General features: G+C 45.5%; 2 protein-coding genes across 6 annotated transcripts; both read left to right on the forward strand.

Annotated features, from left to right (window-relative positions):
* The first annotated feature begins 1979 nt into the window (after positions 1 to 1979).
* On the forward strand, positions 1980 to 33911 carry LOC148111607 (maestro heat-like repeat family member 5). Of its 3 annotated transcripts, none has more exons than XM_087880811.1 (27): positions 1980 to 2060; positions 7660 to 8080; positions 8799 to 8935; positions 10399 to 10494; positions 11538 to 11654; positions 12488 to 12610; positions 13143 to 13292; positions 13919 to 14038; positions 14599 to 14678; positions 15197 to 15332; positions 15691 to 15786; positions 17265 to 17369; positions 17916 to 18051; positions 23707 to 23825; positions 24161 to 24310; positions 24497 to 24651; positions 26257 to 26404; positions 27797 to 27948; positions 28309 to 28446; positions 28892 to 29006; positions 29935 to 30078; positions 30821 to 30997; positions 31542 to 31691; positions 31929 to 32054; positions 32386 to 32488; positions 33443 to 33508; positions 33628 to 33911. In XM_087880811.1, the coding sequence occupies exons 2-27, from the start codon at positions 7699 to 7701 to the stop codon at positions 33789 to 33791; spliced, it is 3585 nt and encodes a 1194-aa protein (XP_087736937.1). In that variant the 5' UTR covers positions 1980 to 2060; positions 7660 to 7698; the 3' UTR covers positions 33792 to 33911. The 3 variants fall into 3 exon arrangements, with proteins under 3 accessions (XP_087736937.1, XP_087736935.1, XP_087736936.1); XM_087880809.1 differs by lacking the exon at positions 1980 to 2060 and adding an exon at positions 6972 to 7163; XM_087880810.1 differs by lacking the exon at positions 1980 to 2060 and adding an exon at positions 6977 to 7163 and having other exon boundaries at positions 7660 to 7938.
* A 4076-nt stretch (positions 33912 to 37987) lies between these two features.
* LOC148111608 (uncharacterized) lies at positions 37988 to 58312 on the forward strand. 3 transcript variants are annotated; one of them, XM_087880815.1, is made up of 10 exons: positions 37988 to 38632; positions 39031 to 39178; positions 39748 to 41305; positions 47419 to 47504; positions 48842 to 48945; positions 51699 to 51772; positions 51921 to 52016; positions 53053 to 53138; positions 55125 to 55424; positions 57951 to 58312. In XM_087880815.1, exons 5-9 carry the CDS (start codon positions 48906 to 48908, stop codon positions 55174 to 55176), a joined length of 348 nt encoding a protein of 115 aa, XP_087736941.1. In that variant the 5' UTR covers positions 37988 to 38632; positions 39031 to 39178; positions 39748 to 41305; positions 47419 to 47504; positions 48842 to 48905; the 3' UTR covers positions 55177 to 55424; positions 57951 to 58312. The 3 variants fall into 3 exon arrangements, 2 of the variants coding, with proteins under 2 accessions (XP_087736941.1, XP_087736942.1); XR_015730382.1 differs by lacking the exon at positions 48842 to 48945 and having other exon boundaries at positions 57951 to 58310; XM_087880816.1 differs by lacking the exon at positions 37988 to 38632 and having other exon boundaries at positions 38662 to 39178.
* Positions 58313 to 62181: the final 3869 nt, after the last annotated feature.

The following is a 62181-nucleotide window of genomic DNA, read 5'->3' on the forward strand; positions in this document are numbered from 1 at the left end:
GCTAAGCTAACTAACTACAGATTCCTATCCCCCCCTCGACACTTTAACTCACCTTTTACTTAACTAAATATACATACTCTTAACTTTTCCATTCATTCATAAGCTATTTGATACTTTTTAGTCCGATATTTGTTTTGAATATAATCAGTCCATCTTCTCCATTCCAATATATATTTTTCTTGTGAGTGATCTTTCAAATATGCTGAAATTTTCGCCATTTCTGCCAAATTTGCCACTTTTAATGTCCACTCTTCAATAGTAGGCAATTCTTCCTTCTTCCAGTATTGCGCCACCAAAAGTCTAGCTGCAGTTATTAAATTTAAAATCCATTTAGTCTCTATAACCGTACAATTATACCCAAGAAAAACAATTGTGGGGTAAACTTTATCTTCTTTTAAAGAATATTTTGGATAATCCACCATATTTTAATCCAAAATGCTTTAACTTTTTTACAAGTCCACCATATATGATAATCACAATCACATCTCCAACACTTAGATTGCAAATTCGGATACATACAAGCCAACTTTTTAGGATCCAAATGCCATCTGTAAAACATTATATAAAAATTTTCTCTTAAATTTTGTGCTTGCATAAATTTTACATTTGTTTCTATTTCTTGCATAAGTATCTTGGTTACCCAAACCATGTCTATTCTGGACCAGGACTTATGGGGGTTAGAATAATATGTGAATTTCTTTACCTCGGAATTATAAAATCTGCAACCATCTATTAAATTCACTTCTTGTACTAAATCCATAAAAGTTCTAGGCAGTACATTTTTCTTTTTTTTATTACTCTGATCACTGCTATAATCCTTTTTACATCTACAATTGCGTTGAAATCGCCGATCAAACATATATTCCCTATTTTTTCTTCTATTATCTTTTGATGTACTTTTTTTTGTAAAATTCTAATTGTCCACTGTTCGGCGCATAGATAACCACCAATAACATACTTTTATATTTAAATTTTACTTCTATCATCAATATTCTTCCTACTGAATCTGCATATCTCAATTTACACTCTATTCCTTCTTTAATGTACACCACTATTCCTCTTTTCTTTTCTTCCGCTAGTGTTACAAATGATTCCCCTAATTTTTTACGTAATAAGTATTTTTCATCTTGTTTTCTTATGTGTACCTCTTGAAGGCACACAATATCCATTTTTTGTTTTATCACTTTTCTAAAAATTTGATGTCGTTTAGCCAGAGAATTGAGAGCATTTACGTTTAATGATAAGATTTTAAAATTTTGTTCCATTCCTTTGTGGTTCTACTATGCGATATTTCCTATTACTTCCTGTCCTTTCTCTTAGCTCTTCTTTTCACTCCTTCTTCCTCTTGAGGTTCCCCTTCTTCCTCTTTATCTCCTTCCTCTAGTAGTTTTTCTCGCTCTTCCTGTTTTTGTGTCCTTTTAGTCCTCCGTTCCGGTTCCTCCCTGTTACTATTTGCTCCTTCTATGCCCATCATTTGGTCATGCAGGTTCTGTGCTCTGTGCTGTGAATCCACTTTTATTTTTTTTCCCTTGCCACGACACCACCATTCCTTCCGGTATTATCCATCTAAATGGTATATGCCGTTTATTTAATAATGTGGCTAGGAACCAATATTCTTTTCTTAGTTCTCTTATTCTCTTAGGTACTTGCTTTAGCGTAATTATTTCTTTGCCTTTATAAAACATGGGTTCATTTTTTGTCATTTTATAAACAATGTCTCTTATTTGGAGGTGGGGGTGGGGGTGGGGATACAGTACAGCCTCAATTAATAGGACTAAAAACCCAATGTCAGACCAAGCTATAATAATAATGCAAATCCAGAGCATGTAAATAAAAATATCAATCTCTGCTATAATTTTCTGTTGATGTAATTTTTTGTTGCAGTGAATGAAACAATACTGATTTGGTGCGCAGGACATCTGCCAGGACCCCTCTGAAGGCTTCTCAGGGGGAGATGGAGCCTGGCCTGAAAGAGCCCCCTCCCTTGCCAAGGAGGCCCGAGAGGGAAAGGGCTCCGGGGAGAAAACGCTCTCAAGACACCATCCTTCCCTCATATCCAGGTATAGATGCTACAGGGCTGGGCTACCTATGGAACCAGCCTTGTCCTATCACATCAGCCCACCCCACACAATCAATCCATCCATCCCTCCATCAATCAATCCATCAGGACAGAGCCAGAAGGGAAAGGTGTGACGAATTTGCCAAGGCTCTGGGGGAAAAGTTTACCCTGAAGTCCTTGGGGCGGGTTGACAGGTACCTGGGTGTACATATCTTGGCCACTAAAAAGGGATTTGCATTATCCCCCCCCCCAAAAAAAAGATTGAGGAGTTGTTGGCCAAATGCAAAATGGCGGAGTCTAACTCAACGCATAGCCCCATGCAAAGTGACTACTATGGCCATAATGACAAGGACAGCCCTGAGTTCACAGATAATAAATTTTATAGATCTGTGATTGGCTCCTTGCTATACATTAGCAATTGGAGCAGGCCTGACATAGCTTTAGCTGTAAATCTATTGTCCAGGCATGTGGAAAACCCAAAGGAATTCCACTGGAATGCTGTCAAGAGGGTACTTAGGTACCTCAGGGGCACGGCCGATGCCCTCTTTATGCTGGAACCAGAGAAGGGGAAGCCGGCCCAGCTCTCCGCTTACTCGGACGCAGACTGGGCTGGTGACACCAAGAGTAGACGGAGCACCTCTGGTTTCCTCATACTGCTAAATGGCTGTCCTATCCATTGGCATGTTAGGCAGCAAAAATTTGATTCTTGCTCCACGGCCGAGGCAGAATATGCCAGCCTATCGGGCACAACAAACGACTTGATTTGGTTCAATGCTCTGGTAACGAGCATCTGGGCACCTCCTACTCTGCCCATCCAAATTCAAGAAGATAACACGGCCGCAATTGGAATCTCGGGGGCGTACACGGTGGGCTCTAGGTCACGCCACATAGACATCCGCTACAAGAATGTCAGGTAGCTTGCCAGAATGGGGTTTGTACACATCAAACATTGTAATACAACCGACCAGTTAGCTGATCTGTTCACAAAACCTGTGCCCATTGACCGACACAACCTTCTGTGTAAGCGTTTGTGTTTGCTCCTGTAAACGATGCATCTGCATGTCTATGACGCCTGCTCACCCCCTCACTCATACTCACTGGCACCTGTCATTGGCTGGCAAGAAGGGGAATTGTTAGGTGTTTTGTGCCAGCCATGGCAGTTTCTTAAAAGGCCACCAGATGGGAGCAAAGAGGCACCTTTGATCCCACTGGTGGGCCAAAGGGCTCCGGCCCCTGCAGCCCCATTGGGGAGAGTTAATGGCCCTCCGGCCCCCTCACACTTTGGTAAGGGAGAGGCCAGGGGCCCCTCTAAGAATCCCTGCACAGGGGCTGCTCTTTGGCTCTTGTTCTAACTTCCTACAGGACTGAACCAGGGGCTCAATCCAGGCATGGATGCCTCCTTTTACTCTACTTTACTTCTAAATAAAGATTCAACGTGATTGCATCCTTGCGTGCTGCCTTTTCTTGGAAGTGGCCTCAACGAACCATCGATCTTTGTGAGATCCCTCACATCCCCATCATCTTTGCTGGTCAGAAAGTCAGAAAAGGGGTCATGTGACCCCAGGACATTGCAACCGTCATAAGTACATGCCAGTTGCCAAGCCTCTTGAGCTGAATTGTGGCTGTACGTCTAGGTAGCCCAGCCCCAGAGACGAGGCAGGCCCCCAACCTCCTGACCTTCCCCAAGAGCATGAAGACTCAACTCTGCCAGCTGTCTGGGGGCCCAAGGGGGCCCTGCAAGCCATGGGGGGGGAGGGGTTGGGGAAGAAGGAGCTTCCTCTCCTTTCAACTCTGCAATTGTCCCTTTTGCCTTTTTTAAAAAAACAAACCTGTTTGGCTTTTTTAAAAAAAAACTTTGCTTTCAACTGCAGCTTTTGTATCGTTGGAGAGTTTTACCAAAACTATTACAACACTTCAGCGATGATGGGCAGTGCAGAAACTGGACCCCCCCCAAAAAATCATATATACAAGTAGTCCTCGATTTACGACCACAACTGAGCCCAACATTTTTGTTGCCAGTTGTTAAGTGAATCACTGCAATTCCTAAATTAGTAACATGGTTGTTAAGTGAATCCGGTTTCCCCCTTGGCTTTGCTTGTCAGAAGGCTGCAAAAGGGGATCACGTGACTCCTGGGACACGGCGACTGTCATAAATGTGAGTCACTTGCCAAAGGTCCAAATTCTGATCATATGACCGTGGAGATGCCAGAATGGTCATAAGTGTGAAAAATACTTTGTTCAGTGCTGTTGTAATTTGAACCAGCACTAAAAAAACGGTTGTAAGCCAAGGACTCCATAAGAATAGAATAGAATAGAATAGAATAGAATAGAATAGAATAGAATAGAATAGAATAGAATAGAATAGAATAGAATAGAATTAGAGAGTTGGAAGGAACCTCGGAGGTCTCCTAATCCAACCCCCTGCCCATGCAGGAAACCCTACACCAGTATATCATATCTCCTATATCTCATATCTCATAATAAGAAAAATTAAAAAACCAAGCTCGGTAGCAGACTTAGCCAATCAAAGAACAAAGCTGATCAGCCTTAATCTTGGTTAGGTTCTTTTGAGATCTAGCACGTTGAGGGACACCATCACACTGGGTCATTCCATAGTGACCCCTAGCTTTGCTCCCCATAATGTCGCTAATGTTTTTTGTGGTTTTTTTGAGAAACTTTATTGAGATTTTTTACAAAAAAGAAAAAAAAACATAAGTGTACTGACATTTACAGTTAGTATCAGATGTGCAGTGTTTTAACTATATACATAAATAATACTTGGTGATATTTCAAATCACTTTTTACCGTTATTTAACACACCTTTAGGTCTTTCTTTCATTTTATCATGCATCCACTTGTACCACCTTTCCCACACAATATAATAAACTGACTTCTCGTCATCGTTTAATTCATGAGTTAATTTAGTCATCTCTGCGCACTCCAATATTTTCCTAATTGTGAACTCTTCTGGTGGTTGGGTTTTCTCTTTCCAGTACTGTGCGTATGCCAATCTGGCGGCTGTAATTATGTGGATCATTAAATGTATCTTTTCCTTTCCATATGGCTTCTTTACTATTCCCAGGAGAAATATCTCTGGTGTTAATTCAATATCTTCGCCAATTATTTCATATAACCATCTCCTGATCTTGTTCCAATATCCTTTCGCTTCCGGGCATGTCCACCACATGTGAAAGAAGGTGCCTTGACCGTGGCCACATTTCCAACAATTAGGATGTATATTAGGGTATATCTTTGCTAGTCTGGCCGGGGCTAAATACCATCTATGTAGCATTTTATAATGGTTTTCCTTGTATGTCGCCACTGTAGTCAATTTAAGATTCCTATTCCATGCCTCCTCCCATTCCCCAAAATTTATATCACGCCCTATATTTTTCTCCCATGCATTTATTTGATTCTTTGTGATATCTTCGGACTTGTCATCACCTAATAAATAGTTGTATAGTTTGGCCAGAATCTTTTTATTTGTTCCCATCAGGACTTTATCCAATCCATTTGATCCAAGTTCTAAACCGTATTGTTCTTTGTCTTTGTGATATCTAGATTTTATTTGTGAATAGGTCCACCAATCTAAAGTTATTCCTTGCTCTCGTAAAGTATCATTTGATTTAAGATTCCCTCCTTCGTCTAAGATATCTTTGTACCAGCCCATTTTCTCCATCCCCCATCTATTGGGGTGGATCAGGGCCTCCATCGTTGAGAGCCAACTTGGAATTTTTTTGTAATATCTTTGCCTAATCGGGGTCCATGTTTGTATCAATGAGTCTCTAATTTTATGTCTATGGAAATATGTCTTCCTTTTCTTCTCTACATCCCAAATGTGGGCATGCCACCCTTTTTGCAAATCGTGGCCTTCTAGGGTAAGAATCCTCTCATTTTCCAGGGTGATCCAATCTCTTATCCAGACTAGCTTAGCTGCCCTGTAATATATTTCCCAATCGGGGAGTCCAAATCCACCTATATCTCTTTTGCCCCTTAACATTTTAATAGAAAACCTCGGTTTTTTCCCCTCCCATATAAATTCTCTGATGATTTTGTCTAATTCTAAAAAAAACTTTTTCTCTAAATTTACCGGTATGTTTTGGAATAAAAATAGTATTCTGGGGAGAATATTCATCTTAATTGTGGCTATCTTGCCCAAAAGTGATCATCTTATTTTCTTCCATCTGTCAAGGTCTTGTTTCATCTTCCTAATTAGGGGAGTATAATTGTCGTCTTTTAAGGTCGAACATCTTGATGTAATCCAAATTCCTAGGTATTTAATTTTTTTGGCAACCTGTAGTCCTAATACTTGTTTTTCTGGCTCTCAGTTGTATTCTTAATCAATACTTTGGTTTTGGTTTTGTTCAATGTGAAGCCTGCCACCTCTCCATATTTACTTAATTCCTCTAGCACTTTTGGTCCTGATTCTATGGGGTCTTCAAGGATTAAGGCTACATCGTCTGCAAATGCTTGCGTCTTGTAAATTTCCTTCCTGATCTTCAGTCCTTTTATCTCCTCATTAATTCTAATTTTCCGTAAAAGAACTTCTAAGGCCAAAATAAACAATAATGGGGATAGGGGGCAACCTTGCCTTACTCCCTTACTAATTTGGAATGTTTTAGTCCTATGCTCAGTGGCAGACTTAGCCAATCAAAGAACAAAGTTGATCAGCCTTAATCTTGGTTAGGTTCTTTTGAGATCTAGCATGTTGAGGGACACCATCACAGTGGGTCATTCCATAGTGACCCCTAGCTTTGCTCCCCATAATGTCGCTAATGTTATCAAGGGGGTTATCCAGGGGACCCTCCATATCCCATCCCTATTATCTTGGGGAGTAAGAGGCCCCTTGGGTCATGACACCAGCTGTCCCCCATGAGAACATAATGCGGTGATGTCACAGCCCCTGGGGCAGAGATATAAAGGCAGAAGGGATGAGAGGGGAGCTGTGGAGAGTTGAGGAGAGTAGAGGATAGTTGAGTTCAGTTGAGTTGTGTTGAGCAGAGTAGAGCAGAGCAGAGCGGAGGGGAGTGTTCTACTTTGTCAAATACCTCGCTGAAGCCTTTCAACTTTTATTTCTAGTCTGTCTTTCACAGTTACGTTGTTGGTAGGTTGGGCTATAGTTTCTTTTTGCATGCAAAGAACGAGTTAAGCAACTCTGCTTTCTCTCTGCTGCCTGTAATTTCCTTGCCGTCTTCTCTCTTTAGGGGACTTTTAGTTTGGTTGCTGTGCCAAACCAGACAGTTGTAGAGGTACAAAGGAGAGACTCCCAAATTCCTCTGTAGATCAGCAGCTCCTTGGGCAGTCTGAGCTTCTTGACCCAGGAAGAACATGTGATAAATAGAGATAGATAGATAGATAGATAGATAGATAGATAGATAGATAGTTAGATAGATAGATAGATAGATAGATAGATAGATAGATAGATAGATAGATAGATAGATGATAGATGATAGATGATAGATGATAGATAGATAGATAGATAGATAGATAGATAGATAGATGATAGATAGATAGATAGATAGATAGATAGATAGATAGATAGGAGCACCAAGGACCCCTCCTTTCAACCTGGAGTTACAAAACTTCTCCTTTATTGACAGGATCTCCATCCAGTTCAAGAACTCCCTCTTCACGAGAGGATGGACCACATGCTAAAAAAGTTGCCCTTCTTGAAGAAGGAGGACAGCAAGGAGTCCCATCCACAAATTACGAATAATGACCCATGGCAGTGGAACAGTCACTTCTCTGGCTCCCACCCGTCCACTTCTTCGGCCACTCAAAGAACCACGCAGGTCTTGCCCCTTCTTGTAAAGGGTTCCCCAGCTCCAGTGGACATGAGCAAGAAGGTGCAGCCTCCAGCACTGGTGCTGCCAGAATTGGTGCGCAGGACCCCTCTGAGGGCTTCTCAGGGGGAAATGAAGCCTGGCCTCAAAGAGCCCCCTTCCTTGCCAAGGAGGCCCGAGAGGGAAAGGGCTCCGGGGAGAAAAAGCTCTCAAGACACCATCCTTCCCTCATATCCAGGTATAGATGCTACAGGGCTGGGCTACCTATGGAACCAGCCTTGTCCTATCACATCAGCCCACCCCACACAATCAATCCATCCATCCCTCCATCAATCAATCCATCAGGACAGAGCCAGAAGGGACCTTAGAGGTCTTCCTTCTCCAGAGACCAATTGCATTAAGCAATAAGTTTCTCTTCCTACCTTCTAGTGCTTTGGAAAATAAGTTGACCCCCTCCTCTGTGTGCCAGCCCCTCAAATACTGGAAGACTGCTCTCATGTCACTAGTACACCCTTCCTTCCTTTTCCTAACTACCCAAATCCAAATCCTGCAATCGTCCTTCATCAGGTAGGGACGTTATGGTGCAGACTCCATCAGTCAAAGAGTTTCGACTGTGGGGCCTAGGAAGAGGGTCTTCTCTACTGCTGCCACTGTATTAGGGAACATCTTACCCTCAGAGGTGAGGAAAGACCCCTCCCTCTTAGCCTTTTTCAAAGGCTAGATCTAAATTATAAGATTACAACATCATGAAATTTCAAAGCAATAAAAAATTCCAATTCCATATATAAGATGGTTGTCTAAGGACAGGAAGATCAGGGCCTCGAGACTTATGACACGTTTGACCCCTCCCTCAGGCTCAGCCTGGTGATCCACTACGCACTCCTTGTCTCTCTCTGCTTTGAGAAGGCTTGTCCTGTCGAATTGCCCATCAATCTCTGTCTGTCTCTTCTTCTCAGAACTCTCTGACGAGTCTTTCAAAAATTTATGGGAGAGCAGGAAGCCATTAAAAGGCAGACCCGTCAAAGAAATCTTGGATCTCATGGACGAGAGAGAAATATTAGAGACCATCTTGGACCATCTTCGTCCTTTCCAGGTAAGCAGCTGGGTTTGTGTCGCGGTGGGCCCTGAGGTCCATCGTGGAGAGGGTCCAGAAGCCAGGGCTGCCTCGGTGGAGATCATTTATCCCAAAAGTAGACAAATGTAGTTATGGAGAATTTGCTGAACTAGGGGGTCCTTGCTGGAAGGATCATGGAACGACCATGGAATGATTGCCTCAACCATTTTGGACTCCACCTCAACATCAAGACAGGATACTTAGGGACTGTCACCACCCCTGGAATGCTTCAAATCAATGGAGAAAACCTAAAGAAGGTGGACATTTTTTGGTATCTGGGATCCCACCTCCAATGTCAATGGTGACATCAATGGCGAGGGGAGAGCAAAGGAGAATGCAGCCTGGATACGTTGGCGAGAACTCACCAGTGTGTTACTGGACAGACGAATGGCCACCCATCTTAAATCTAAGACCTACAAGACAACCATCCGCCCTGTTGCACTGTCTGGCACTGAATGCTGGGCAGCAACAACAGGGACCGGAAGCTCTCTGCATGCCACGGAAATGCGAAATGGTCCTGAGTGTGAGAAACAGTCCATTTTTTTCAGTTGTAAACTATCCTTTATAACTTCGAACAGTCAGTAAATAAATGTTCTGACCCAAACACGACAAACCCTCTGAAGTGAACTCAAAGATTCCTTTATGAGGAGAGCCAGCAGCCCCGACAAAAAGTTTCTCTCTCACCACAGGCTAACAAGTCCATCCGGCAGGGAGAAGAATCGTTGTCTGCCCCATCTATTCATCTCCGCCCCCTGCCTTTTATCCCCAGAGCTAGGGAGGGGCTTCGCTAGCAGTGGTGGCTCGTCTGTCCCAAGGACCGGCCCATAGATTTCCACTGCTCTCCTCTCCTCTGCCTTCTGTGTATCCGCGCGTCAGGCACTGGACCCAGATGTTCCTCCTCTTCCTCATCCACCTCCAGACCTGCGGTCTGTTGACTCACCATCTGAGGGCTGACGGATGGCCCAGGCTCCTCCTCTGTCTCTCTCTCTGCCAGCCCCATTCCCTCTTCCCCCTCGGAGCTCTCAGGTTGCCTTGATGCTGGCCCTGACTCCCACGCCTCCTCCTCCTCCTCCTCCTCCTCCTCCTCCTCCTCCTCCTCCTCCTCCTCCTCCTCCTCCTCCTCCTCCTCCTCCTCTGATTCGGCTGCTGGAGGGCCACAACAATAAATGGTGATAAATCAAGTTCTCACAATTTGTGGCAGAGATTTTCCAACCGTTCATCTCAAAAGCTGCCTCTGCTCCAGCTGATACAATCCGGATGGTCCTTGTTACGTGCTTCGTGTCTGTCCCAGCTAGAAAAGTCAAATTACTTATAATATGCATCCGGACGCAGAAGGGAAACCAATCCTCCCCTTGGAAACACACAGAAAGCTGTTCCTTCCTCTGCTCCTTCACTTTCTCACAACTTCTTTTTTGTTGTTCTTGTTGTTGTTGGCAAAGCAGATTCCTTCAGACCACAAACTGCCCAGGAGGAAAACAAGCGCATTGCCGCCCATCGACCAGAAGCAAAGCACGTCCCAGGTCTTGTCTAAAGACAAGGTAAATATGCGGAGGTTTTACACTTTTAGGGCCGCAGTTATCTTAGATGCAACATCAGAAGAGGACAGCTTGCCATGGCCAACTCACCGTGGCTGCCCACGAGCCACAGCAGACTCACCGCGGGTTAATTCAACCATTCCGTTCTCTCCAATAATGTTAAAAATCATTTTAACATTTGTCGTTTATGTTTCATTTGTCCCTCCTTTGAGGCCTCCTTTCTTTGACGCTTCTGTTCCACCATTTCCTCGATATTAGACAGACAATGAATAATAGAACTACAGACTTGGAAGGGGGCCTTGGAGGTCTTCTAGTCCAACCCCCTACTGAAGGAGGAAACCCTTTCCCATTTCAGGCAAACGGTTGTCCAATCTCTTCTTAAAAGCTTCCAGTGATGCAACACCCACAACTTCTGGAGGCAAACTGTTCCACTGGTTAATTGTTCTGACTGTTTGGAAGTTTCTCCTTGGTTCTAGATTGGTTCTCTCCTTGATAAGTTTCCATCCATTGTTTCTTGTCTTGCCTTCGGGTGCTTTGGAGAATAGGCTGACCCCCTCCTCTTTTTGGCAACCCTTGAGGTATTGGAACCCTGCTATTAGTGTAACTCTTGTTCCCTGGTGAGTTGGCCACGGCAAGTAGGCCATGGCTAGTTGGCCATGGTTAGTTGGCCAAGCCAAGAGGGCCATGGCAAGTTGTCCCAATCCACCACGGAGAGCTAATGCATGTAAAAAGATGAAGCTGCCAGATCTCCACAGAAACCATAAAGGATCTCAGGACGGCCAAACAGAGAATCAGCAAAGGGCACCTATGGGGATGGGGGAGGGGGGTTAAAGTAGCTTTTCAAGAAGAAGAAGAAAGTCAAAATGGCAATTATTGACTTATTAGATTCGTATGCTGCCCATCTCCCCGATCAGGTCACCCAGGACCAGTTTCCGTGTGCTTGACCACACGGAGTCCTTTTCTGATCCTAATTTCTCCTATATTTCCTTTTCCTGGCCGTTTGGTGGAGCTCCCTAGGACTCACGGACTCTTTTTCCCACCTTCAGATTAGCCTCTACAAATATTATGGCGTTAAACTGCGAAACTCAACACAGAAGGACCTGGTGACGGAACAGCTCCAAAGCCTTCTAAGTTTTTCACTCCAGGAAGAAACAGACCGAGAGGTGAGTGGCAGTGGGATGCCTGCGGGGGCTGAGACCTCCATCTTTGTGGGGTCCTTGGGGCTCTCTGAGCTTGGATGTTTTCTTGCAGACGTTTAGTGACCCAACTAGGTCACCTCATCAGTGCCAGAAGAGAACAGGTTTTGCAGAATAGAGGCGAAGGGAGGAGGAGGAGGAGGAGGAGAATTGTGGGGTCCTTGGTGCTCTCTTAACTTGGTTGTTTTCCTGTAGATGTTTCATGACCCAGCTAGGTAACATCATCAGTGCTAGAAGAGAATGGGGGTTACAGAGAGGAGGAGGAGGAGGAGGACTGTGGGGTCCTTGGTGCTCTCTGTGCTTGGTTGTTTTGTTGCAGACATTTCATTACCCAGCTAGGTAATTTCATCAGTGCTAGAAGGGCCTGGGGTTTGCAGAGAGGAGGAGGAGCAGGAGGTGGAGAAGGGGAGGAGAAAGCGGAAGGTAAAGACAAAGGGTTAGGTGCAAATAAGAGCCTTGGTGGTGCAGCGGACTAAAATGCTGTTAAGTAGCACTTAGCTGCCAGCTGCCGGCAATTACTGTGAGTTCAAATCTCACCAGGCTCAAGGTTGACTCAACCTTCCATCCTTCCGAGGTAGGTAAAATGAGGACCCTGATTGTGGGGGCAATAAGATGACTTTGTATAAAAAAGAACACCGCTTTGGGGGGGGGGGAAAGACCTACTAAGCAGGTCTATACAAAAGTATGAAGGCTATTGCTTAACGCATTGTAAGCCGCCCTGAGTCTCCGGAGAAGGGCGGCATATAAATCGAACCTATAAATCAATAAATGTCCTAATTCACAAACATCGCTTTGCCTAGGGAATCTCGGAATCCATTCGAATGGCATCCTTTTGCCACCTGCCTGAGATTCTGGTGGCCCTGGAGGAGGCTGGCCAGTTCAGGCAGACAAAAGGACCGTTTGCAGTAGAAGCCCCCATTGAGGTAAGACCAGGGATGGGGTTGCAAGGTCTGAAACTCAGTGCAGAAGGAGGCTGGGGGATTCTGGGAAGGAGAGTCCAATGTGCTTAGAAGGACTTAGGCTCCAGGCTGTCAGGTCTCCTCAGATTGGTCATAGATCTCGTAGATGTAGGTGGTGCTGAAATTCTCCATCTCCATCTCCCGGAGAACTATTTTATAAGGCTAGAGAAGATTAGGAGCTGCCCCAACAAACACCTCGAGTAGACCCAAAGGTGCTTTTTCCAAAGGCTTGGGCTTGGTTTTTTCCTGAAGACATTTCGCTTCTCATCCAAAAAGCTTCTTCTCTTTTGACCCAAGTCAGACCTGAAGAAGCTTCTGGGATGCGAAGCGAAACCTCTTCAAGGAAAAACAAAGTCCAGTTGCCTTTGAAAAAGCCCCTTTGGGGCAACCGTGACCTGGATGACTAAGAAGCTCCATCAGTTTCCATCCATTGCTTCTTGTCTTGTCTTCTGGTGCTTTGGGAAAGAGTTTGACCCCCTCGTCTTTGGACTGACAGGACTCACAGACTCTCTCCGAGAGATGGATTCGGACCACATTAATACTCTGCTATGGCCAGGCAGTCCTGGGAGCGCAAGTAGAGGACATGATGCCTTTCCTGGACAACATTGTCTCAGAAATACTCTATCAGTATTCCAGCATGAAAAAGGTAGGCAGGTTTCCACCCTCTACTTCTCTTAATGCTGAGTTTAATCACAAGAACAATTATAATCCGGAGTCCTTAGCTTGTTTGATTTCTTAAAGACATTTCATGACCCAACTAGCATGTTGTGGGAGAGGAGGAGGAGGAGGAGGAGGAGGAGGAGGAGGAGGAGGAGGAGGAGGAGGAGGAGGAGGAGGAGGAGGAGGAGGAGGAGGAGGATCTATGGTCTTGTTGCATTTATTATCCTCAAGGCAGCGCTCCTGCATTACACTCTTTCTTCCTTTCCACACAACAACTCTGTGACGTGTTTTGGATTGAGACTGGCCCCAACTCACCTAGCTGGCTCTCGTGCCTAGGGCGGGACTTGAACTCACAGTCTCCTGGTGATTGGCCCAAAGACAGTTGGCCTTTTTCCCTAAGGAGGAACTAGAACTCACCATCTCCTGGTGATGGGCGCAAAGTCTCTCAGCTGCCTTTCATCCTAAAGTGGGACTAGAACCCAGAGTGTCCAGTGATGTTTTGATTGGGGGCCCCCAGAGTTCAACCAAAGACAATCGGCTACGTAAAGGTTTCAGTAAATAAATACATCCTCTTCCTTCTGGTTTCTTTTCATTCCCACTGGGGTTTTCCAGGACGAAGGGCTGAAGAAAGCTTTCATGAGGTCCATCATCATGATCACCAAAGCTGTTGCCAACAGCAGGAGGCAAGACCTCGATTTGCCCCAGAAACAGGAACTGGTCACAAACATCGTTGTAAGTGGGGAGAGGGGGGGAGGCAGGTGCTCCTGGGCGTCTTCCTTTTTGGAAGTGAATTTGAACCAAATTGAATGCCAATCAATGGAGCCTGAAAGGTTTTGTTGCTAAGTGGGACATTTGTTAAGGGAATTCTGCCCATTGTACGACCTGTCTTGCCACCGTTGTTAGCCGAATCATTTTCGTTCAGTTAATCGCACGGCTGTTAAGGGAATCTGGCTTCCCAATTTTATATAGGTCATCAAGAGGCCACAGTTACCCACCCCTGACTTAAATCATGGTCACGGGACACTGCAAACTGCCATCAATGCAAGCTGGTGGCCAAGTGACCGAAATGGGGTCACAGGATCGCTGAGGAAGGGGCGCCTCTCGGAACTTGGCATCTGGGTCATAAGTAGTCCTGAAGAGATCCCTCAAAACTTTAAATGGTGGCTAAGTGACCAGTTGTAAGCTGGGGACTTCCTGTGTCAACCAGAAAAAGCGTAGGGCTGGGAAGAGGGCCAGCTGGAGGGTGGCCATATCTCAGGTTCTTTCTTAGATGGGTTTCCTTCTCTTTTCAGGAAGTCATTGAAGATGAGCCCGCGAGACCCTTGTCCATCGAAAATCTCCATCAAGCGATCATCACCATCACCTGCATGAGGTATGTACCTGCCAAGAGACAGAGAGAGAGAGAGAGAGAGACAGAGAGAGAGAGAGAGACAGAGGAAGGAGGGAGGGAGAGAGAGAGAAATCCTGCATCCTGTTTTGGTCACCACAATATAAAAAAGATGTTGAGACTCTAGAAAGAGTGCAGGGAAGAGCAACCAGGATGATGAGGGGAGTTCTGATATTTGAGGGGCTCTCAGAGAGAGGAGGGGGTCAACTTCCCCTCCAAAGTAGCTGAGAGCATGATGAGAAGTGATGTATGGAAGCTTATCAAAGAGAGATCCAGGAGAAATTTCCTGACACCGAGAACAATCCATCAGTGGAACAGTTTGCCTCCAGAAGTTGGGGGTGCTCCATCCCTCGAGGTTTTCAAGAAAAGAGGGGACAACCATATGACTGGGATGGTTTAAGGACCATCAAGCAAGGGTTGGAGTAGAAGACCTCCGAGGTCCCTTTTAGCCTAATGAGTCTATGATCTTCTCACCCTCCTCCTCTTTTCTCGTCTTTCATCAGCCGTATGAAGCCCCCCTTGAACTCCGAGATGAGGTCTAAAGTGGTGAGAAAAAGCATCCAGAAGGTGTTTTCCTTGCCGGCTTACCTGGTGACAAAACTGAACGTGAACAGCCCAGGACAACCAGCTCAAACTCAGGTGAGCAGTCCAGATGGAGCCAAGCCATCTGAGATCCACCTGGAAATAAGCATGATTCAAAATCTCCTCCAAAACTCTGGATCCATCCATGGAGCCCAATGTCCTTTTGTTCCTCGTGTTCAGCCGAGAAAGCATTTCCTCCAACTCTGGAAGAAAAACCAGCCCTGCAAGACGGGCCACTCCGTTGATTGCAGAAGGGTGGACTTCAACTCCCAGAAGTCCGTGGCTGGCTCAGGATTGTTGGGCGTTGCAGTCCACCAGTCGTCCTAAAAGGGCCATAAGTTCCCCAGCCCTGGATTTCTTCCTCTTTCTTCCTTTACACCACTTCTTCCTTTAGATATTCTTTTTCTCCTTCTAGGATTTTTATGACCAGATGGTGACCACCTGCAACACCATGCTCACCGCCTTGCTGTCCGAGGCTCCCAATTTGGATTCCCTGCAGGATGTCTTGACGGTAAAGAGTGATTCTTTCTCGGGGTTGGTCAGCCAGATGTTTAGGCTGGATTTGGCGATTCTGTCCAGTTGTCGAGCCCCTCCCAAGGACCCGGGATAGGCAAATGTGGCTGTTGGGTGGACAACTCGTCCCATGGGACAATTCAACCATTCAATTGAACTCATTTCAATAGTTAAAAAATGATGTTCATTTTTGTCATTTACATTTGTTTTGTCCCTCCTCTGGCATCTTTTCACTAATGATTCTATTCCACTATTTCTCTGATATTCGTGTCTCTCTTGTCCCACGGCAAGGAGGAAGGGAGGGAGGGAGGGAGGAGATGATAATAAGAGTGAGGGAGGGTCTCAGGGAAGTCCACAGGTGCCCCTGACACGAGAGACGTTGAGCTGGCCACTCCCACCTCGGCCACGCCCCCCTCGAGGTCAAACACAACCTTGATTCGGCCCTCCATGAAATCGAGTTTGACACCCCTGTCATAGAGCCTCACAGCTGTTCCGAGTAAAGCTGCCTTCTGCAATTGACCGATGCAGATTATGTCGATGCCGATGGGATTCATTTTAGCAACAGAAATTTTGGACTCATTGTGGTCATAAGTCGAGGACTACCTGTATTTGTGATGGTTGCAGCATCCTGGGGGGGGAGGTCACCTGAACACCATTGGCGAACTGCCCAACTGGCTTCCGACAAGCCAAAGTCTACGGGGAAAGCGAGATTCGGCTAATGACTGCATTATTCACTTAAGGACCACAGGGATTCGTTCAACCCTGGCAAAAAAAGGTCATAAAGCCAGTCACAAGTCACCTAACATCCACCTTGGTAAGCACCCCAAATTCTGGTCGTAAGTCAAGGACTACTTATACAGGAAGTCCTCGACATACAGCCATTCATTTAGGGACCGAGCTGGGATGCTGCAGCCGTCATAAAGATGAGTCATTGGCCAAGTGTTCAAATTTTGATCATGTGACCATAGGGATGCTGCAATGGTCATAAGTGTGAAGAATGGTCGTAAGTCCCTTTTTCAGTGCCATTGTAACTTTGAACAGTGACTAAATACTAATAGCACTTAGACTTACATACCGCTTCACCGTGGTTTACAGCCCTCTCTAAATGAGGACCCAGGTTCTTGTCCTATCTGGGTCCTCATTTTACCGACCTGGTAAGGACGGAAAGCTGAGTCAACCTGGAGCCGATCAGGATGGAACTGCTGAACTTCTGGCAGTTGGCAGAATTAGCCTGCAATACTGCGTTCTAACCACTGTGCCACCACGGCTCTAAATGAACTGTTGTAAGACTAGTTGTATTCCAGAAATCTTCAATTGCTACTCTAGTTTTCAGTCTAAAATAGACCTCAATTGACCAATGTCTCAAATTTGTTGAGCTCCTTAGATTTTCTCCCCAGTCCTGGCAACTTCTGTGGCTCTTCCAACTGTGAATCACAAATTCTTCCTTTCCTCCTCCTCCTTTGTTTTTCCTGGCAGCACATTAATCCCTGGATTGAATCTCCCAAGAGACACGAGAGAGAGAGGGCCATCAAGAGCATCAGACACCTCCTGAAGTTCGTTTCTGAAAACGTCAATTTCGACGTAAGTCACCGTTTGGGATGCGCAGTGAGATGTTTTCAAAGAAAGGAAGAAAAAGAAGAAAGTCCTGCTGCCTTTTGGAAAAAGCATCTTTGGGATGTGACCAGGAGGATATAAGGAGTCCCGCTTGATGAAGGGGTTGGAGGAGAAAACCTCCACAGTCCCTTCCAGCAATTGAGGTTCTGGGATTCTAAGGTTCTAAGGTTCTGTGATTCAAAGATTCAGAGATTCAAAGATTCAGAGATTCAAAGATTGTATGATTTAGAAATTCAAAGATTCTATGATTCTAAGATTCTATTATTCAAAGATTCTAGGATTCACTGATTTTATGAATCTATGACTATGATTCTAGTCTTCTAAGATTCAAATATTGGATAATTCTAAAATTCTAAGATTTTATGTTTCTAAGATTCTGTGATTCTAGAATTCTAAAAGGTAGGATTCTAGGATTCTGTGGTGCTATGGTTCCTATGCTCTGATTTCAGTTGGCTGAAACCTTCATGAGCCCCCCTTCTCATCTTTCCCCTCCTTTTTGCTTCCTTTCATTAGCCCACAGGTGACTTTTCTTTGCTGGGACAGCTGGTGGCTTTGCTGGGCCTGCACGTTGGCGACACCAGCAAAGAAGTTGGCCAGACGTCCGCAGAGGCCGCCTACCACCTCCACCACCTCATCATGAGCAAAATGGGTGAGAAAGTTGGACTCCAAGGGCTGCCAGGAGCCCAGGGATGCGCACTGCCCAGGAGAGCACTGGGTGGCACAGCTTGTGGCGTGACCAAGACCCCGGTCGTTTGCCTGGGCAGAGATGCCTGGAATTGGCCGTTGGTATTGGCACCTCTCAGGGCCAGGGGTCATTTGAAGACTGAGTTTCTCACGTTAAGTGGATCCGTTAGGCCAGTGGTCGGCAAACTCATTAGTCAACAGAGCCAAATATCAACAGTACAACGATTGAAATTTCTTTGGAGAGCCAAATCGGTTAAACTTAAACTAGATAGGTAGGTACATTGTTATTAACTTAATTAGGGTACTCCTAAACTGGCCTTTGCTAAGAACGTCCTCAATCTGATGGAGGTACGTTCGCTGAGGTCGACCCCTTCCATCTCTCCCATCCACACTCGTCCTGTATACTTCTTTCGTCTATCTCCTTTCGTTCATCCTCTTTATATGTCCAAACCATCTCCTCGACACTACATCTTCTTTCACTCCACAACGTTCCCTAAAATTAACTTAATAAACTTTACTTAAAGTTTTAAGTCTTAGTTAAACTATAGGTACGTTGAATAAAACTTGATCTCATACTTAACAACGATATTATTTATTGATAAAATTAAATTCCTTACAATTGACCTTACAATATCCATAAAATTAAATCATGACAATGACTGACAAACACTAATGTGAACAATGGCCTTGCATCTCCTTGGAAAGTTTGAGTAAGTCAGGTTTGTATGTTGTTTTTAATTTTAGGCACGATTCCAGGTTCTCATCAATAAGACAACTTCTCAATTTACTCTTTTTTTTTTATTGAAAAAGTTTTCAAATACAAATTTCCCCCCCTTTTTTTTCCCCTCTCCCTCCTCCTCCCTAACCCCCCCTCCCCACCCATCCCCCCCTGTGACTTCTTCATAACAAAAAAAAAAAACCTAATTCATAACAGATTACTTACTCCCTCCTCTAGATATTGACCTTTACTTACTAAAAATATTATTAATATTATAACATCCCCCTTTATCCATACATTTCAGAAAAGAGAAAAGAAAGGGAAAAAAAAAAGACATTATACTATGACATTATAGAATAACTTCTCCACTTTAAAACTATACAATAAGTCCTACTTTAACATTTAATCTTCTATATATATTAGTATAACATTTCAAAGTGGCCTTCCCCATAAAATCTAGTTTAACATTTATTCCACTCTATCCATTTCCTCCACTCCCCTAAATATATCACTTAAAAATCCCTTTTCTTAGACTAATCAATCTACTAACTAGCTTATTCACCCACTATCATGCAAAATTACCATACACAACATTTCTTAATATCTTTGAATCACTGCCCACACTACTTAAAAATATATGTCTATATTTTCCATTATATCTAAATAAAAAAAAAGAAAAGACAATGACTTTAAATTTATAATCCATGTAGTATCTTCTTTGAGGTCTTTCCACTGGATTGGTAGAACCAACATCCATAATCGGGTAACATAGCTTACTGGTGCAACAGTTTATTCAGGATCTTCAATCATATCTGCCCCCGTCAGTAGTAAATATCTTCTTATATGTATAAAAGTAAAAACAACCACCCGAGTGACATTATAATTATATTCCATATAGTAATAATTGTGGGTTTCATCAGGATTATTAATTCCCATCATCGTAGTGGGTAACAACCCGATCTTCTGCATGCCCCAGCATAATTCTCTTGCCTTGTAATTCAAGATAATATAATATGTTTATCAACACAAAAAGAAATTCCAAAATGGATAATTCAAATCCATCAGTTTAAGGCTCGTTTCACGTCCCCAAATTACGGCCATGCAGAGATCTGCCACAATCCTCAGGATGATATTAACCAATACATTGCCTCTTCTGTGTTTACACATAATCATTCATATTTTAAAGTCACTGGCTTCACTGTTGCCTAATTTAGAAATTTCTATTTTTATGCCACCTATTTCTTTTTTTCTTTTCTTTTTGTGGGTTTGGTTTCCATCCTGGTTTCCTTTCTACAAATTGTGTATCATCTGGTCGGTTTTTATTCTGCTTTGTAGATTGGTCTTGTTGGTTTTGTTTTTGTATCTCATGTTTCTTTTTTATCCCTTGTACATCCCCTAATTGGTTTCCATACTTATCCTTGCCTTGATAAGTCATCACATTAATGTTAGATGCCACTTCTCTCAAATTTGTAGATAGTCCAGCTGGGGTATCCAATAAATCCAAAGGCAATTCATCTAGTACAGTCTCTGTAATTCGATATTTTACCTTTATTTCCGGCTCCTTCTGCTTATCCTGTATTATACCTGAAGATATTAAGTTCATTTTCAACCTATTTTGATAAAATTCTTCCGCTCTTTCAACAGTATTTAGCTGATATCTTTCTCCTTGGTATCTAAATATAATACCAACTGGGGCGTCCCACCTGAATGAGATATTTCTCTTTTTTAACTCATTCACCAGAAAACCAAATTTCTTCCTTTCCATCAATATCTTAGGTGGGAGTTCCTTGTAAATCCAAATCTTTCTTCCATACAATTGCAAATTAGAATTGAAGGAATTTTGCACGATATTATTCCTAATTTCTTTGTCTGTAAAATAAATCACCACATCTCTAGGCAATTGCCTTTGCTTGGCAATCCAGGAGTTAATTCGATAAACTCTGTCAATCCTACAAAACACTTCGTCAGGTTGAACCTTTAGAATCCCAGCTAGAAATTCAGAAGATATTTTCCTTAAATCCTCTCTATTATTTTCCTGCAAACCTCTTAATCTTATCGCATATTCTGTGAAATTATATTGTACCATTAAAATCTCTTTTTCAATCTTCTGTTGCAGATTTTCTGCATTACCATACTTTTGATCAGCATCAGCGATGTTTCAACAGGCTTGGAAAGTGAATCGAAGTTTCTCTTTCAAAATCTTGAGCAAAAAGAGATCATTGGTTTTCGAATGAAATAACTTCTTCTAACATCGAAAAAATGGTGATTCCTTTCCCCTGTAGTTTACGATTAAGCTGATTCAAATGAGACGTAATATCTACCATGAAATAAAATTTTTGGATCCACTGATCGTTCGTTAGTTCTGGATAGCGAATCCCCTTCTCATGGAGAAATGCTTTAATTTCTGTTAATAAGGAAGCGAAACGTTTCAAAACGTTTCCTCTTGATAACCAACGTACCTTGTTATGCAGCAGAAGATCGGCGTACTCGCTCTCCATTTCAACTAAAAATCCTTTAAATTGGTGATGATTAAGAGGTTTAATCAGTATATTCGAAGACATTTTGACTGTTCTGTCTTTCACTGTTTTAGCAGACAATGGTAACTCTTTAATTTTTTTTAGAATATCGGCTTTGTTCTTAAAATCCCGAAATAGCTCTTCGGATGCATTTATAAAACAACTTTTTATGTATTCGCCGTCTGTATATGGTTTTCCTCTCTTAGCAATCTTTTGACTAACCACAAAACTTGCAATATTAACATTGTTGGAAGATTGAATCCAGTAATCAAATACAGAACTTGATTTTTCTTGACTCTTCTGAAGTTCCTCAACTGCTTTCTTCCTTGCATCACCGACAGGATATTTACTACTAAATGGCACGTGTTTAGTTTTAAAGTGTCTCTCCAAATTTGATTTCTTGTTATGCACCAATTTTTCCTGACAAATGAGACAGGTCGGAAGGCCATTTAAGTTTTGAACAAACGCGAAAGTCTCGGTCCATTCAACTTTAAATTCATGGTTTTCGTCTTCCGTTTTTCTTTGCTTCTTCTTTGTAGCCATGTCAAACAGGGCACCTAAAAACATGTTTCATTTTATAATAATAAAGCCACCAACACAAAATAATTACAATTCTTAAATTGATGACAAAAATACCTGTAGGATTTGCAGCTGGTTGGAAAAATACAGGTAACTTTATGCTCCGAGTAGTTACTTTTGTCACCCGCGCGTGATTGGCGGATGCGACTAGCACTAACCACTGCACAAGGAGATTGCTGACTGACTGGCTGACTCAACTCGTGCATGAATCGCGTGCGCCTCTCCCACGCTGCGTATCCCATGGCCCACCTGCGCCGCGTCTCCCGTCTCCCGTCTCTCGCCCGCAAGACACCCCCACTTCTTCTAATGCCACTTCTTCAGAATAGACTCGCCCAGGCCGAAAACCGACTTCTGCGCATGGGCCACGAAGTTCCAATCGCACTGTGCGTGCGCGCCCGCAGGTGGTATTTTGTGGAAGAGCCACACTCAAGGGGCCAAAGAGCCGCATGTGGCTCGCGAGCTGCAGTTTGCCGACCACAGAGTTAGGCTAGGCATCTGCCATCAGCCAGCCTGGGCTTGTGAGTCTTGGCACATGGATTGGGTCTTAGCGTGTTTTGCAAAGCCACCTTTTAGTCATTGGATGGCTGCATGTATTGCAGGAAGCCAGAAAACGGGTTAACCAAGTTACGGGTTGAGTGGGCATTGTTAAGGAAAGAGCTAAAGAGGGTTTATAATTGCAATACATTATTTGTTAATTTTATAGTTTCAACCCCATTTTACGTGTCTTCTAATTTTTAATTGGGAGCCGTCCACAATCGGTTGAAAGACAGGCACTTATATCAATGGTTTACCTAAAGAAAAGGATCGGTTAAATTTGGCTAGTTAAAAGCTTAACCCAGTGGCAACTTTAAGCCATGTGGATTTCAATGCCCAGAATTCCCCAGGCAGCACACAATCAATTCACAACCTAATGCTTCATTTGCACATCAGACCAAGGTAGTCTGGGTTAAATCCGGTTAGATTCATTCATTCATTTGTTCATTCGTTTGTTGGTTCATTCCTTCATTCCTTCATTTATGTAATTTGTCTCTTATGTAGCCCTATATTTCCCCTCCATTTACAGTCCCATCTATTGTGTTAACCTAGAAAAGGGGTTACAGGTAGTCCTTGACTTACAACAATTCATTTAGTGACCATTCAAAGTTTAACCGGCACTGAAAAAAAGTGACTTGTGATTGTCTTTCACACTTACGACCGTTGCAGCATCCCCATGCTCACGGGATCAAAATCTGGACACTTGGCCACTGACTCCGATTTATGACGGTCGCAGTGTCCCAGGGTCATGTGATCCCTTTTGTGACCTTCTGCCAAACAAAGTCAATGGGGAAGACGGATTCACTTAACAACCGGGTTGCTAACTTAACTGCTGCGGCAATTCACTTAACCACGCTGGCAAGAAAAAAAATCGCAACCTGAGGCAAAACTCGCTTCATAACTGTCTTGCTTAGGACTCAATTGTGGCCGTAAGTCGAGGACTGCCTGTAATTGGACCACTAAAGAGGTCATTGTACCTGTTTCGTTCCTGATCAGTGAGATAAGAGAAAGGAGGGGGGCAGAGAAAGAGGGAGCGAGGGGGGAGGAGGAGGACTGGTGTCTCTGAGCTTTGTTGTTTTCTTGTGAAGGTTTCATGACCCAACTAGGTAACGAGAAAACCACCGAGCCCAGAGAGCACCAGGGACCCCTCAGGTCAGCCCTGAGCTACAGATCTTCTCTTCTGTTGGAACGACTAAACCGGCCGTCAGACGAAGGATGTTCAGAAGTTCCGAATGCCAAAATCTGACCTTCTCTTGTTTTCCTCCCTCCAAAGCCAAAGAAATGGATGAGAAACCTAGAAACAAGAAGGGGAAGGTCGTCACTTGGCTGAGGGAAGACTTCTCCTTTTCGGGCCCAACAATATTTTATAATAACGTCTCCAAAATGGCTACGGTACGTTTTCGTTCAGCATTTTGCCTGGCTTCTTATTGACCTTCCTTTCTCTCCTCCTCTTGACCTGGAGATACTCAAAAAAGTCAATATCACAGTGGGGACGGCAGGCTCCAAAGGCCGGAGGGTGGATATCCATCCCCCACAATGTCTAGGAGCAGGCGATCTCGGCTGCCATGTTGGCTTCTTTCACCCACATCCTAATATCACGTGGTGGATGTCATGGAATACGGCCTGCCTCTCTACATGGGGTGCTGTCCCCAGATACGGGTCAAAGTCTCTGGCTTGTCAAAACCCTGATGCATCTCTTCATGGTCTCCTTTTCTTCTTTCCGATAGGCCTTTGGCGAGCATCTGAGCCCGTCACAAATAAACGACCTGATCTTAAAAGCCCTGGCAGCTCTGACACACCTGGACAAAAACATTTCACACACTGCGGGACTCCTGCTCAATTCGTTCTTGGAAGAATGTGGGATGGACATGGAGGAGGTAAGAAAATGGCAGGGTTTGGAGCAAAAGGGATAGAGGAGATTTTGTAGAAAAGAAAGATGAGAATGGGTGAGACCTTGTTGACTTCGGCTGGATTTAAGAAGGCTAGGGTTGGATGGAGACCACCAGGTAATCTTAGGGCTGTTGAGAAAGTTGGTCATCCCTTGGATTTCTCTTTTGCCATAGCTGCCCATGATCCTCAAGGAGATCTACCGACGTCTCCCGAAGATCTTGGACCCTGCCACCAAACAACAAACGCTAAAGGCAGTGTGTCACCTGGCGTCCAAACGGGTGAACAAAGTCGTGGATATTCTCCTCGAGTGCTCGGTGGCGTGCGATGGGTAAGAAGAACCTCAAGGAGATGTGCCTCCTGTTTTCTTGTACTCTACAGAGATTCTCAACCATTTGCGATAGGGGTGAATATCTGTAGCTTGGGGTGGGCAGGTCATGTGCTGATTGGGGGGGAGGTTGCATTGGGTTGGTTGAGGGCCAGTGCAGTCGCTGGTTGGCTGTGCAGTCGATCTGAATTCTGAGAGCTTCCTAGGCTGGTTGTCTCCACCATCCAGGTCATGATTGTCCCAAAGGTGCTTTTCCAAAAGGCAGCTGGACCTCCTTAGTTTTTTAACTTTCTTGGTCGCCACACTGTAGAAACAATGCAGAGACTCTGAAAGAGTGCAGAGAAGAGCAACGAAGATGATTAGTGAACCGGAGCCTAAAACATATGAAGAAGAGTTGCAGGAATTGGGTCTCTCTAGTTCGATGAAAGGAAGGATTGAGGGGGGACAGGATAGCAGTGTTCTGATATCTGAGGGGCTGCCACAAAGAGGAGGGGGTCAACCTATTTTCCAAACCACCTGAGGGCAGGACAAGAAGCAAAGGGTGGAGACGAATCAAAGAGAGAAGCAACCTACAATGTGCAGAACTTTCCTAGCAGTGCAAACAATTAACCAGTGGAACAACTTGCCTCCAGAAGTTGCGGGTGCACCATCACTGGAGGTTTTCAAGAAGAGATTGGACAGCCATTTGTCTGAAATGGGATAAGATTTCCTGCCTGAGAAGCGGTTTGGAGTACAAGACCTCCAAGGCAGGGGTGAAATCCTCTGGTTTGGTCTGGTTCGCCCGAACCGATAGTAATAATTGCTACTGTTTGCCCGAACCGGTAGTAAGAAAAAACGCTTTAAAACGTACGACAATCAGCTGTGCCGGGCAATGTCGGAACCTTTTTGTAATTTCTAATTTCAGCATTTTTTTACTACCAGTCAGCTGTGAGAAAATCAGCTGTGCCTGATTGTCTGTGAGGTTCCTGTTTGTTGCAGGGGCCATTTTGTGTAAAGTCCAGCTGCCTCTGCATTGTATGTGAGTCAGTTGTGTAGCTTTTGTGTTACTTTTGTGTAAAGTGTGATCGTTTGCTTTTGAGCTCTCTGTGATTCAGTGAGCTTCTGCATTGTGTGTGAATCAGTTGTGCAGCCACGCCCACCCGGACACATAACCACCAAGCCACGGCCGCCTGGTCATATGACCACCAAGAAACGGCCACCCGGTCACATGCCCACCAACCAACGCCCACAGAACCGGTTGGGAACATTTTTGAATTTCACCACTGCTCCAAGGTCCCTTCCAACTCGGTCCTTCTGTGAAAAGCACCTTTGGGTTAATTCTGTAGACACACTGCTCCTAGAAACCTCCCCCCCCCTTGACCAGTTCTGGGTTCTCTGGCACTTCCGGTGGCGCAGAGGCCCTCCTTTGAATGGCTACTAGACAAACGGTTGCAAGTCGAGAACTACCTGTAGCTATATCTTTTTCCATGCCTTAAAGCAGTTCATTTGGCCATCGGTTCTCTAACCCTTTCTTCCGTTGGGGGGGTTAATCTATCTGGAATGGCCGTCTCTTTGAAAATGGGGAAAGAATCTGATTTTTTTCCCCAATCCATTTTTCCACCTGCACAGAAGTGCCAGGGAACTGTGGAGGGCGCTGGCTGCAGACCCCTATGCTAACCTGAAGATCATGAAGCCCCTCCTCAAAAGGCTTGATGACCACGATCCCAGCACCGAAGCTATTGGGAGGGGAACAAGCAAATCCATCATGCCCATTGCGGTAAGCCCTCAACCGGTGGCTCTCCTTTCCTGAGATCTGCAGGTGGGCCAGGCCTGAGGAAAGGGGGAAGGGGCTGAGCAGAAGAGTCACCCTCGGGGGTCTCCTCATCAGGAGCAGGCACGCCCTGGCTGGAGGGAGGCAGAGGGCAAACTGGTGGGGGCTGAAATCAGAGCAAAATTTGACGTAAGCCCCCCTTCCCCCCAAAGTGCCCCATTGAAAGTAGAGGCATCTGTGGGCTTCCTCACCAGAACAGCTTTGATATTCATCCATCCATCCATTCATCCACCCATTCATCCAGCCAGCCAGCCAGCCAGCTCTATCATCTATCCACCCATCCATCCATCGGTTCATCTATTCATTAATCCATTCATTCATGTATCCGTTCATTGATTTATTCGTTTATTCATACATTCCTTCATTTATTCATTCCTTTACTCATCCAATCATTCATAATTCAATTGATTCCTTTATTCATTTCTTACGTTATTTCTTACAGAAATAACTAAAAAAGAGTTTGATTTAAGAAAATACATGATAGGAACCAACAAAGGCAAACACCCAACGGAGTACTTTGTGTCATATCTTATTTTAAATATTCTTAATCTGTATTTTTATTATGTGTTATATTGTTTTATTACATTGTTGTAAACTTCCCAGTGTCAGATTGCTCAGATGGCCGGTGGAGAAATTTAATTAATTAAGACCAATAGATTTGTAGTCCAGGTTTGAACTGTGGGGTCCTTGGTGCTTACTGAGCTTGGTGGTTTTCTTGCAGATGTTTCCCGACCCAACCAGTCTAACCCTACCTCTAAGCCTAACTCTTCCAGCACTGATGATGTTACCTAGCTGGGTCATGAAACATCTGCAACCAAAAAACACATGCTCAGACAGCACCCAGGGCCCCTCCAAGGACCCCTAAGAGGTGGAGAGTCAAGAGCCCACTTAGGAATGAAGACAAACAGAGAAACGTGAGGTTACCGATCTCTTTGTCCCCAGTTCTGTCTCACTTGTGCTACTTGTTGTCTCCCTTTTGTCCTGTATCTACACCCCACTGGCCTCTCAAAGTCTGGAGGGGGTGTAGAATGGGAGTTTCAGAAGTCCCACTTCTAGCAACCTTTTGCTCCGTGTCTCAGACATGGACTTTCCTGGCTCAGGTTTCATGGACATGAGGATTTTTTTCTCTCTCTGGGCACAATGAGAATGTATCTGCCGAACAAAACTCTGCATTGGCGACAAGAAGGGCATCCAGCCAGGAAAGCCTCAGCTCCATTCAGTTGCCCAGACTCCACCCCGCAAGGGATTAGGGGGTCGTTAAAAGAAGAAATAGATGATGATGATGAATCTAAGTAACCTGATGAGCCCGAGCTGACTCTCCTCTCCTCCTGTTTCTAGGCCACCAATGCGCTCTCCTTCCTCCTCTCGCTTCCTGAGGCAGCAACCATTGTCCAGCATAAGTTCTCCAGCCTGCTCCTGGCGCTCGTGACGCACATCTATTTTCTGCTGGGAGCAGGCAAGAGCGGGTCAGAACAGACCTACCATCTGGGGTAAGGAATCTCCTGGGCCCAATCTGGATCCTTTCTCCATTTCTGCAAAGCTCAGGAAACAGTCGTTAAGTGAACTTTGTCCCATTTTGCAACCTTTCTTGCCAGAGTGGTTAAGTGAATCATTGCACTGGTTAAGTCCCATGGTCGTTAAGTGAATCTGGCTTCCCCGTTGACTTTGCTTGTCAGAAGGTCCCAAAAGGGGATCGCGTGACTCTGAGACACTGCGACCGTCATAAATATGGGTCAGTTGCCGAGAGTCTGAATTCTGACCACATGACCATAGGGATACTGTAACGGTCGGAAGTGCAGGGGGATCAGCTGAATGATTGGCAACAAGTCTTCTGCCTTTGTTTCATTTAGCAACGCAGTCAAAGCCGTCAAACACCTCATCTTGCGCACCGGCTATCAGGAGGAGTTCAAGGACTTAGATATGGTTCAATGTTGGGCGATGCTGATGAGTCCTGAAAGTGTGTTTGAAGGCATTTTCCACCTGGTCCGGTAAGAAATTAAAAGTCAAAAGAGCTTGGCTACGAGGGGCAGTGGGTGAGAGAGGGAGGGGAGGCAGAGGGAGAGGAGGAAGAAGAGGAGGCAGAGAGATAGGGGGAAGGGGAGAGAGAGGGAAGGGGAGAGGGAGAGAAAGAGGGAGAGAAAGAGGGAGAGAGACACACAGAAGGCAAAAGTGAGAGAGAGGAAAGATTAGAGGGGAGGAGAGGGAGGGGAGAGGGAGAGGGAGAAAGAGAGAGGGAGGGTGAGAGAGAGAGGGAGGGTGAGAGAGAGAGAGGGAAGGTGAGAGAGAGAGAGGGAGGGTGAGAAATTCTCTAAATGGAGTAATTCATTGAGTAATTCATTTATCGATCATTCAGCTCATGATTTCTCTAGCTTGGTGATTTTCTTCTCCCTAACCAGCAGATCTTGTCTGATCTCTCCATATTTATTCTCTTAGGATCTTGTTCAACTACTCGAAACATGAGCTGAAGGTCATGCTCGGACAGGCTGAGACCTACGTGCGCCACCCCGATTTAAGACACAAAACCATTGGGATGGTTTTCTTTTCGGAGGTGAGGAGACCTTGAGATGCACCCCAACCTTCTGGAGCTCAAGGAAAGTTGCCCAGGGTTCAACAGAACTTTATGGTTAGAAACTAGAAGTTGTGGGTTCTCCATCACTGGAGGTCTTGAAGAAGAAACTAGACAGCCATTTGTCTGACATGGTAGAGGTCTCCTGCTTCACCAGGGGGTTGGGCTAGAAGACCTCCAAGGTCTCCTGGTATTCTGTTAATCAGTGGAATGGCTTGCCTCCAGAAGTTGTGGGAGGGAGGGAGGGAGGGAGGGAGGAAGGAAGGAAGGAAGGAAGGAAGGAAGGAAGGAAGGAAGGAAGGAAGGAAGGAGATTGAGGGAGGGAGGATGGGAGAAAGGGAGGAAGGAAGACTCAATGACCCCAAATTCCTTTTACTTTTTGCATTATTTTTTGTATTCTTGCAACTATCATTTACACTACCTATCAGACAGTCACAAAAGGGATGACGTAACCTCGAAACACTGCGACCGTCATATATATATATATATTTATATGCCGCCATTCTCCCGAGGGACTCAGGGCGGCTTACAAAAACAATATCCAATACAAATCACAATAAATTAAAATCAACAACCCAATTAAAACAATTTAAAATTATAACAATGTACACCCATAACGGATCAGTTAAGTTGACGAAAGGGCCACATCTTCAACTCAAATATGGACCGGCAAGTACCCAAATTTTGATCACATGACCATGAGGATGCTACCATGGTCATAATTCTGAAAAATGGACGTATCTCTTTTGTCAATGCCGTTGTGACTTTCAGCGGTCACTAACCGAGGACTGTGTTTATTTTCTTTTTCTCTCCCCGTAATGGCTGAAAGTGGCATCTTTAGTCGAGGCTCTCAGGGAAGTTCTCTTCCTTGGCTTGGCTAAAGCTCCATATCTCCACTCTTCTTCTTCAGCTGCTGTTTCACCCGGAAATTTGCCAATTCTTTGTCATCCAAGACATCCTCCAGGTGCTGAAGGAATGGATGACCCAGCCATATCCGCTGATACAGACTTTCAGCGTTAGAGGACTGGGGAACCTCATCCAACACCCGTTTGAGGTAAGAGAAGGGGGCAGGAAGGGAGTGGCTTCCAAGGTAGTAGCAGGTGTGACCTCGCTCTCTGGGAAGTCTACAAGGCTGGGAAGGATAGAAGAAGGAGAAGAAGAAGGCAACCAGCAGAAAGAGGACAGCTAGAGTGGTGTCTCTTCTACAAAGATGGCTGCAACCCTGGAAGATCTGAAGGTGCAAGTAGAGGCCAGATCCTCTTGGAGGACATTTGTCTGAAATGGTATAGGGGTTCTGGCTTGAGCAGGGGTTGGACTCGAAGACCTCCAAGGTCCCTTCCATCTCTGGTATCCTGTTAAGGACCAGGGGAGACCTGAGAGCAGTCTTCCAGTATTTGAAGGGCTGCCCCAAAGAAGAGGGGGTCAACCCATTCTCCAAAGCCCCTGAAAGCAGAACGAGAAGCAGCGGATGGGAACTCATGAAGGAGAGAAACAACCTGGAACAAAGGAGAAATTTCCTGACCCTGAGAACAATTCATCCTTGGAACGACTTCCCTCCAGAAGTTATGGGTGCTCCATCACTGGAGCTTTTCAAGAAGAGTTTAGATAACCATTTGTCCAGCAGAGTCTAGGGTCTCCTGCTTGAGCAGGGGGTTGGACTGGAAGACCTCCAAGTTCCTTTTCAACCCTCTTCTTCTATGCTCTGTGGCCTTCTCTTGCGTTTGTCATGATCGCTGTGAGACTCAGAGAACTCCAGTGACCGTTTAATTGCTCGTTTCTTTCCCTGCTTCCTCCAGAAGAACATCTTGGAACCCCTCTTGATGCCAGTGCTAAACTGCGCTTGTCACGAACAGAAGACGATGGCAAAAGAAGCTATAAGGACCCTGCATTTCCTCCTCAGGAACCTCGATATCAAAACCCATGCGGTGAAGGCAGTCAACCTCATTCCGCTCCTTCTGAAACATTTTCATGATGTAAGTCAACCAAATCATAACAAACTGGTTTTCCACCTCTCTCTCCCTCCCTCCCTCCCTCCCTCCCTCTCTCCCCCTCTTCCCTCCCTCTCTCCCTCTCTTTCTCCCCCTCCTCACTCCCTTCCTCCCTCTCTCTCTCTCTCTTTCACTCTCTCTCTCTCCCTCCTTCCTCCCTCCTTCCCTCCCTCCCTCCTGCACTCCCTTTCATTCTTCCTCTCCCTCTATCTCTCTCTTTCTCCCATAAAGATGGGAGAAAGTCCAGAAGGAGCTGCTAAGATTGAACAACTCTGGTCTAGATCAGGATTTCTCAACCTTGGCAACTTTAAGAGGTGAGGACTTCAACTCCCAGAACTCTCCAGCCAGCATACTGGAGTTGGGCTCCCCATCTTTGGGGCAACCATGACCTGGATGATTGACCATCTCCATGGACATTGAACTGGGAATAGGTGTGCTCTGAACTTGTGTGTTCTCCTGCAAACTTCAAGAAACTTCTGCATGGCTATTCTGCTATTGGAGGGACTAACCTGTCTCTCTTCCTTCGTAGGACGACATCGAACTGAGGAATACCTCCATCACCATTTTTGGCATGCTCCTGAAAGGACTGAAGGAGTTACGGAACAGTAATATGGCCGAAAACATCCTGAACAGCCTTATTCCCCTCCTCATACAACTGTCAAATGATCGGACAAAAGAGGTGAGTTGAAGGGCTGGCTAACCTGAGCTCCTGCTCTGATCATGCTACCTTCACAGAGACCACTCTGTACCCCCATCTTCACTCAGAGCAACGTGGTTGTACCACGTGGACACTCTGGAGAATGCAAAGACATTGTAGACAATCCTGAAGTTGTGGGGTCCTTGGTGCTCCCTAAACTTGGTTGTTTCCTTGAAGACCTTTCATGACCCAACTAGGTGTCTTTCCTCCCTCGGCCAGGTCTCCAGGAAGACCCTCGACTCCTGCGTGTCCTTTATGAACTGGGGGGGCTTTCCCAGCAACTTGTTTGACTATGAAATGTACACCAGTCTTCATAGCATGTACTCCAACATCTGCTACGTGGTTGTAAGTAGGAGCCAAGCTGGCCTGTTTTCTTCCAGATTAGAGTAAACTAACCATTTATTTCTTTATTTTGCCCTGCCTTTCTTATTTTTATAAATAGTTCAAGACGGTGGGCATCCCTAATACTTCTTCTTTTCTTCACAACAACCCTGTGAGGTGGGTTGCCCTGAGCGAGAGGGACTGCACCAAAGTCACCCAGCTGGCCATCGTGACTAAGGAGGGACTAGAACTCCCAAAGTCACCCAGCTGGCTTTGACCAAGAAAGCAGCCCCTTGGTTAAAAAAAAAAAAAGCTCTATAGTTCATTGGCTTCTTTGTTGCCTTGTTTTCCCCAGATGAATAAATGCAAGCAAAACCTTCCTGCGATGTTGGATCAGATGCTGGGATTCCTGAGGAGCCGGAACTCTTCCCATCGCGAAGCAGCTGCCCTCTTAATTGGTAATCACCAATGCCAACTCTGGAAGGAGGGCAGGACAACCCAAGACAGGCGGGCGGCCTTGTCACCAAAAGAATCTATGCAGAATTAAGCCATGTCGCTTAATCAGACTGGAAGCTGCTCTTATACCGTGTGGCTTCTCCGGAACGGCTACGATCGCGCAACAGTTTCTCAGGCAGTTCCTGCCCTCTTTCTTAAGGGTATCGCTGCCGTTGTTAAGTTAGCCACATGGTTGTTAAGTGAATCTGGCTTCCTCCCGGATTTGGCTCAGCCGAAGATCGCAAAAAGTGATCTTTGACCCCCAAGACACTGTAAGCGTCATAAATACGAGTCGGTTTGCCAAGCATCCGGATTTTGATCTTGATGTGGCAACGCTTCTAAGTGTGAAAAGCAGTCGTAAGTTCCTTTTTTCAGTGCCATTGTAACTTTGAATGGTCACTAAATGAACTGTTAGAAGTCGAGGACTACCTGGCCTGTATCCCTCTCTTTTGTATAGGCAAACCCACAGCCGTGGCTTTTTCTCTGGAAATATTTCCAGCTGGCCTCCCATTCTAGTATTAACTGGATTCAAGGCTGCTTAGATTTTTTTCCAAGATGATGGTTGTTTGCACAGTCCTAGAACATAAAGTAATAGAGTTGGAAGGGACCTTAGAGGTCTTCTAGTCCAACCCCCTGCTAAAGCAGGAGACCCGATTCCATTTCAGAGCAGTGGCTGTCCAATCTCTTCTTTAATCTCTTCTTGAAAGCCTCCAGTGAGGCCTGGAGACAAAAACAGAGGAAGAACGGCTACCCCTCGTCCTTCTTATTATTAGACAGACCCAATCCCTGGAACCATCCCGTAAAGTCCCAAAGCGACTCTTCCAAGTGGAAACCAATGAATTGTGCGTTTCTTTCCTGAATCAGTCGATTTAGCCGTCTCTGTTAACCCCACCAACGTTTTCTTTTTACGTGCCCAGGCTGCTGCGCGCAATACATGCAACCGGAAGTGATGACTTCAAAACAAATGAAAGAAGTTTTCCTGGGTGAGTTTCAAAGTTCCCTCGCTTGAAACAAGGAGTTTTTCTCCAGAAGCTCTGTCGCTGATCAGGGCTGGTTCTCACGGTTGATCCCGGAAATCCTTTGTTTTCTGGATTCGTTTCAGGTCTCCAGGATCTGCAAGGCGATTCCGAAGCCTCAGTGGCTCAGGCTGCAGCTGACTCAATGCAAGAAATCTTTCGGCAGTGTGGCCATCTGATCAAGCCGGGTCTTGTTAGTAGTCAACTCCTCTCCAAAGGCATCAGGAGGATCTCCGAGACCAAGCAATAATAGTTTCATAGTTTCCATTATTGTCATGGCACCTCATAGAATGAAATTAAGTGCCATCCTCACTGTATATTATACTTTTTAAAAACCCTATAAAAATAAAACAAAAACACACTTCCTTCACATTGTATGCAATTGAATTAAAAAACCCTCGTATTGTATTCATATTGCACTGTACGTAGAATTGTATAGTTACTGCTCTGGGATAGAAGCTGTTTTTCAGCCTACTTGTCCTTGTTTTTATTGTCCTGTACCGTCTGCCAGATGGTAATAGTTCAAAAAGAGGGGGGCCCAGGGTGAAATGGATCCTTAAGGATGCTTTGAACTTTCTAAAGCCAGCGGGAGCTATAAAGCTCTTCCAAAGTGGGGAAGGGGCAACCCATGACCCTCTGGGCACCTGCCTTCCAGCTGGTCTTTGGGGAAAGCGAGGAAGCGTGAAGATAATTCTTACACCGCGAAGGACCACGAAGGAACGTCGCAGAAAGAAGACCTGGCAGGGAGATTGTGGAAACAGGCCCTGGAGATAGACAGAACAATTTAATGTCAGAGAGAGGAGAAGGTTCCACGAGAAGGTCACAGAGCCACAGGTGCTATTGGAGAAGGGTGGTAGCAACCATCAACCATCGATGATATCTGGAACATCTCCACACTTGCTCGTCTTCCAACAGAAATAGGAACGCCTAGAGTAGGGCAGATGCAGAGAGCTGAACACTCCGTGGGGGGAGATCTAATGTCCTCCAAAAAGATGCTCATTATTATCCACATAGATGGAGCATTGAATAAAAGCCTTCGGGAAAACCTCTGGATCCCAAAGGCGTCTTCCCATGGGCCCTGATCTCCTTTGGAAAGCATGCGACGTTTCTCAACTTAGTTTGTTAAGCCAGAAGGTGGCCGAGCACTGGTCCCCTCCTCATATCTGTTCCTGGCAGTCCTTTCAACTTTCAGCCCTGAATGAGCCCAGCCTCATAGGTTGTAAGTTGGACCGGTCATAAACCAGGTCATCCTGCGTCCGTGATTGATTTAATGACTTTTAAATGGATTAAGGGAGTTGTTCAGTACAGACTGAACCCCTGCTCAAGCAGGAGAATTTACACAATCTAAGATAACTTTGTCTTCTTAAAAGCCTCCACTGATGAAGCACCCACAACTTCTGGTGGCAGGCTGTTCCACTGGTTAATTGTCTTCTTTCTTAGGAAGTTTCTCCTCAATTCCAGGTTGCTTCTCTCCTTGATGAGTTTCCGTGGTTTCTTCTCCTGCCTTCTGGTGCTTTGGAGAATAATTGGACCCCGTCTTCTTTGGGGTAGCCCCTCAAATACTGGGAAACTGCTATCATGTCGCCCCTAATTCTTCTTTTCTTTAGAAAAGAATAGCGTCTAATTATGGTAGATGCCCCAAAGTGGAGAAAGGCAGACCAAAAAGGCATAGAAATATCAGGACAGGTAGTTCTCAACTTATAACCGGTCATTTAGTGTCCGTTCGAAGCTACAATAGCACTGAAGAAAGTGTTTTACGTCCCTTTTTCACACTGATGACCGTTGAAACATGGTTGGTCCTCAACTTACGACCACAATTGAGCCCAGCGTTTCTGTTGCTAAGTGAGACATTTTTAAGTGAGTTTTGTCCCATTTTACGAACCATTCTTGCCACCATTGTTAGGTGAATCTCTGCAGTTGTTAAATCAGCAACAAGGTTGTTAAGTGAATTGGCTTTGCTGGTCAGACGGTCGCAAAAGGGGATCACGTCACCCTGGGACACTGCAACCGTCGTAAATGTGAATCAGCGGCCTAGTGTCTGGATCTGGATTGTGTGACCCTGGGAAATGCTGTGGAAAACAGCCCTAAGTCACTTTTTCCGTGCCGTTGTAACTTTGAATGGTCACTAAATGAACTGTTGTAAGTCAAGGACTACCTTACCCCAAGGCTTTCCTTTCTTTTCGTTCTCCACTTTCCGTTTCCTTTCTTTTCGTTCTCCACTTTCTGCCAAGTCTTTCCAAATTCTTCCAGCAGATGGTGGCATAATCTTACGAGTCTTTCCTCAGCCAAGTTCTGTAAAAAAATAATAATCAGAATTTGATTTTGGAATGTTGGAATTTCCCGATATATACGGCATACCTTGTTTGAACTTTCTGAACATGTCCCGGTCAGTTTCTCAACATGATGAGATGGAGGAATAAGACTGAAGAAGAAGGTTCACAAAAAAGTCAGGAAAAAATCGAGATGGAAAAATTACAATCTTTTTGCCTGGGGAGGATAGTAGTAGTGAAAATGAATGACTAGACTTTTATTTAGGGACATGATTTGTTTTGAAAAGTTATATTAAGTAATCTTACGTTTGAATTGTTATGGGCTACTGACCAAACTGTCACTTTTGTCCTGAAGTATATTAACACTAAAGTTAATTTTAAGGAATGCTTTGCTGAAAATTTATATAAGCTTATAAAGAATGTTTTGTTGAAGAATAAATATAAACTTGTGGGGTATAAGGAAAATATAAGTGGTGCAAGGGTTGAGGGAAGGTCTTTTACAATATTTTTTATAGATATCAAATAGTGAAGATGTTATTTGATTATAAGCAGTGTATTTGTAGAGAATAAGATGAATAAGTTTATGCAAAGTTATTAAGTAAGGCATGTTCCCAGGAAGAATTAATATGAGTTTATGGGGTAAAAAGTAGAAATAAGGTTTTTACAATATAGTTTATTTAAGATTGGTTAAAATATTTTGTCAATGGGTTCATATATGTAAGGGTTGGAGATGTGATGGTTAATTGTAATTGGGTGCTGATTGTGCAATGCTGGAAGAAAGAAGACTTGCGTATTATTGAAGAACGGACAAGAATGAAGTTGGATTGATTATTTTCAAACAATAATTGGTTTAAATAGTTATATTCAGATACGAACAAGGGGAGTTAAAGTGTAAAAGGGAGATAAATCTATAGATAGTTAGCTTATGTTTTTTTTATATGTTTGTTAAATGCTATAGCCTGTATTTGCTCTGGGAAGTCGGGGGGTGGGGTGGGAGGGTTGGGCAGGAGGGGGGAGGAGGGAAGGGAAAATATGTGTAAAATTAAAAAAAACTTTTTAATAAAAAAAAAAAAAGAAGTGGTTTGGAGTAGAAGGCCTCCAAGGCAGGGGTGAAATGCTACCAGTTTGGGCAGGTGAGCCCGAACCGATAGTAATAATTGCTACCTTTTGCCCAAACCGATAGTTTAAAAATGCTTCAAAAAGTACGACAATCAGCTGAACCAGGCAATATCGGAGCTTTTTTAAAACTTTTTTTTAGCATTTTTTTACTACCAATCAGCTGTGAGAAATCAGCTGTGCCTGATTGTCTATGAGGTTCCTGCTTGTTGCAGGGGCCATTTTGTGTGAAGTTCAGCCGCTTTTGCATTGCGTGTGAGTCAGTTGTGCAGCCACGCCCACCCAGTCACATAACCACCAAGCCACGCCCACCCGGTCAACTGCCCACCAAGCCACGCCCACAGAACCGGTAGGGAAAATTTTTGAATTTCACCACTGCTCCAACTTCCAACTGGGTCATTCTGGGAAAAGCACCTTTGGGTTAATTTTGGAGACACGCTGCTCCTGGAAACCTCCCCCCCCTTGACCAGTTTTGGGGTCCCTGGCACTTCCGGTGGCGCAGAGGCCCTCCGTGAGGGACGGCCCACTGAACTCTCAGCCACGGAGGGTGCGGTGTGGCTTGCCAACTCCTCAGCAGATGTGGCAGGGGAACGGCCAACGTTTTACCTGCCTGGGCTTCCTTGGAAAGCAAACTTCGGGAGTGGACCAGGGTTTCCGTGCTTCGGAAGGCTTTCATTGCTGCAGAGAAGAAGCAGCAAAGGCCCAGGAGCAACGTAGGCTTCCTGCCATCAGATCAGTTGGCAACCCTGGCTCCTTCACAGGGAGATACCAACCCAGAGGAATATATGGGCGGTCCTCGACTTACGACACAAGTGAGCCCAACATTGCTGTTCTGAAGCAAGACAGTTGTTAAGTGGATTTCCCCCCATTTTACGAACTTTCTTGCCATGGTTGTTAAGTGAACCACTGCAGTTGTTGAGTTAGAAACAGTTGTTGAGTAAAGAAGGAAGGAAGGAAGGAAGGAAGGAAGGGAGGGAGGGAGGGAGGGAGGGAAAGAGGGAAGGAGGGAAGGAAGGGAAGAAGGGATGGAGGGAAAGAGGGAAGGAGGGAGGGAGGGAAGGAGGGGAGAGGGAGGGGGAAGAGGATATGGGAATGACCTTTTAAAGATATTTTAGGACTTTTCTTGTCACATCTGTTAAGTGAATCACTGCAGCTCTCAAGTTAGAAACATGGTTGTTAAGTGAATCTGGTTTCCCCACTGACTTTCCTTGTCAGAAGGTCGCAAACTGTGATCGCTTGACTTTGGGACACAGCAACGGTCATAAATCTGAACCAGTGGCCAAGCGTCTGATGCTGGGCTTTTTTTTCCTGGCAGCCAGCAAACACTCTGCTGCCCATTGGGAGACTAAGGAGACAATGATAGATCTATCTCGGACTTATAAGTCCTCATCAGTTAGCCACACCCTCATCCCATGTATCCTCCCTGTAAAGGTACAGTATTTGTTTTGTTTTTTTTTCCTTTCCTTTTCATAGGCTTTATGTGTATTTCTCTTTAGCCAGGTTCTTCCTACATAAACCAAGATTTTTATGGAACCCTAATTCAGTGAAATCACAATCCACTAGTTTCTAGGCTTTTTTTTTTCTGGCAGCCAGCAAACACTCTGCTGCTCATTGGGAGACTAAGGAGACTATGATAGATCTATCTCGGACTTATAAGTCCTCATCAGTTAGCCACACCCTCATCCCATGTATCCTCCCTGTAAAGGTACAGTATTTGTTTTGTTTTGTTTTTCCTTTCCTTTTCATAGGCTTTATGTGTATTTCTCTTTAGCCAGGTTCTTCCTACATAAACCAAGATTTTTATGGAACCCTAATTCAGTGAAATCACAATCCACTAGTTTCTAGGCTTTTTATTTTCTGGCAGCCAGCAAACACTCTGCTGCCCATTGGGAGAGTAAGGAGACTAAGATAGATCTATTTTGGACTTATAAGTCCTCATCAGTTAGACACACCCTGTTTGTATTAAAACGGTTCATTTGGCCATCTGTTTTCTAATCCTTTCTTCCGTTGGTGGGGGGGATTTAATCTATCTGGATTGGCCGTCTCTTCGAAAATGGGGAAAGAATCTGATTTTTCCCCCAATCCATTTTTCCACCTGCACAGAAGCACCAGAGAGTTATGGAAGGCGCTGGGCGCAGACCCCTATGCTAACCTGAAGATCATGAAGCCCCTCCTCAAAAGGCTTCAGGATCAAGACCCCAGCACCAAAGCCCTCGGGAGAAGAAACAGCAAGTCTACCATGCCCATTGCAGTAAGCCCTCAGCCCGCGGCTCTGCTTTCCTTAAATCTAGAGGTGGGCCAGGCCTGAGGGAAGGGGGAAGGGGCTGAGCAGAAGAGTCAGCCTCGGGGGGTCTCCTCATCAAGAGCAGGCATGCCCTGGTTGGTGGGAGGCAGTGGGCAAACTGGTGGGGGCTGAAATTATTTAATTCGTTTTTAATTCGTTTTAAATTTTTTGTATTTATGTGTTTTATCTTGTGGCTGTTCACCGCCCTGAGTCCTTCGGGAGAAGGGCGGTATAGAAATTTAATAAAAAAAAAATTGGAGCAAAATTTGGCATAAGCCCCCACCCCCCAAAATGCACCACTGAAAGTAGAGGCATCTGTGGGCTTCCTCGCCAGAACAGCTTTGATATTCATCCATCCATCCTTCCATCCTTCCATCTATCCATCCAGTCATTCATCCATCCATCGGTTCATCTATTCATTAATCCATTCATTTATTTATTCATTTATCCATCTATTCCTTTGTTTATTCGTTCCTTTATTCATCCATTCACTCATGTATTTATTGATTCCTTCATTCATTTCTTATTTCTTACAGAAATAATTAAAAAAGAGGAGGGGAAACCAGTTTGTCGTGATTTGGTTGACTTTCGTCAGGAAAATATTTCAACAGGAGAGGAATTAGATGGACCGCCTCAATGCATGGATGTCCGCAGCAAGGTGCCTAAGGAGGAAATGAAGGGTCCGGAGAGTTTCCTTCGCTACACTCTTCTCTGGGTGACAAGCGCAGTTGATGACCGGCATGAAAACTGGCCCTGAGATGTTCTTCTGGAGGAAGCAGGGAAAGGAACGAGCAATCAAACACGGTCACTGGAGTTCTCTGAGTCTCGCAGCGATCATGACAAGCACAAGAGAAGCCCACAGAGCATAGAAGAAGAGGGTTGAAAAGGAACTTGGAGGTCTTCCAGTCCAACCCCCTGCTCAAGCAGAAGACCCTAGACTATGCTGGACAAATGGCTGCCTGGTCTCTTCTTGAAAAGCTCCAGTGATGGAGCAGCCACAACTTCTGGAGACAAGTCGTTCCAAGGATGAATTGTTCTCACAGTCAGGAAATTTCTCCTTAGTTCCAGGTTGTTTCTCTCCTTCATCAGTTCCCATCTGTTTCCTCTTGTTCTGCTTTGAGATCTTCTCCAAGAGGATCTACTTGATCCTTCAGATCTTCCAGGGGTGCACCCATCTTTGTAGAAGAGACACCGCTCTAGCTGAGTCCATCCTGTTCCTGATGATTGTCTTCTTCTCCTTCTTCTGTCCATCCCAGCCTTGAAGACTTCCCAGAGAGTGAGGCCACACCTGCTACTACCTTGGAAGCCACTCCCTTCCTGCCCCCCATCTCTTACCTCGAAGGGGTGCTGAAGAACATATCCCAGTCCTCTCACGCTAAAGATCTGGATAAGAGGATACGGCTGAATCATCCATTCCAGGAGAACCTCGAGAACGTCTGGCGTCATAAAGAAGTCTCCAACCTCCGGGTGATACAGCAGCTGAGGAAGAAGAGTGGAGATACGGAGCATTAGCCAAGCCAAGGAAGGGAACTGCCCCGAGAGCCTCGACTAAAGATGCCACTTTCAGCCCTTACGGGGAGAGAAAAAGAAAATACAGTCCTCGGTTAGTGACCACTGAAGGTCACAACGGCACTGACAAAAGGGACATGCCCATTCTTCAGACTTTCAGACCATTGTAGCATCCTCATGGTCATGTGATCGAAATTTGGGTACTTGCCGGTCCATATTTATGACGGTCGCAGTGTTTCGAGGTTACGTGATCCCTTTTGTGACCGTCTGATAGGCCAAGTCAATGGGGAAACCAGATTCACTAATTCATCAGATTGACCACCGTAAGAACTGCACTGCAGCGATTCACTTAACAACTGTGGCAAGGAAGGTCAAACAATGAGGCAAAACTTGCTTAAGAACTTTCGCTTAGCAACAGAAATTTGGGGCTCAGTTGTGGTCGTATATCGAGGACAACTTTTAGACGGAAATCACTGAAAGATCTGGTTTATCCTAAGTATTCGACCACGGCATTGGCTTAAGGACTGCTGAAATCACTTAGTGACCACTGGAGGTTCTATGACAGTGATATGTCGAGGACAAAAGGTAATGTAAATGATAGTTGTAAGAACACAAAACTGCCTATAATGCAAAGAGTAAAAGGAAATTGTGGTCATTGAGTCTTCCTTCCTTCCTCCCTCCCTCCCTCCCTTCTTTTCCCTCCCTCCCTCCCTCCCTTCTTTTCTTCCTCCCTCCCACCTTCCCCACCAACAACTTCTGGAGGGAAGCCCTTCCACCGATCAACAGACTAGCAGAAGACCTTGGAGACCCCCTGCTCAAGCAGCAGACCCTCTACAACAGGCACCCTCAAACTACGGCCCACGGGCAAAGAATACGGCCCGCGGAGTGGTGCGATTAAGCCCCGCCCCTTGCCCCGCCCCTAACTGCCTTATCTCCCAGCGAGCCAGCTGCAAGGCCAGCTGAGGGCCAGCTGAGGGGTGATCTCGCCGGTGCAGCCTGGAAAAGCAGCTCTGGGCTTGTAAAGAACTCCTTTAAATTAAAAGTCTCTAAAACAATTTAAATGGGGGCTTAGAAGGAGAAAAGCCAGAAAATAGACAGTTAAATTGGCCACGCCCACCCAGTCACATGACCACCTAGCCATGCCCACCCACCCCGTCCGGTCCCCCAACAGTCTGAGGGACTGTGAATCGGCCCCCTCTTTAAAACGTTGGAGGACCCCTGCTCTACAACCTCAGAGAAATGGCTGTCCAGAATATTGGGGTGCATCCCAAGGTCTCCTCACCTCCGAGAAGAAAACCTTCCCGATGGTCTTCTCTCTTAGATCGGGACGGGGCAGGTAGGTGTTGGCCTCTCTGAACATCACCTTCAGCCCCAGTTTAGAGAAGCTGACTAAATTCCCAAAAGAGCAAATATGGAGAGCTCAGACGAGATCTGCTGGTTAGGGAGAAGAAAATCACCAAGCTAGGGAAACCATGATCTGAATTCAATTACTCAATGAATTACTCCATTTAGAGAATTCCTCAACCTCCCTCTCTTTCTCTCTCTTTCTCTCCCTCCCTCTCCCCCTCCCTCTCCCTCTCTCTCCACCTCCCTCTCTCTTTCCCTCTTTCTCTTTCTCCCTCCCTCCCTCTCTCCTCTTCCTCTCCCCTCCCTCTCCCCTCCCCTCCCTCTCCCCACTCTCTCTAGCTTTCTCTCTCTCTCTGCCTTTTCTTCTTCCTCTCCCTCTCCCCTCCCCTCCCTCTCCCACCCGCTGCCACTTGTAGCCAACCTCTTTTGTCTTTTAATTTCTTACAGGACCAGGAAGAAAATGGCTTCGAACAAACCATCAGGAGTCACCTTCATGTCCCAGCATCTAACCTTCTCCAACTGACTGAACTCCTCCTGATAGCCGGCACATAATATTAAATTTTTGATGGCTTGCACTGCATTGCTAAATCATGAGGTTCATGAGGACTTCCTTGATGGGTCTGCCTTTTAGCGGCTTCTTGCTCTCCCATAAAATTTTAAAGGACTCGTCAGAGAGTTCTGAGAAGAAGAGACAGACAGAGATTGATGGGCAATTTGATGGGACAAGTCTTCTCAAAGCGAAGAGAGAAAAAAATGTGCTTAGACCAGACTGATCCTGAGGGAAGGGTCAAACGTGTCATAACTCTCGAGTCCCTGATCTTCATATTCTTAGACAACCGTCTTGAGGAGGAACTTTGAACTCCATATATGGAATTGGAATTTTTTCCAATTCCATATATGGCGGAGGGGGTCAACTTATTTTCCAAAGCAGCAGAAGGCAGGAAGAGAAGCAACGGATGGAAGCTACTCATGGAGAGAAGCAGCCTGGAATTAAGGAGAAACTTCCTAACAGTGAGGACAATCAACCAGTGGAACTTCTTGCCACCAGAAGTTGTGAGTGCTTCATCACTGGAGGCTTTTAAGAAGAGACTGGATAGGCATTTGTCTGGGATTGTGTAGCATCTCCTTCTTGAGCAGGAGGTTGGACTAGAAGACCTTCAAGGTCCCTTCTGGCTGTGTTCTGATAGATAGATTGATTGGTAGTGTGGGATGGGCTGATATGATGGGACAAGGCTGGTTCCATAGGTAGCCCAGCCCTGTAGCATCTATACCTGGATATGAGGGAAGGACGGTGTCTTGAGAGCGTTTTCTCCCCCGAGGCCTTTCCCTCTTGGGCCTCCTTGGAAAGGGAGGGGGCTCTTTGAGGCCAGGCTTCATCTCCCCCTGAGAAGCCTTCAGAGGAGTCCTGGCAGATGTCCTGCGCACCAAATCAGGGAGCACCAGCGCTGGAGGCTGAACCTTCTTCCTGACCTCCAATTGAACTGGGGAAGACGTCACAATCAGAGGCAAGGCCTCCATGGTTCTGGCTAAAGAACCGGATGGGTGGGAGCCAGAGAAGAGGACTTCCTGATTGTCCCACTGACACAGGTCATTGTTGCTGATTTGTGACTCTGACTCCTTGCTGTCCTTCTTCAGGAAGGGAAGCTTTTTCAGCCTATGATCCATCCTGTTGTGAAGAGTGAGTGTTGGAACTGGAGTAGAGTAGAGTAGAGTAGAGTAGAGTAGAGTAGAGTAGAGTAGAGTAGAGTAGAGTAGAGTAGAATAGAATAGAATAGAATAGAATAGAATAGAATAGAATAGAATAGAATAGAATAGAATAGAATGAGCTGGAAGGGATCTTGGAGGGCTTCTGTTTCAGCCCCCTGTTCAAGCAGGAGAACCTATAGCATTTCGGATAAGTGGCTGTCTAGTTTCCACTCTAGGGATTCACTTAACAACGGTGGCAAGAAAGGTTGTAAAATGGGGCAAAACTCACTTAAGGACAATCTTGCTTAGCAACCTCAATTTTGGCCTAGATTGTGATGGCAAGTCAAGGGTTGCCTGCGTTTCAGTTTCCTTGCAGACCATCCAGAATCTCTTCCTTTGTGAGATGGACAATCCTTTCACTTAGATGAAGAAAGGAAGAAAGTTTGTTTTGAAGGGGGGGGCGATTTTGGTGATTCAATGCAGCTTCTGGTTTCAGAGCTGAGTTTGCTCCAGTTGCTTTAAACACCGGCAGCTCTTTAAATTTCGAGTTTCTTGGCCTCTTCCGCTTTGAACAACCTTCATGGCATCAGATCTCCCTACCGTCAGTTTTGCACCTAACCATTCCTTCTTTCTCACGGGGTTACACGGCACATCAAGGTGTCTGCGCTTTCTCCAGAGATTTGAGCTGCCATTCACTTGCTGAACGTTTTCTGGATTGGACCCAAATAGTTTCTTTACTGGAAGAGACTTTAGACATGAAATAAACTCTAATAAGTCAAACAACAATATGAGAGCGTGTTATGTTCAGGGTCCCAGCGTCTGTGAGAAATATACCCTATTAATAATGTCTTTGTGTATTTTGAATGCCTTCACTGAACATAACTATCTGCTGTTTCCACGAGTCACAGCTATTGTCTTAATCAGTTGAACTTTGAACTGAGTAGAATTCTCCAATTATTTCAGAATAAGAGAGTTGGAAGGGACCTTGGAGGTCTTCTAGTCCAACCCCTAGCTCAGGCAGGTGACCCTACAATCATCTCAGACCAATCTCTTCTGAAAAGCTTCCAGTGTTGGAGTTTCAACTTCAGATTCAACTTCTGGAGGCAAGTTGTCCCACTGGGTGAATGTTCTAACGGTCAGGAAATCTCTCCTTAGTTCTCGGTTGCTTCTCTCCTTGATGAGTTTCCACCCGTTGCTTCTTCTCCCGCCCCCTTCTTCTTTGGGGCAGCCCCTGAGATATTGGAAGACTGCTATCCTGTCTCCCCTAGTCCTTCTCTTCATCAAACTAGACATAGCCGCCCTGAGTCTTTGGAGAGGGGCGGCATATAAATTCAATTGATTAAATTAAATTAAATTAAATTAAATTACCCAGTTCCTGCAACCGTTCTTCATATGTTTTCGCCTCCAGTGGTATTAAGACTTCACGGGCTCTTGATTCTCTCCCTCTGTTTACGCAGCCCAGAACTGTGTTGGCTTTTTTGGCAGCTGCTGCACACGGCTGGCTCCTATCTAAATGGTTGTCCACTAGGACTCCAAGACCCCTCTCACAGTCACCACTATTGAGCAAGGGACCACGTCTACGGTACCTGTGCATTTGGTTTTTCTTCCCTAAAAGTAGAACCTGGCTTTTTTCACTCTTGAATTTCATTTTGTTAGATAGCGCCCAATGTTCAAGATCTGTCAAGATCCTTCCGTATCTTGAGCCTATCTGCTGGAGTGTTGGCTATTCCTGCCAGCTTGGTGTCATCTGCAAATCTGATGAGTTCCCCATCTCTCCCCTCCCCACCTCTCCCACCAAGCCATCAGTGACCGTCTGATAGGCCATGTCAATGGGGAAACCGGATTCACTTAAGAACCGTGTGACTAACTTAACAACTGCAGGTCGTACAGTGGGGCAAAACTTGCTGAAGAACTGTTTCGCTTAGCAGCAGAAATTTGGGGCTCAGTTGTGGTCGTAAGACGAGGACAATCTATAGAAGGAAATCACTGAAAGATCTTGTTTATCCTAAGTATTCGACCACGGCATTGGCTTAAGGACTGCTGCGATCACTTAGTGACCACTGGAGGTTCTATGACGGTCATATGTCGAGGACTACACTATGGGAAAAGGTAGTGTAAATGACAGTTGTAAAAATACAAAACTGCCTATAATGCAAAGAGTAAAAGGAATTTGGGGTCATTGAGTCTTCCTTCCTCCCTTCCTCCCATCCGCCCTCCCTCCCTCTGCTTCCTTCCTTCCTTCCTTCCTTCTTTCCATCTTTCCTTCCTTCCTTCCTCCCTCCCTCCCTCCCTCTGCTTCCTTCCTTTCTTCCTCCCTTCTTCCCTCCCTTTGCTTCCTTCCTTCCTTCCATCCTTCCTTCCTTCCTTTCTTCCTCCCACCTTCCCCACCAACAACTTCTGGAGGGAAGCCCTTCCACCGATTAACAGACTAGCAGAAGACCTTGGAGACCCCCTGCTCAAGCAGCAGACCCTCTACAACAGGCACCCTCAAACTACGGCCCACGGGCAAAGAATACGGCCCGCGGAGTGGTGTGATTAAGCCCCGCCCCTTGCCCCGCCCCTAACTGCCTTATCTCCCAGCGAGCCAGCTGCAAGGCCAGCTGAGGGCCAGCTGAGGGGTGATCTCGCCGGTGCAGCCTGGAAAAGCAGCTCTGGGCTTGTAAAGAACTCCTTCAAATTAAAAGTCTTTAAAAACAATTTAAATGGGGGCTTAGAAGGAGAAAAGCCAGAAAATAGACAGTTAAATTGGCCACGCCCACCCAGTCACATGACCACCTAGCCATGCCCACCCACCCCGTCCGGTCCCCCAACAGTCTGAGGGACTGTGAATCGGCCCCCTCTTTAAAACGTTGGAGGACCCCTGCTCTACAGCCTCAGACAAATGGCTGCCCAGAATATTGGGGTGCATCCCAAGGTCTCCTCACCTCCGAGAAGAAAAGCTTCCCGATGGTCTTCTCTCTTAGATCGGGACGGGGCAGGTAGGTGTTGGCCTCTCTGAACATCACCTTCAGCCCCAGTTTAGAGAAGCTGACTAAATTCCCAAAAGAGCAAATATGGAGAGCTCAGACGAGATCTGCTGGTTAGGGAGAAGAAAATCACCAAGCTAGGGAAACCATGATCTGAATTCAATTACTCAATGAATTACTCCATTTAGAGAATTCCTCACCCTCCCTCTCGCCTCCCACTCTCTCTCACCCTCCCTCTCTCTTTTTCACTCTTCCCTTCCCTCCCTTTCTTCCCCTCTAACCTTTCCTCTCCCTCACTTTCGCCTTCTGTGTCTCCCTCCCTCCTTCTTTCTCTCCCTCTCCCCTCCCTGAGACTGATTTCTAGGATCTTCCCCAATGAATCCAAACACAGGATGCAGTGAACCAATGCTCTTTATTGATCAACGTTTCTATTACAGGCATTTAGCTGGAAGTGGCCCCTGGACGCCTGGACCATGACTTAAGTACCTGGGAGGCGGAGCTAAGGGAAGGAGGGGTCAGGGGAGGATCTAGGTGGATGTAGAGTTAACCCTTATCATACCTGGGATGGTGAATGGTGGGCATTTACACATAACAAATCCCCCTCTAAATGCCCAACAGTTGGACCTGTTACAGAATCCATGGATCAGGCCCAATAACTGGCACGAGTCAATCATTTGAATAAGTCTCTTTTATTTACAGGTTCATCATTACGTCACATACTGCATCTGGAAGTGGAAGTCGGGGAAGAGTGTGTCTACTTTTTATACTTGTGGGCGGAGATTCAGGTAAGGAGTGGTCAGTGGGTGGTACTGACCAAGTGAGTATTGTAGTTAACCCCTGCACTACTGTGTCCCTGTTGACCCCTGGCATGAGTAAGGCATTTATTTCTGACAAATCCCCCTCTAAATGCCTGACCTGTGGCTGTGGATCTGACTGTTTAAATGGTGCCCAAGGGTGGATATTGAGTTTGGATACCAGGTGTGAGTGTTGCCTGCCCTGTAGTGGTTTCGTGAGTATGTCTGCAGTCTGTTCTTCTGTGTCGCAATGTATGGCCTTTACAAATCCGATTTTAGAGAGCTGTCTCACATGCTTGTACTTTATGTCAATATGCCTGGATCTCTGCCCTACCGCGTCGGCCATGGAGATTTCTATAGCGGCCTTGTTGTCTTCGTAGATGTTTATCGGATACGCAGGTTTGCACCACACACTGGCGAGTAGGTCGTCAAACCAGATGAGGTTGTTTGCGGCCTTGGATAGGCATATGTACTCCGCCTCTGTGGTTGAAGTGGCCACTAAGTTTTGCTTACCCGTGTACCAATGCACCGGACTATTGTTCAAGTAGAATACGTATCCTGATGTGCTTTTCCAGCTTTTGGTGTCACCGGCCCAGTCAGCATCAGCATAGCAGGAGAGGACGGGCTCATTGGACGGCTCTGGTTTTAGGACTAGACATGCGTCGGCACTTTGCTTCAGGTACCTCAGTACCCTCTTTACAGCGTCCCAGTGGTACATGGTGGGTTTGCCTATGTGCCTGGACAATAGATTAACTGATAATGCAATATCTGGCCTGGTCCAGTTGGCGATATATAAAAGAGAGTCTATGACTGACCTGTACAGTGTGTTGTCTTCAAACTCGGGTGATTCACCATGTGTATTTTTTAGGAAGTCCGGCTGCATGGGTGATTCACACCCCTTGGCATCTGCCATGTTGCATTTGTGTAGTATTTCTTCTATCTTTTCTTTCTGGGACAGTTGAAAGCCCTTAGGTGTTTCGTTGACCTGCACGCCTAGGTATCTGTTTATTTTCCCTAGGTATTTTAATGTGAAGTGTTCACTTAGTTTACTGGCGAAGGCGTTGCGGTTCCCTTCGTGTTTACTGATGTAAAGTATGTCGTCCACGTAGACTAGGATGTATTCTGGTGAATCCCCCTCTCTCCTAGTGAAAAAACAGTTGTCGGCTATGGTTGCTGTAAATCCCATTGACTTCAGGACCTCAACCAGGCACTCATACCAGCGTTTGCCGGATTGTTTCAGTCCATATAGGTTTTTGTGAAGTAGCCAGGTGTCCCCCCCTGTTGGTCTCTTTACTGTGTGGTGCCCTAACGTATATTTCCTTATCTAGGTTGGCATGCAGGTAAGCTGTCTATACATTGAACTGATGTACCTCTAGTCCTAGCAGGGAAGCGATGACCAGGGCACTCTTGACACTTTCAGTCCTTACAGTTGGTGAGTAAGTGTCAGTGTAGTCTTCTGGGAACCTCTGGGCAAATCCCTGGGCAACCAGCCTAGCCTTGTACAGGTTTTGGCCACCCTCCAGGTTCTTGATTTTGAAGATCCACCTGGTACCTATCGTATTTTTGCCCTCTGGAACCTCGGCTGGAATGTAAACTTCTAGCTCTCTCAGACTGTCCATTTCCTTGGCCATGGCTGATTCCCATTTCGACCTCTCCTCTTGTGGTAGTCTCAATACCTCTTCATATGAGTTAGGTGTGATATGGTTCGTGTGTATGTGCATCACATAGTCATTTAACCTTCTTGGTAATTGGTTCCTGGTTGATCTGACTGGCCTATCTGTCGTTTGTTCGGTGTCATGTAAGTACCTGGCTTCCTTTTGTGTTAGTGAGTCTACACTTATCTTGGGGTGATTCCCTTTCCATTCCTCAACCTTGATGCCTTGGAGCTTGGGTTTGTGTTCCTTCCTTTCCTGTCTATCTGCCGTTTCGTGTTTATCTTGCACTTGCTCGTCTGGCCTAGTCTCCTGCCTGGTGGATACCTCGTTGAGGTGTATCCTGGACCAGTTAGCTTGTTCATGGAATACCGCTGTCCTAGAGATCACGAATCTGTCGTTATTGTCCACAAATCTGAACCCCTTGGTACCTGGCTCGTACCCCATAAATCTCAGTCTCCTGGATACTTTGTCCCCCTTCCTGCGCAGCTGTTTGGGTATATGGACATCAGCAGTTACGCCGAATACATGTAGGTGTGCTATCTGTGGTTTTTTGTTGTACATGAGTTCGTATGGCGTTTTGTCTATTACACTGGACCAGGTTCTGTTGAGTGTGTAGTTTGAGTAAACTAAGGCCTCAGACCAAAAATGTTGACCAATTCCCGCGTCCTCTAAAGCGCACCTGATCATAGTCTGTAGCGTGGAATTTCATCGTTCTACGACACCGTTCTGAAAGGCCGAGAACGGGGACGACGTAAAGTGAAGCACGCCTTTGGACCTGAGCCAATGAGAGAAATCCTTTGACAGGAACTCAGATCCTCTGTCTGTCATGATTTGTTTGATTTGTGTGTTGTTTTGAGTCTCTATCCTTTTGTAGAACTCTTTGAATTTTTGGAAGGCCTCATCCTTTCGTTTTAGAGTATAGACGAAGCCATAACGACTATAATCGTCTACGATGGTGAGAAAGTATCTTTTCTTGTATTTGATGGATGGCCTTAGGGGCCCCACCAGATCCATATGGACTAAATTGAATACTTGTTTGGTGGCACGTGAGGATTTCTTAGGTCTGGGTTTGACCTTTAGCTTAGAACATTAGCACACCGAGCACTCGAGGTAATTTTCACAACTCTTTATTTTGACGCCCTCGGTACAGTTGGCCATTTTTTGGATTACGGGGAAACTGGCGTGCCCTAGTCTCCGGTGTAGTAAGTGAACACAGTCGTCGTGCATGAGTTTGCCTATCGATGGCCTTCCCTGGGTGTGTTTGGTGGAGTGTGTTTCATGTGTCATGTTCTCCTCACTCTCTGTCTCTCTCTCATTCACCTGTTCTTCCTCAGCTTTGTCCTGGTTAGTGTCCTTCGTGTATTCTGAGTTGGTGTATATGCTGGGTGTGTTATTCTCATGGAATGTTATGTATGGTAGCCCTTGCTTGATTGTCACTCTACCTACTCCCTCTCTACCCTTGCTGACGTGAGCCTTCCCTTCTGCAAAGGTTACCTTGATCCCTGATTCTTCACTGAGTTTTAATGCAGCCAATATGTTGTGGGGTATCTCCGGGACCAGTAATACCCCCTCTATTTTCCCTATGCCTGGTAGCGTAACTACCCCCCTGCCTGTTACCTTAACCTCGCTTTGGTTTGCAACCTTGATTGAAAAATTCTCCTCTGTGAATGAGGAGAGCAGTTTTTGGTTATAGGTCGTGTGGTTGGAGGCCCCAGAGTCCAGAAGCCACGAATTGGCCTCCCCATCCTGACATGTTATGTGGGTGCACTCCCCTATCCCATATAATGATCCTGTTCTGCTGTCACGTGAACTATCCCTGTTCCCCCTCCTGTCTCTGGGATTGGGTGAGTCCCTGTGTCTGTACCTCTCTTCAGAAGTGTGTCTCTCTGTCTGTCTGAACCTATATTCCGGTCTGCTTCTCTCTCTGTGGTTCTTGGGGCAGTCTCTCTTGAGATGTCCCCTTGACCCGCAGCTATAGCACTCTGTTACGCCATGCTGCCTGTCTTGGAAGGCTACTTTCTTTTCATGTTTATGTTCTCTGGAGGGACCAGAGCGGCTCCTTTTCAGATTGTCTTCAGCGATCAGTTTGTTAGACAGCTTCTCAACGGACAGGAGGCCTAGACTAACAGTATCTAAGTGTGCTAAGAAGCTGTCCCATGAGTGATCTAAAGAGTTAATTATTACACTCTTCATGATCTGATCTGATATGACTTCCCCCCTAAGGTGTAGTTCTGCCCTGGTAGCGTTTAGGGACACCAGGTGCTCGCTTATGGGGGTCCCCGGTTTGACTCTGGCAGAGAAGAAATCTTTGGAAATCTGGGTAGTGGTTGCCACACTTTCACTGTAAAATAACCCAAACATTTTTTGTATGATTTCTGACACAGTGAGATTGTGACCAATGCTATGGTAAATTGTGGGAGATATGCTAGAAATTAAAAGGTAAAATGCCCTATGGTGCATACAGTCCAACTCTAAAGTCCATGGTCTCTCTGGGGGGGTCATTAATAAAATGTGACATGTTTTCTTTTAGGAACACCACCTGAAGCTGCTGTGACCACTCTAGGATATTGCCCCAATCCATCCTCAACTTTGGAAAGTCACTTGGTAAGTTCCCAGCATTATTTGTAAAATTACTTACTGCAGGCTGCTGTCCATGGTTCTTTATGTGCCTATAACAGCAGTACGGCATGGGAACGCTTGCCGGCAGTTTAAAAGTCCCTCTCTGTAATTTTTTTCTTTTTTCTTCCTCTAGGTGAAACAGCGCATGCGCGAAGTCCATTTCAGCTCTGCCGTCATCGTGGAAGGACCTGTTCATTGCAGCTCCGGCGTAGAGGTCTCTATCTCTCAGGTAGGCCTCGGCTTCGGTCTTGGGGGTCCAGGTGTGCTCCGGAAGGTGTCGTCTTGCAGCGGCTTCGTCAAAGTGAAGATCCTGATGGCGTTGGAGTCCCGGCGATGAATGCAGGTAGCTGCCCCAATCCCTGCGTTCTGGGGTGCGTGGCCTGGGCGATCGGAGGCGCGGTGTCCTTGGGGTGTGTAGGGGGGTTGGCGCGCTGGCGTGGGCATCGGTAGTCCTCGGGTGGGTGTTCCGGTGCCCCTCTCCTCGCTTTCCTTTTTGCTTGGGCCCCTCCGGTTCCCCTTTTGCGATTTTGAGGCCTGGGCTGAAGGCGGCGGCAAGGGTCTTCATGGCCTTATCGACTTGCCACTCGGTCGGGGTGCATCTGGAGTCCGAATCGGATTCTGTCCCCTCACCCCGGTCACTTTCTTCGCCGCTTAGGGTCGGGTATTTTTCGCGCGCCAGCCATTTTGAATTCTGGCTACCGATTGGACGGGAGTCGGCCATCTTGTCCGACCACGTGGTCAAAGATGGCCGCCGTTTCAAATTTTGAGCGGGGCTTCGCGGCTCGGTGACTGCTGTGGGGTCTTTTTGGGGCGATCCACTCACCGAGTTCAGCTTTTCGAGCTCCGGATCCTAGTCTTCCTCGCTCCTTGCCACATCGCGGTCCATTATGAAGCTTCGCAGGTCCGCGAGAAGGTTCTTGTCGCTGGCTCGCTCCTTTAGTAATCATAGGACGTCGAGTCGTAGTCTTTCTTCCTCCCGGTCATCATGGTCTGCTATTTTTCCTTTCTTGACCTCCCCCTTTTCTTCTGTTGCGGTGGCCTTGGGGTCGATCGAGGTTTCTGCCTTCCCTGGCGATCCCGCTGGGTTGCCCTCTCGTTGCTTCGGTGTCGTTGCCATCTCGTTGGCAGCGATGTGTCCTCATTGCGTGATCGGGAGTTATTGGGCCATAAAACCATCCTCTGCTACCATATTGTTACAGAATCCATGGATCAGGCCCAATAACTGGCACGAGTCAATCATTTGAATAAGTCTCTTTTATTTACAGGTTCATCATTACATCACATACTGCATCTGGAAGTGGAAGTCGGGGAAGAGTGTGTCTACTTTTTATACTTGTGGGCAGAGATTCAGGTAAGGAGTGGTCAGTGGGTGGTACTGACCAAGTGAGTATTGTAGTTAACCCCTGCACTACTGTGTCCCTGTTGACCCCTGGCATGAGTAAGGCATTTATTTCTGACAGGACCTGCTTGCGTATTCTGTACCCGTACCCCTAATTTAGTCGTAAGGTAGGCATGTTGTTTGCTGGGTAGAGGTTTGGTCAGGATGTCTGCGGCTTGCTCGGCGGTCTCACAATGTACAGCCTTAATAAAACCAATGTTTGTTAATTCTCTGACATGTTTGTGCTTAATGTCTATATGTCTGGACCTTTGGCCTACTGCTTCTGCCATGGATATGTCTATGGCTGCTTTGTTGTCCTCATGTATTACTATCGGGTAGGCCGATTCATTCATCTTTTGTACCATTGGAAAACTAGCGTGGCCTAGTTTTCTGTGTAGTAAGTGGGCGCACCCATCATGAATGGGTTTGCCAATATGTGGTTTCCCTTTGTGTGTTGTGTTTGTGGTGGGTTTGCCTCCTGCGGTGTGTTCTCCTTCACCCCCTCTATTTTCTGTGGGCATGCTTGTCCCTTTCTCGTTACTTTCTGAGTTAGTGTTTGAGTGCTCTTGGGGCACTAAGTAGGATAGTCCCCCTTCTATGATGATCTTTCCTATGCTTCTCTTTCCTTTGGTCATATATGCTTTCCCTTCCCTGAAGGTTGTCTCAATGCCCAAGTCTTTACTTAGTTTGAGTGTTGCTAATATATTGTGGGGTATTTCTGGGATGAATAGTACCCCCTCTATCTTCCCTATTCCATCTATGTGTGCGCTCCCTTCTCCTTTCACCAATACCTTGTTCTGGTTGGCTACATTGATGTGGTATTCCTTAGGTGTGAATGCCTCCAGTATGTTCCTATTGTTGGTGGTGTGATTGGTGGCTCCTGAGTGAATGAACCATGTGTTCCTTCCTTTTGCCTGGGTGTTTGGGTGTTGGTGGTCTCTAAGTTCGTATAGTGACCCAGTCTGACTATCCCTGGAGCTATCCCTATATCCTCTCCTGTCCCTGGGGTTGGGTGAGTCCCTGTGCCTGAACCTGCTTTCTGGGGAGCGCCTGTCTGAGTAACCTGGTTTGCGGCCTTGCCTTTCCCTATGGTAGCTGTGGTCCCTGTCCCTCTGGTTTCTGGGCAATCTCTCCTATAGTGATTCCTAGACCCACAGTTAAAACATTCTGGCTTATCTTGGTCCCTGGTCTGGAAGTCTACCCTTTTTGTTGGTCTGCTTTCCCTGAGGCTTGATGAGCGTTCCCTTCTCAGGCTGTCCTCCGCAATCAGCCTGTTGGATAACGTCTCTAAAGAGAGGTGCTCTATGTTGAGACTATCCAGTTGCATGATAAAGTTCTCCCAACTGGGGTTTAGGGAGTTTATGATGATGCTTTTCATGATATTATCAGAAATGGTTTCCCCCCTTTGTATGAGTTCTGCCCTGGTGGTGTTTAGCTTGAGTATATGTTCCCCCATGGGTGTCCCTGCCTTATGCCTGGCTGAGTAAAATTCCCTGGATATTTTGGTTGTAGTGGCTGCACTCTTACTGTAAAATAAATTAAGTATTTTTTATAGTATCTCTGCCACGGTTAAGTGGTGGCCAAGACTGGGGTAAATGCTGGGTGACAAGCTAGACATTAGCAGATAGTAAGCCCTGTGGTGCAAACAGTCAATCTCAAAAGTCCATGGCTTCTTGGGTGGGTCATCAAATAAGTACAACATATTTTCTTTCAGAAAAGCAATCTGTAGTTGGTGGTACCACTCCAAAAGATTGGCCCCATCTAATTTCAATTTGTAATTGTCAGCAGTGAAAGTTATATTACTTACAGTCTGTTGCTGTCCATGGTTCTTTATGTGAGTGAACTCACAATATGCTGGGGGAATGCTTGTTGCCAGTCTGAACTGACTTATCTCTATGTTCCTTGTACTTATCTCTATGTTCCTTGTACTTATCTCTATGTTCCTTGTACTTCCTGTAGGTGGCGACTGGGCATGCGCGAGGCTCATTTCGCGCCGGAGGTCGTCTGGTGAGGAGCTCCTTATTGCTGCTCTCAGGCCTAGGCCTAGGCCTGCTGGTGGGGGGCTGGGCTCGCTCCTGGCGGGCCCGTAGCCCTCCCTGGGCGTCGGATGCCATGGCTGGGCCCCTGCATCTTGGGCGAAGGCTGGAAGAAGGCGAGGAGGTGAGGCGGTCGCAGGTCGAGGATCCCTGGAGACGGTGGCGGCGGCTGTCGTAAGTCGAGGATCTCCCGGATTCGGCGGCACGGTAGCGGCGGTGTCAGGTATGCTTCCTTCAATATCCAGGAAAGAAAAACCCAAACTCAATCATTTTAAAGAGCTTAGTACTTTTACTGAATATGAAATGATTGCAACCCAGGTAAAGCTGGAAGTGAGCAAAATGCGCGAAATAGCATCTACTAAGCTTCTCCCCCCCCCCCATGTCCATTGACCATCATCCAATCCAAAGGTCTCCCAAAGGTCAGGTGGCATCACGTCTGGCAACGTCATTCATCAGGAATGTAGGGCAGTTGGTCAGCCGGCCCCTTTGGAGATTCACTTTCGTTTCTTGGGAAGACACGTCCTACAATGGAAAAAACACCTCCTGCATCTTCCCCCCCTTCGCCCCCTTTACTAGTCCCTCCCCCCATTTCTTATGGCAGCTGAAGCAGGCAAAGCTGAGGCTGACATTCGGCCCCTCTTGCAGAAGAGAAGTTATTCCTAAATAAGAGAAAGGGAAAAAAGAGAGAAACAGAATATATACAATAATTACGGTTTATCTGGGTATTTGGTATAGAATTGCTGTATTTTCTTGGGAGCTCGGACATCCCGTTTATTCACCCATTCAGCCTGAGACAAAGGGAAATGTTTCCAGGCTATCAGATATTGGACTTTACCATGGTGTTTCCTAGAGTCCAAGATTTCCTTAACTTCAAAATGTTGCTCCCCCTCTATGAGAATGGGAATTGGAGGGGTGCTTTGATCAGCCCTCAGGGGAGACGAGTGTTCAGGTTTTAATAAACTAACATGAAATACAGGATGTATACGTCTCAACGTTTTTGGCAATTCCAATTCAACTGTTACTGGATTAATCAGTCTAATCACACGAAATGGTCCTACATACTTAGGGCCAGTTTTTTCGACTTCTGGGTAGTCTGTAAATATTTAGTAGATAAATAAACTTTATCACCCACTTTATAAATGTGAGCTGGGAACCTTTTCTTATCGGCTTGCGCCTTATGGGCCCGGTGTGCCTCATCTAATGCCTTCCGAGTCACTGCCCATGTGCTCTTTAATTGTTCAATCCAATCCATCAAAGAGGGATTCTGGGGATCATCTTGTGGTAGCTCGGGAATGGGTACGAAATCCTGGCCCGAAGCGACCTTAAAAGGAGTGAATCCGTTGCTACTGTGTACGGAATTATTATATGCCACCTCTGCAAATGGCAACAAGTCTACCCAATTGTCTTGCTGGTAATTTACGTAACACCTCAGGTATTGTTCTAGAACCCCATTGGTTCTTTCATAGGCCCCATTTGTCTGAGGGTGGTGACTGGAACTCAGCCCCTGGGCGGAGCCTATCAACTTCAAAAACTCTGTCCAGAAACTGGAAGTAAATTGCACACCCCTTGGAGATCCATGTAGCCGGTAAATCTGCCGAATAAACAGTTTTGCAAGGGTTTTTGCTGAAGGGATCTTTGAGCAACGGATGAAATGTACTTGTTTGGAAAACAAATCAGTTACTACCCAAATGACAGTGCAGCCTTCACTCTCTGGTAAGTCCACAATAAAATCCATAGATATTTCCTTCCATGGGGCATTCGGTCTGGCCACACCTTGCAGTAATCCAGGGGGTTTTCCTGGAGGTCTTTTAGCCGAGGCACATACTGGACAGCTAGCCACATATGCCTCTATGTCCTTTTTAAGTGCAGGCCACCAAAATTGTCTCTTAACAAGATGTAGAGACTTGACAAACGCAAAGTGTCCCACGGCCTTGGCATCATGAGCATATTTCAATACGGTTGTTCTTAATGTGGTCGGAACATACAATTTCGATCCAACCCAAGCTAGTCCGTCACAAAGTGTGCATTCATTCGAGTGGTTCTTAAACCACTCGTCAGTTTTTAGCGCTTCTCGCAATTTTTCGAGTAAATCCCCCAAGAGTTCTGGTTCGGGTTTTCCCTGCGCTCTGGTAGTGACAGGTGTTGCCAATTGTGTCGAGGGGATCATAGGTTGAACCACCTCCTTCTTGATGCTGTTATACTGCGGCAATCTGGAAAGTGCGTCCGCCATGAAGTTCTTTCCACCAGGAAGATAACGTAGGGTAAAATTGAAACGATTGAAATGTTGGGCCCAACGAGCCTGTTTTGGTGATAGTTTGTGTGGTGTTTTTAATGCCTCTAAATTCTTGTGATCAGTCCACACTTCGAAAGGGTGTTTTGCCCCTTCTAAAAATTGTCTCCATGTTAACAGCGCCCATCTAACTGCAAACGCCTCTTTCTCCCATATGGCCCATCTCCTTTCTGTTTCTGATAGTTTACGGGACGTGTAAGCACAGGGTTGTAATATCCCGTTCTCATTCTTTTGCAAGAGTATTGCTCCTACAGCTACGTCACTGGCGTCAGCTTGTACTACAAAAGGTTGTTCCATGTCGGGGTGTTTGAGCATTGGTTCAGCCGCAAACAGCTGTTTCAATTTTTCAAAAGCGGCTTGACAGTCCATAGTCCATTCTAGTGGTTTCGAGGGTTTGGGCTCTACTTCCCCTTTCCTTTTTAGCAAGTCTGTAATTGGTAGTGCGGTTTCTTATGGCAGCTGAAGCAGGCAAAACTGAGGCTGACAGGCAGTGGATCCTGGGCGACGTTGGAGGACCTCCGGATGGGCCAGGAAGCCTGGTGGAGGCCGCGTGGTTGGTGAGTCATTGTTTCTTCTCCTCATTCCGCGGCCTAGGGAAGTTGGTGCGGCGGGTGGCGAGTGCGAATCCTGCAGGTATTCAGTCCTGCAGGCGGCTGGGTCTTGGGTGTAGTTTTTGGGGTGCGTTGTCCCACGTGGTGTCTGCTGGCGTGCTGCAAGGGTTCCGGTGGCTACCCTGCTGCTCTTTTGGGGGTGCTGAGCGTCGGTTTGTTTCTTCCTGGCTCCTGGGGACTTGAGTGCTGAGCCGAGTGCTGCAGCCAGGTTTTCGATCGTTTCGTCTGCTTCGGACTTGATGGGTGAGCCCCCGCAGGCTTGTGATCTTGCTTGGGTGCTGTTTTGGGGGTCTTCCCCAGCGAAGTTGGGGTTCTCGCTGTTTCCCGCCATTCGATTTGAATCTCAGCTTCCCATTGGCTGTTGGCCATTCCAAGATGGCCGCCGAGAGCATGGCGCGGAAATGAAATCCTCTACGTCCGGAGCTTCAGCTTGGGGATACCTTCCTCTTGCCGGGCTGAGGATTTCTTCTCTCTGTTGCTGGGTGCTCATCGCTGCTCCATTGCTTTCGAGTAGGCTTTGGAGTTTCGCGATGAGCTCCTCTTTGCTGGCAGTCGCTTCCATCATCCCCAGGATGGTGGATCGGAATTCTTCATTGCTTGGTGGCTCTGCCCTTTCGCAGTAGTAGGTTTCTTCTCTTGGCCCTTCGTCCCTGAGTTGTGGACTCGGGTTGGAGTCTCCATCACCTTCAGTTATGGTGGTCCTTGCTGTGGCACCTTCGAGAGCCTGCAGTTCTTTCATCTGTTTGATGTAGGCTCTGGTGGCCATTCTTTTCTCTGCCTCTGTCTGGGTTCTTGATTCTGCCATCTCTGTGAGTTGCGGGTAAACCGTCCTCTGCTACCAACCTGTGACTGATTTCTAGGATCTTACCCAATGAATCCAAACACAGGATGCAGTGAACCAATTCTCTTTATTGATCAATGTTTCTATTACAGGTATTTAGCTGGAAGTGGCCCCTGGACGCCTGTACCATGTCTTAAGTACCTGGGAGGCGGAGCTAAGGTAAGGAGGGGTCAGGGGAGGATCTAGGTGGATGTAGAGTTAACCCTTATCATACCTGGGATGGTGAATGGTGGGCATTTATACATAACAGAACCAGCCTATGCCAGTCTTCAAAGCCCTGAAACCTCATTGAACATCAGTTAACTCTCCATTCGTATTTGTCTTTATCTCCCCTCCCATTTGTGTTTCCTTATTTATTTATTTTATTAAATTTCTATACCGCCCTTCTCCCGAAGGACTCAGGGCGGTGAACAGCCAGAAGATAAAACACAGAGATACAAAAATTTAAAATAGATTAAAAACGAATTAAATAATTTGGCTGAATTTAAAATACCCCATAATTTAAACAGATTAAAATTTGTATTTAAAATTTATATTTAAAAGGGGAGAAGATTTAGGCCAGGCCAGCTTGATGAAAGAAAAACGTTTTAAGTGTTTTTGCAGGACTAACATCTCTGAAAAAGGGGGCAGAATGTCAGAACTGCAATCTTCAACTTGGCACTTCACTGGCGTCCTGCCACCAATTGTTAGGGGAGAGGATGGAGGCAATTGTCACGGACAGGGTAGAGTTGGCCTACAGGGAGGGCGTGTAACAGGCTTCAAAGAAACCACAGGTGTGAGAACCAGCCTGTTCCAGTCTTCAAGTCCACAAAGCCTGAGAAAAGAATGCAAACTTCACCAAGAGGCACCAAACATCTGAGCGGTTCCCCAAACACCTCCTCGGCACACCATTGGTTGAAGACGGACCGGTCGGGGTCGGTGGATGGGATGGTGAGAAGGGGAGAAATTTGCAAATTTTTGACCAGGAGCTTTAGTTCTAGCCGGCTTTTGCTGCAACCACTAATTCCTCTTTTAAAAACCTATCACTTCAACCAAGTGACACTTCAACCAAGTGTCCGGGAGGATCCCGGATCTGCGCACCTTCCGTCATGCGCTTAAAACATTTTTATTTCATCAAGCTGGCCTGGCCTAAATCTTCTCCTCTTTTAAATTTAAATTTTAAATACAAATTTTAATCTGTTTAATTATGGGGTATTTTAAAATTCAGCCAAATTATTTAATTCGTTTTAATCTATTTTAAATTTTGTATCTCTGTATTTTATCTTCTGGCTGTTCACCGCCCTGAGTCCTTCGGGAGAAGGGCGGTATAGAAATTTAATAAAATAAATAAATAAATAAATAAAACGGAGTGGAGGGTCTTTCTTTCCTAACGACCTACTTTTGGCAAGCCTAACAACATCATCCTGGGCAAAGGAAGGAGGCCAGGAACTTCCTGACATGATTGGGATACCTACTAGAATCACTCACGTCAAAGGACTCTTCCACCACATTTTTGTTGCGATTTGGCGAGATCTGGCCATGAATGGTGTGGATGGGTTTTAATTGTTTTCTTTTATTGAAAAGTTTTACAAACAAGAAATTTTTTTCCAAATATTTCCCCTCCCCCGCTCCTTTCCCTCCCCCCTCTACCCCCCCCGGACTTCCCAGAACAAAATACAGGTAAAACAATTAACAGTCATATGCTAAGCTAAGCTAACTAACTACAGATTCCTATCCCCCCCTCGACACTTTAACTCGCCTTTTACTTAACTAAATATACATACTCTTAACTTTTCCATTCATTCATAAGCTATTTGATACTTTTTAGTCCGATATTTGTTTTGAATATAATCAATCCATCTTCTCCATTCCAATATATATTTTTCTTGTGAGTGATCTTTCAAATATGCTGAAATTTTCGCCATTTCTGCCAAATTTGCCACTTTTAATGTCCACTCTTCAATAGTAGGCAATTCTTCCTTCTTCCAGTATTGTGCCACCAAAAGTCTAGCTGCAGTTATTAAATTTAAAATCCATTTAGTCTCTATAACCGTACAATTATACCCAAGAAAAACAATTGTGGGGTAAACTTTATCTTCTTTTTAAGAATATTTTGGATAATCCACCATATTTTAATCCAAAATGCTTTAACTTTTTTACAAGTCCACCATATATGATAATCACAATCACATCTCCAACACTTAGATTGCAAATTCGGATACATACAAGCCAACTTTTTAGGATCTAAATGCCATCTGTAAAACTTTATATAAAAATTTTCTCTTAAATTTTGTGCTTGCATAAATTTTACATTTGTTTCTATTTCTTGCATAAGTATCTTGGTTACCCAAACCATGTCTATTCTGGACCAGGACTTATGGGGGTTAGAATAATATGTGAATTTCTTTACCTCGGAATTATAAAATCTGCAACCATCTATTAAATTCACTTCTTGTACTAAATCCATAAAAGTTCTAGGCAGTACATTTTTCTTTTTTTTATTACTCTGATCACTGCTATAATCCTTTTTACATCTACAATTGCGTTGAAATCGCCGATCAAACATATATTCCCTATTTTTTCTTCTATTATCTTTTGATGTACTTTTTTTTGTAAAATTCTAATTGTCCACTGTTCGGCGCATAGATAACCACCAATAACATACTTTTATATTTAAATTTTACTTCTATCATCAATATTCTTCCTACTGAATCTGCATATCTCAATTTACACTCTATTCCTTCTTTAATGTACACCACTATTCCTCTTTTCTTTTCTTCCGCTAGTGTTACAAATGATTCCCCTAATTTTTTACGTAATAAGTATTTTTCATCTTGTTTTCTTATGTGTACCTCTTGAAGGCACACAATATCCATTTTTTGTTTTATCACTTTTCTAAAAATTTGATGTCGTTTAGCCAGAGAATTGAGAGCATTTACATTTAATGATAAGATTTTAAAATTTTGTTCCATTCCTTTGTGGTTCTACTATGCGATATTTCCTATTACTTCCTGTCCTTTCTCTTAGCTCTTCTTTTCACTCCTTCTTCCTCTTGAGGTTCCCCTTCTTCCTCTTTATCTCCTTCCTCTAGTAGTTTTTCTCGCTCTTCCTGTTTTTGTGTCCTTTTAGTCCTCCGTTCCGGTTCCTCCCTGTTACTATTTGCTCCTTCTATGCCCATCATTTGGTCATGCAGGTTCTGTGCTCTGTGCTGTGAATCCACTTTTATTTTTTTCCCTTGCCACGACACCACCATTCCTTC

This window comes from Pantherophis guttatus, chromosome 18 (assembly GCF_059756535.1).
Source record: "Pantherophis guttatus breed Tessera chromosome 18, ASM5975653v1, whole genome shotgun sequence".
Taxonomy (NCBI): Eukaryota; Metazoa; Chordata; class Lepidosauria; order Squamata; family Colubridae; genus Pantherophis; species Pantherophis guttatus.

Bases quoted from the DNA above. Each gene is read 5' to 3' on its own strand.
- LOC148111607 (XM_087880811.1), top strand. From the start codon at position 7,699: ATGGACCACATGCTAAAAAAGTTGCCCTTCTTGAAGAAGGAGGACAGC. The intron at 8,936-10,398 runs GTAAGCAGCTGG...TTGGCAAAGCAG, and splicing joins ACCATCTTCGTCCTTTCCAG to ATTCCTTCAGACCACAAACT. The intron at 15,333-15,690 runs GTGAGCAGTCCA...TTCTCCTTCTAG, and splicing joins GACAACCAGCTCAAACTCAG to GATTTTTATGACCAGATGGT.
- LOC148111608 (XM_087880815.1), top strand. From the start codon at position 48,906: ATGACCAGGGCACTCTTGACACTTTCAGTCCTTACAGTTG. The intron at 51,773-51,920 runs GTAAGTTCCCAG...TTCTTCCTCTAG, and splicing joins CAACTTTGGAAAGTCACTTG to GTGAAACAGCGCATGCGCGA. The intron at 53,139-55,124 runs GTAAGGAGTGGT...TACTTCCTGTAG, and splicing joins ACTTGTGGGCAGAGATTCAG to GTGGCGACTGGGCATGCGCG.